The sequence below is a fragment of the Pleuronectes platessa genome, chromosome 2, assembly GCF_947347685.1.
Source record: "Pleuronectes platessa chromosome 2, fPlePla1.1, whole genome shotgun sequence".
NCBI classification, from domain to species: domain Eukaryota; kingdom Metazoa; phylum Chordata; class Actinopteri; order Pleuronectiformes; family Pleuronectidae; genus Pleuronectes; species Pleuronectes platessa.
In genome coordinates this window covers 11,161,279-11,233,367 of record NC_070627.1, presented here as the reverse complement: position 1 = coordinate 11,233,367, position 72,089 = coordinate 11,161,279, and the positions used below count along the sequence as shown (strand labels likewise).

The following is a 72,089-nucleotide window of genomic DNA, read 5'->3' as shown; positions in this document are numbered from 1 at the left end:
GAGAGTAAGCACAAATATTGTGCTCGATCTCGAGGGCACAAGTTGTTTGACCCTCCACACCTCTGTTTGCTCATTGTTAAATCATTTCTAATTTCATTGTTACACATCAAACAATATGGGTATTTCCTGCTCAATACATTATGGATTGCAGTAATTTCATATTAGAAATGATTATTTTACCATTTTTCCTGATATGTACAAACGATCACCGGTATTGGAAACAACAATGAGTAGAGCTGCAGACCAACGCCCTGCTGCCATGTTATTAAAATACTTTGGGATTCCACAATTTTCATGGAAATGAAGACATTTCAAGAGCAGAGCTGGACTTTGATGCGGACCCCAGGGTGTTGTCAGGTGTGCCTTTGCTCAAAGTAGTCCCTTTATCACCAGATGAATGACGCAAACAGCCCTTGTGGTTTGGAATATGACCCTAAGACAAGTCACCTATAAAACATTTATCTAAATATTTATTATACAGTGCCTTGCATAAGTATTCACCCCCTTTGGACTTTTCTACATTTTGTCATGGTATAACCACAGATTAAAATTTATTTCATCGTGAGTTTATGTAATGGACCAACACAAAATAGTGCATCATTTGGAAGTGGGGGGAAATATTACATGGATTTCACAATTATTTACAAATAAAAATCTGAAAAGTGTTGAGTGCATATGTATTCACCCCCTTTACTGTGAAACCCCTAACAAAGATCTGGTGCGACCAATTGCATTCACAAGTCACATTTGCAAGTCACATAATTAGTAAATAGGGTCCACCTGTCGGCAATTTAATCTCAGTATAAATACACCTGTTCTGTGACGGACTCAGAGTTTGTTGGAGATCATTACTGAACAAACAGCATCATGAAGACCAAGGAGCTCACCAAACAGGTCAGGGATAAAGTTGTGGAGAAATATGAAGCAGGGTTAGGTTATAAAAAAATATCCAGAGCTTTGAACATCTCTCTGAGCACCATAAAATCCATCATAAGAAAATGGAAAGAATATGGCACAACCGCAAACCTACCAAGAGGAGGCCGTCCACCCAAACTGAAGAGTCGGACAAGGAGAAAATTAATCAGAGAAGCAACCAGGAGGCCCATGGTTACTCTGGAGGAGTTGCAGAGATCCACAGCTGAGGTGGGAGAATCTGTCCACAGGACAACTATTAGTCGTCTACTCCAAAAATCTGGCCTTTATGGAAGAGTGGCAAGAAGAAAGCCATTGTTGAAAGGGATCCATAAAAAATCCCGTTTGGAGTTTGCCAGAAGCCATGTGGGAGACACAGCAAACATGTGGAAGAAGGTGCTCTGGTCAGATGAGACCAAAATTTAACTTTTTGGCCTCAATGCAAAACGCTATGTGTGGCGAAAACCCAACACTGCCCATCACCCTGAGCACACCATCCCAACAGTGAAACATGGTGGTGGTAGCATCATGCTGTGGGGATACTTCTCTTCAGCAGGTACAGGGAAACGGGTCAGAATAGAGGGAAAGATGGATGGAGCCAAATACAGGGAAATCCTTGAAGAAAATCTGATGCAGTCTGCAAAAGACTTGAGACTGGGGCGGAGGTTCATCTTCCAGCAGGACAATGACCCTAAACATACAGCCAGAGCTACAAAGGAATGGTTTGGATTAAAGAATGTTAATGTCTTAAAATGGCCCAGTCAAAGCCCAGACCTCAATCCAATAGAGAATCTATGGCAAGACTTGAAGATTGCGGTTCACAGACTGTCTCCATCCAATCTGACTGAGCTTCATCTTTTTTGCCAAGAAGAATGGACAAACCTTTCCATCTCTAGATGTGCAAAGCTGGTAGAGACATACCCCAAAAGACTTGCAGCTGTAAGTGCAGCGAAAGGGGGTTCTACCAAGTATTGACACAGGGGGGTGAATACTTATGCACCCAACAGATGTCAACTTTTTTGTTCTCATTATTGTTTGTGTCACAATAAAATTTATTTTGCACCTCCAAAGTACTATGCATGTTTTGTTGATCAAACGGGAAAAAGTTTATTTAAGTCTATTTGAATTCCAGTTAGTAACAGTACATAATGGGAAAAAGTCCAAGGGGGGTGAATACTTATGCAAGGCACTGTAGTTGACTTTGATTGCTGTGTTACTGGTGCTGAAATGGTGATATCTCTTTGGCTGTCACTTTTTTTACGATATGACTCATTGATGATGAAGACAACAGTAATGCGATTATCTCTTTGAGCTCAATCTGATAAAACTTAATCTTTTTACGATGCAAACGGAATTTGTGGATTTTTGCGGTCACAGTTAAGAGCTTGAAATAGAATAAAATGGAACATAGAAAACTGATGACTCACAACACTGCCCAATGTCATCTGACCTAAGTGAGTGATTCGTTTCCAGTTTACAAAGGTTTCCATAGCACACAGTACAGTTTATGGGTTGAAAGTTTGGTATTGATCCAAAAATGCATTATGTGCTATAACCATAGATGACAATCTAATCAACCAACCATCCCACCCACTTATGTTTCTTTTGTTCAAGTCTGACGTTGCTGACTTTCAACAAAAGAGGGAGGGATGGATGCAAAGTTCACATCATTTTCAATAGAAAATAAATATTGGTGGTTATACATCTTAAAGATTGCACAGAGCATAATGTAAAAAACTGAAACTTAACTACAAACTAGTTCAATGATAACAAATACTTTAATTAGGTCACATGAAATAGTAAGTACAAATAAATTCAATGAAGCATAAGTTGTAATGGAAAAAGTTTGTACATGGAGACCACTGAATCAATCAGGACTATATGTGAGGTTGCAATGAGCTGTACAGCCAACAGGTCAGGAAACAAATCCATCTGTTCTCTTCCAAAAGACCTGTGGCCTCCTTTTGGACTCGGCAGTCACACGGAGTCCCCAGCATTGGTTCTCACACTTCAGCCTGCTCTTGTCCCACCTCCAGACCCTCCTCTGCTCCGGCTACAGTCTGCTCTGTTCGGGCTCTGAGACGCTCTGCCTCCGTGATCGTCATGGGGTGCAGAGGGAAGAATCCCGCCAACCCTGCCGAAAGAGAGTAGGGAGAGAAGACTGTAGCAGAGCCCAGGGTTGCCAAACATGTTGAACGGACTCGAGGAGCTGATGGATCATCGTTTTATGGGATAGTTCACCCAAACATTTTTAAATGTATGTAAATGACCCAGTTTCTACTCGAATACTAATGTCAAGGCAGAAACGGCGTCATTGCAACGGGTTTTAAGCCAAAATGTCCACTGATATCTTCTGACGAGGTGCATTCAGGAAATGCTAGGATCCGATAGCTTAGCCACTTCCTTAAAACACAATGTTAATTCCGCCGTTTCGATCAAATATGAATGTCGGGTCTTGCGGAGACTTGGGTGACACCAAACAAGCAGGATGGAGGAATGTTATGTTCTTTTCTGTTTTATTACATTTGAAGAATAGCTCACCGTTGACTTCAATTGTATTGGATTCTGTTGCAACAAAGTTTACCCCTGATACTCGTCAAGTGTGTTGTGGACTCAATCACTTCATCCATTCCTCCAACAGCATAGTGGTGAGTAGATGATGAGTGAATTTTCATTTCACGGTGAACTATCCCTTTAAGATGATTCTTTCCCTTTATCCATCCATATTATATTTAATTTTTGGCACGTTATCGTACCAACTTGTCAAGTAACAAAAACAACTGTGATATATTAGATGCTTTCATAACCGTGAAAGGCAGATATAATCTGAGGCTACAGTAATAGCAATAGATAGGATTCATGGTGTATGGTGGCAGATAATACATAAAACTAAAAGGTGTATGTGCTCAAATAGTTATGGATGGACCTCCTTGAATAAACATATCAATATGACACGCATAATTCCCTTGACAAGCTGACAATGATATTGTGCAATGTTGATTCGACTTCAAAGAATTCTTGTGTTGTAAATACACACCTAGAAGTTTGGACACAGGGTTTGTCGGGTGTGCGCCGCAGCCGATCCAGTACTTGATTCGGTCGAAGTTGAAACTGACAAGTTTCTCGTTGTAGATGTTAGGGAGGGGATCATAGGAACCCAGCTGCTCAATGTATTTGCCGTCTCTCGCCCTTTTATTGTACGCAGCTACGATGCGGTAAAAGGGTCTGTTGGCTTGTTTGTGGCCTGCAAGAGCCAATCGGATGACAACATAACCCCCATGGTACTTCTTCAGGAGGAGTGATGCTGCAGAGAGAGATTAGCACAGTAAGCATTATCAAAGGGGCAGTATTTTGTAACCCTTAAACACCTCAGTACACCAGTCAGACTTCAAGTCATTTTCAACCCTGCTGTAGATTTATCTGAAAACAAACCGCACAATTAAAATTGTACGAGCTGAAGGGAAGAGGAGTGCGAGGGGGAGCAGTGGTAAAATGTTCAATACTTGCTTTTGCTCAGTGTCTTTCACACACCGATCTAGTCTAAAATCCTATTTTTATTACATTCCGCTTTTAGAAGCCACAGTGAGGTGTGAATTCTATGTAGCTTGTGGTCCTTATGTGATGTTTAGTTTTTCCCTTATTGATATAAAAGGGTGGGACAAAATATAATTAAAAAAATTTAAAGCTATACAAATCCTTGAAAAACAACATGCAACTAGTTTTGCATCCATTTTATTGTCGTGTACATTATACATTGTGAATTGGATGTATATTTATATACAAATTAAGGTTTGATTTTACTCTCTTATCTATGTGTTTTGGACTGTTGGCCAGCAGAAAACAAGACATTTGAAAAGCTTAACTGGATGTATTTGGATTTGTGATGGGCATTTTTTTCAAATCTAAATGTATGTTGAAGCCTTATAATCAAACAAAATCTACTTGACTGTATTCTACAACAAGCTAACGGAAAATGTCATGTTTGTTTTATTGTTTATTTGCAGTTGGGAAAGTCATATATGTGAGGAAGCAGTCCACACCTGGCTGTACTAAATGTAACTCAGACCGTCATAAATGTGAAATACGTTTGGCAACACATTCAATTAACTCAATGTAAAATTGTGGAACACTTTTTAATACAGGCTGCGATTTTATACTATAATTTCCTTGTGAAACACAACTAAAATATCCCTAATGATACTTGGATGTAACGACCATGTGACAAGTGACAGGATCGGGCATTTTAGAGGAAAGAAGAAATAAATTCAACTATGTGTTTCCTCAGATACTGAGTTAAACTAATTTTACAGTGCAGGGTAGAAATCTGAATTTTGGGGAAATCAACATTTTGTCTTACTGTGTAAAGAGTAGAGAGGGTAGAACAGCCACATAATATGTTTTAACTTTCATACCTTGTTCTTACTGAGTAAACAAAGGAATTTATGATTAAAATTAATGATTAATGTTACTATTTGCTTCTCAGTGATCATGACAACGTGAGCATGACCAATAATCAGATAAAAAAAAGGAAAGAGCTACATATTGGACTACGATATATCTAGATAAAGACACAATTGCTCAATGTAATGACGGAACATCATGATAATGACTGGGCCAGAGGAGCATTACATCTACGTGATTATTGCCATGTGGGGTTCTGTGGGCAAAAACCTCTTGAAAAATTGGAGTTTGTAGTTCTTTTGTACTTTTCATCCCCTTTAAAATCTCCCTTAAGAAATGTTTGTATGGTTTGTTTTCTCAGAACTTGGGGTCTGAATTCACCTTCAACTTCATATTATTATTTATCTATTTACTTTTAATCTAGCACTGGTGTTACCAACTGTTTGAATCATTTTATAATGTTTGGTTTTATTTTGTTTTTAATCTTTTCTCATCTGTAATATTTAAATTCTTGTATTTCTGCTGTAATATGGTCCAATGCTGAGTGATCATCAAAATGAATTCAATCATTGTCCATTGTTTGTACTCAATCCATAATTTTTCACTTGTAAAGTACATTTAGCTGTTTTTGAAATGTGCACCATAAATATGTTTATATCATTTTTATTCCGTAGCTCATTTGTAGATTCTCCATACTGTTTGACATGATTCTTGCTTTGGTCATCTAATGGGTTAGTGATGTTTTTAGTCTGTTGTGGGAACCAGTCTGCAGCATAAGTTGCAAAGTTCTGGACCACAATAGATATTAAATTAGCTGGTCGAATTTATCCTGATCTGTGTCATGTTCAGGCTCCTCCATATTAGTTTCGTTATGAAAATGTATTGCCTTGGGTAGAAGAACAATGTAACTAGTGTGATCGTAATCAGAAAGTCATAAATAGAGACCTTCTGATACCAGCACCAAAGTCAAAGTGCCAATACAATGCGGAAATCGCCAGCTCAGGTCACGCAAGTACGAGAATCAAAGTACCGATCTGATACCGCGTTTTTATTTCTAATTCCTAGATTTAGTCACCTCCATACAGAGTAGAAATTTTTCACTTGTAAAGAACATTTAGCTTATTTTGAAATGTGCACCATAAATATGTTTATATCATTTTTATTCCGTAGCCCATTTGTAGATTCTCCATACTGTTTGACATTATTCTTGCTTTGGTCATCTAATGGGTTAGTGATGTTTTTAGTCTGTTGTGGGAACCAGTCTGCAGCATAAGTTGCAAAGTTCTGGACCACAATAGATATTAAATTAGCTGGTCGAATTGATCCTGATCTGTGTCATGTTCAGGCTCCTCCATATTAGTTTTATTATGAAAATGTATTGCCTTGTGTAGAAGAACAATGTAACTAGTGTGATCCTAATCAGAAAGTCATAAATAGAGACCTTCTGATACCAGCACCAAAGTCAAAGTGCCGATACAATGCGGAAATCGCCAGCTCAGGTCACGCAAGTACGAGAATCAAAGTACCGATCTGATACCGCGTTTTTATTTCTAATTCCTAGATTTAGTCACCTCCATACAGAGTAGAAATTTTTCACTTGTAAAGAACATTTAGCTTATTTTGAAATGTGCACCATAAATATGTTTATATCATTTTTATTCCGTAGCCCATTTGTAGATTCTCCATACTGTTTGACATTATTCTTGCTTTGGTCATCTAATGGGTTAGTGATGTTTTTAGTCTGTTGTGGGAACCAGTCTGCAGCATAAGTTGCAAAGTTCTGGACCACAATAGATATTAAATTAGCTGGTCGAATTGATCCTGATCTGTGTCATGTTCAGGCTCCTCCATATTAGTTTTATTATGAAAATGTATTGCCTTGTGTAGAAGAACAATGTAACTAGTGTGATCCTAATCAGAAAGTCATAAATAGAGACCTTCTGATACCAGCACCAAAGTCAAAGTGCCGATACAATGCGGAAATCGCCAGCTCAGGTCACGCAAGTACGAGAATCAAAGTACCGATCTGATACCGCGTTTTTAGTTTCACCGAGGTTAAACTGTAATTTTCTTTCCCCGGAACTCCCTTCATCCTTGCCAGTCCAACACAGCAGTTGTGCTGTAATGCCACTGACTATTAATGCTTTTAGAAGGAGCCGAAGAAGAAATGATCTTCGTTACTCTGGCGTAAGCAAGAGCTTTCTAAAATGTCAGTAATTTGGCAATATTCATTCTGAAAAGTTGCACAAGTAAAACAGCGACATGTACTTTATGCAATTCAAATTAATCTATTTAAATGAAGTAATTGCTAAGTATTCCTAGATTTAGTCACCTCCATACAGAGTAGACAGCTGTTGAAATACTCTATGTAGCTTAGTATTACCACCATCGCCAAGTACGTTGTTCTGGTCTTGAGTTGTTTGTCTGTTTGTTAGAGGGTTAACACAAACCCTACTGGAGGGATTACCTTCATTAAATGTTGGTGTGTTTGAACATTTTCATTGATTTCTCAGAGAATCAGAGGAACTTTGTTATAAAGAAATCTGGCATGATTAGCAGACTATAACTTATGAGTCTGTGTAATTTCAGATGCAAATAAAAATTACAGATCTAGTGAATTTAAATGTGGTTTCATAAGGGGTGATGGCATGCCCTTCTTGTTTCAAATACACTGGTATGGAAGCGCGACCTGACATCAGAATTGGGAAGTAAAAATAGTATCAGAACGTCTCTTATTAATAAACGATGAATCCACCATAAAACTAAACATAGGTTTCTTTTTCCCAGCCCCAGCTGTTGTCCTTGAGTTCTTTTATTTGTTGCTCAACCTGCCACGTTACAATAAAAGTTTATTGAGAAACGCAGACACTTGCGTGGAACATAACAGTAAAGATAAGGTATGTGATTTGCAGTGTTGGGTGGGCCTGGGCTCTTCCTCTCTAGGGTTGCCTAATATGTACATCTTTATTGCGTCGAGCAACTCTCCAGTCTTTGCTGACACCATACAGAATTCCGGAAGATTTCAGGGTGTGCGTGTTGACAATGCATACTCACATAAATGGACCATCGTGTTCACTGGGTTCTCCTGTAACACACAAAACACACTTTTACAGCGGCTTGCCTTCCGCTATTTAACTTTATATACACTTCATATACACTGTCACGCAGTATAACACACGTGCACTGAGGTCAGAGCCTGTAAACCTCACAACAATGTCACTCAACGTTCACAGTGCAGCTCAGTGGGATGCTAGCGGCTAGCTGTAGCATCTGTTTCTGCGCTACGTCAAATTCGCTTAAATACCTCAGAGGACGTTGAAGGACATAAAGTAAAATCCTCCTGCGGCTGTCGCTTCTGTCTTAGAGCTCTGAACAGTTCAGGGGACAGATGTTCTTCACTATTAGTTTTCCACACGAGCAGTAGTGTGACATTTGTCAGGGGGCGGCCATGTTTTGAAGGCGGAAGTGACGTGACCGCCGCAGAGGCGTCTCTGCGTCGCTAGATGGCGGTGTTGCGCCGCTGCTTGCGACGTGAACGTGGAAGAGTCCAAATCAAAAAATAACACGTTGAGTCAATATGAAATAATTAGTTAACAGTCCCGAAATGTTCTTTAAAAAAGTTCCTTTAAATAAGATAGCATAAGATAGCAGATTCTCATTTGACATTTTATACATTTTTCTTAGATAAACATGCTACAGCAATTTCCTAGTATGTGTATACCTGTTTGGCATTAAACCCAGATTTTAATTCTGATTGTGCTTATGATAACATTTTTAATTTCAGATTCAGATTCAGACTTTAATTCGAATTTTAAATTCAGATTTTATTTCCGATTTCACTCTGAGTAGAACTCAGATCCTAACTCAACCTAAACCTATTTTCTTTGTCTTGCCAAACATTTGAACTATTGGAAAGTAAACAAATAACATTACATTACATTTCATTTAGCTGACGCTAACACGTTTAACTTGATAAACACTTGGTTGGTGCTGGACAGAATTGACATAAATCTAAAGATGAAAATGTCCACTCGCAGGTTAATGCTCCCATAAACGTATATTATTTGTCTTCCCAGTTGTGTTTTGGTCACAAGCCCCTCGGCAGGCGAAGGAAAACGATACCTGCCTGTCAAGATAAATGGGAGAATTAACTGGACATTCTCGTCTGGCCCATCCAACACAGGAAAACAGAGCATGGTTATTTTACAAAACATACAGCTTCCTTAATATATATATATACGAAGACAAAAAAAATGTTAAACTAGAAATATTTCTATTTTCTTTTAAATGACATATTCGGGTGGAATTTGAACATGCTGCAAATGCTCTGCAAGCACAGATATGTCATCATACAGAATTACGCCTTTATAAGTGTTTTTGTGGATTTTCTCAGAGAATTAGAGGATCTTTATACATTATATATATATATGTATATCTTGTACTGCGGCTGCTATATTATACTACTGTATTAGTATTACTAATGTACACTAACATGTGCGCAGCAATTTATATTTTAACTGGTTGAAATGGTGCTAATCTTTAGTAATGTATGTACCATTTGCTGTAGTTGTATTTATATCATGCTGAGATCATACATTATAAAGATCTCATGGTATATGTTGTTAGTCAAATCTTAAATTAGTCACTACATCTGTAAATCCAATTTAGTGAGGTAAAATGTACAATAAATATAAAATAACCTATGATATTACCCAGGAGTAGTGCAGTAGATGTATCAGGTATATACATCGTGAATACTCAAATAATGTAAAATTATTTCACTTAACTATCCTTGAGAACTTACGCTGTATTTTGTTCCACTATAATTTTAGAGCCTTATTAATGTTTAGTGGCTGCATTTATTCTACTACCGCTCTCAGTGAATGCCTCTGTGGATAAGTACATTAGCTACGAATGTGGCTAAATGCCTGAAATGCAAGAACGTGTAAATGTGCTCACATTTACCTACTGTTCATACAGCAACGCTTTCTTTTGTCAATGAAAGTTATGGGGCAGAAATTACGATGCTACAGAAACTGATTCATAATTAAGATTAATGTTACGATCTACTGCTCAGTGTGAGTCTCTCTGTGGTCGTTCAATCCCTCACATTGTTGTGTGTGTATTTTCTATTCGACATGTATCATGTATCTTACATCAGCACACGCACAGTTTCAAATATCCATTTCCACCGGTGACCCCAGAGGAGATGAGACACTGGCTCTTCTGAATGAATTCAGGGGTCATCCCATCTCCACTCCCCTAACCTTTCCTACAGTCTTGGAACATGGTGATTTCACACTCCTGTTGTGTAAAGCTTGTTTTTCTCTTTCTCTCTCTCTATCTCTCTCCCTTAAGTGTGTGTGTGTGTATGTGTGTGTGTGTGTGTGTGTGTGTGTGTGTGTGTGTGCATGTGTGTGTGACAAACACATGGTTTCTCTGTGAGAAGAGGTCACTGGAGACACACAAAAGAGACAGGCCCTTGTTTGTAAATTCTGAAAATATCCAACTGTCCCTCCATGACTCTTCACACATAAGGCTATTACTGATGAAACAACTGATAAAAGACACGTTACCTAAGAATATTCGCAAAATTTACTCGCGTTGATTATTCGATCAATCGGGGGGGAAATGCTCTCAGTAAAGGAAAACATCAAGGCTACTACTTCATTCTTCACAACTTCTTCTGTCACATAGTCCATCTAATTGTAAACCACTAATACAGCACTGTAGTCGTGATGTTTTTGCAAATTGACGCTCTATTCTCATGGGAAAACATGGGAAACAAATGAAACACTGCTTTAATCACCAGGAAGAAGAGCACTGAATGGTACACGGTATGTAAAACCAATCCAATTGACAAAATGCATGCACCCTATCCAAACACTCAAACTCGTCTGTCATTGAAAAGAATAACAAGATTATAAGCGTATTAGTTCAAAAAGATTTGAAAATTTTGACAGTATGGTTTGTCACAGAAGTAATCTCAGCGACCAGACAAATAAAGCGACACAAAACCCGTTCTCCTCAGCGAGCCAGGGCTGAGATCTTTAATAGGAAAGCGTCATTATTGAGCTGACCACGTTTTTTCCGCGTAAACATCTGAAAATGAATAGAGGCTTGACACAGTTAGGGAGCAAACAAAATGCATCTTACATGGTGAATCAGCAATGCGTGATTATCTGAACGATGACATTGATTCTAGTTGTGGATAAGTCTCTCGTGAGGACCCCATGCTCTTTGGGATACCAAGACGAGTTGTTCCTCCTCTAATCGTCTGTGACAGTTCAGTTAGAGACGCTCAGATGACCACATATTTTACTTGGAAAAAAAAAAGAGAAAGAGGAGTCTGCTTTAAACGTAGAATTTAATTTAATTATGTTGAAGATGCCGCTAGTGTCTTCTAAACACTGAGATTGCTCTTACATTGTGAACTTACAAACACCTCTCACCATCTCTGTAAGTTAAATTAAAAAAGTATTTCAGATAATTCACGAGTTTATTTTTTAGGTCCTTGCATCCTCCTGTTTTGTTTCAGAGTTTTTATTGTCCATTCATGGGCTTAAGTTTAAGATTTCAGGTGTTTGATTTTCCTTTTTTCTCTGCATGCATTACAAATGTAATAGATCGTTCTCTCTTTCTCCTGTTTTCACTCAAAAATATTGTTTTGATCCCGTTACAAGCAGATACATGTAACACTTCAGAAACATTATGATATTTAAAACAATATTTGCTCACATAATAGCAAAGAAGCAGAACTGACGTTGGACTGAGCAGGGTGTATAGTAAAGCTTAGTAAAGTAAGTTCCTGGCATCACCACTACAGCTAGAGGACCAGTAAACTCCTGTTCCCAGTCTTTATGATGAGCTTAGCTAACCAACAGCCACAATGGTATCGGCCTTCTCATCTGACTCCTCCAAACAGTTTTGTTTCCCAAAATGCCATGTCAACTGTTGTTTCAATCTTACATTGGATAGAGACCTTTGTTTGGCTTATTTGGGAGATTCGTTGCATATCTATAGTGAACGGTTTTAAACACAAAAGTGTGCGTTGCTAGAAAGCATAAATCCATCATGTGGAAGTCAGCCACTCGCTACAGGAAAATGGTTTTTAGAACAATCTGTATCATCCATTAGATAGATCGCATACAATCCAGAAATATATTTAAATGAAGGGCTATAGTAGGTTCTTAAAGACTAACAGATTATCTGTGTCGGTGGTGAAACTTTTATAAACATGTAATCATTTTTAAACTCTGTGTTTCTTCTGGTTTATCAATCTGAAATTGGAAAATTGTATATGGAAATATATTATTCAAAATCGAATGGCTCTCATACTTCTGCCAATGCCCAACAGTCCACTTAAATTACCCCTCAGAGTCCATGAATTACTCCGTTGTAAAACAGTGAAAATGTTGAAAAACGTTAAAGAAAGGGAAAATAAATCCCAGATCCTCCCCCTGATCCAAATCTGAATGGTTTCTTCCCTGACCCAGACTGCATCCTACCACCAGGTTTCTTGGAAATCCATTCAGTTGTTTTTGTGTTATTTTGCTCACCATCTAACCAACAAACAGACAAGGGTGAAAAACTAACCTCCTCTGCAACAGTATAAAAAGCATCTGAAGACATCAATGATCTCTTTATCCCCACCTGCTTATTTTCAAAATGGAGCCAGTTGAAGCTTGTACATGTAAGGTAACGAGGCATTTTGGAGAGGAACCTAAAAATACTATATATGATCCCAGTCTTCCCCCTTCCGCTTGCTGGGGTGTCCTTGTGCAAATACTAAACCCCAAAATTGTCCCTTCTCATAGAGAAAGTGCTGCACATCGATGCACTATATAAATGGGTGTGTAAATGGGTGAATGGCAAAAACTGTATTGTACAGCGCTTTAACTGGTCATCAAGATTGTAAAAGCTCTGAATAAATACAGACCATCTACCATTTAAATTTATTAATACAGTTTGAACAATGTTGCATCTTCAGGTCTATCGATGGCCCTTGAAATGTGGGATGAATTTGAGTGCTCATTAGAAACCCACAAGGAACACTCGTAAGGCATGAAAACATGCACTACACTCAGAATGAGGCCGGGAATCATCCAGATAATGTAATAAATCACAACAAGAAAGATTCTCTGTCCTGATCAAGCGGCGAAAGACACAGAAAAACATAATTTTTCATGTTTTTAGTCTGGGAAACATTAGAATACCACACAGAAAATCACCAGTGATCAATCCTGGAACTTCGTGTCAACCACTGAATCACTGTATCACCCCAACCTCTTCAACAGCTTAAAGTATTTAATGCTAATTACTTCTAACCACCATTTCTGCACCAAATAATATGTTTTCTAAGGCAAATTATCAGGCAAACAACCAGTCAAAGTGTCTGCTCAGACTGAATGACAAGCAAGTTCTTTCTCATGGATCGTTGCTTGAGTCTCGTTACAATAACTTCGGTCTAACATTGTTGTAGCTGTGATATATCATAATGTTATGATTTGTTTCCATACATATTCATCAGGGATTAATGCTCTTGACAACACTATCAAGAAAGACCTGTTTAAAACTACCTTACAATGCTTTTTAAAATATTCATGTTTATATATTCTAATTAAATTCAACACATTCGAGTGATTGAATTAAAACGTTAATGCTTTATATTAGTTTAATTTATATTAAGGGATGTAAGAGTATCTCAAGTCATGAAAGAAACTAAATGCTTTAGTTCATCTGTGCACTGCTCATTAGATCGTTCTCTGATATCTGTATTTAATGCTTTATAGCAGGTGTTCATATAAACCCACCTTCATTTATGCTGCTGTATTGAAGTGCAGTTGGATTGTGAATTGTGCTCGCATGTAAATTTGCATTAAGAATGTTTCTTTTTTTACATTCGCAGATACTTCATCCGCACGGCAGTTGTTGTTTTTTAACTGTTTGTGTTGTTGTTGAAAGAAAGAGTATGTGCATAATATTCTTCAGCTCGGTTAGTTGGGATAATGGACCTTTTCAGTCACAGGCACCGTGTGACTTCTACTCTGTGAGGTCTTTGTGATGCCCACTGCTTTTTTAAGCATCTGTGTCCAGCCCGAGCGGAGAGAGACGTTACGGTTGCGGAGAGCACCTAATGGAAAGACAGGGCTCGGTCACAGATGGGGGGTCAAGTGATCTCCCTTCTCCGGAAAGATCTTGCAGATGGTTGCGGTGGGACTAATTGTGATAGCATGCAAAATGGAGGCATTACTTTTATCTTCATTAACAAAGAGACTTCTTCTTTTTCTCTTACTTTTTTTTCTAAGATTTGTCCACTTTTGCAGCCACTGATTAAAGCAGAAATGTTGTGTCTTCGTTGGAATTGAGAGACATGTGGTCGTTTGCCTCGGGCAACAAAGTAGTAAAGGTTGTGGCTGACACACAACCATCTCAGTTGTCATTGAGCTTAAGTCCCAACATTCTGTTTTGAGTTTCACTTATAGTGTTATATAAATATGACATTTTACCTAAGGTCATTTTTTGATTAAGCAATTGTTTCTCTTTCTCCTTCCTCATACATCAGAACAGAATGCATATATGAATGGAGTATAGTTTTTTTGTTACAGATGGACAGTGAAGAGCGACACGAAGGAGAGAGAGAGATGAAATGCAGTAGTTTGTTCAGATGGGAGTTGAACTGGGGACTCGCTGCTCTAACCATTCAGCTCTTAGGTCACCCTGTATGGTTTATTATGTGGCTCTTAAACTCACTCCAATGGGTTCGACATTTCTGAAAGTTACCTTTTGAAGACCCAGATGATTGGCGATATTGCAGACATCAGTGAAATCATGATATTCAGGATTATGTAAGATGGAAAATCACATTTTATTTCGTAATTCTGCTGAAGAAAACAACATCTCAGTCAAAGACAGAAATAGAGAAAATGTATGTGTGCAACTAGGGAAATGCCATGCTCCAGTTATACAAATACATTTACTGTATGAATTAGAGTCTTTATACAAAAAACAAGATTTGAACAGTTATATATCCAACTCTAAATGAATACTCTGTCCCAAGCAGCTACAAGTTATATGTTCATGTATCATTTATAATCATCCATTTATATAATATGATGATATAATATATGTAAGAATAAAAGCCTGACAAGGAGGGTTGCACTACATAATATAAACTTTTAATTGAAGTACGTTTTGCTGATATAACTAACGTTACATCAGTTTCCTTTTTAATACAATACTTATACTTGTAGAGAGCTGAATACTTCTTCCACTTTCCAACTCACACAAGTGGACAAAAGGCATTTCACACACCCAGAATAATCAGAATACAACATTTCTCTTTCCGTTCTTTAACATTTTTCTTCCTGCTGAAAGAAATATAGTAACTGCAATAGTGATTTAATTATATGTGTTAAGATCACAGTTAAAACTATAAACATGTCCTTAAATATTGAACAGAGACGGCTGAATTTTACATCAAACACATATCAGATAATAAAAGAACTTACCAAAATGATATATATATATATATATACAATAAAGGTCGGTGGAAGCAGACATAGTGAGTGTAGCTGGCTGAGATTAATATGGAATTGGTCAAACTCAGTCAGCACATCACAGTGTGACTTGTGCTAGACGGGGTCGTGACCTGCTTCCTGTGCCGCTGCTCTCCACAGACCTCTGCTGGCGGAGCCGAAGCGGCGGAGCCACACTCGTAGGTTGTGTGAGAGGACAAGTGGATTTGGCATGCACATCAGAGCGTGATACCCAGGCATTTTGGTTCTATCACATGCCACACACACTCACACTCACACACAGTACAACACACACACAGAGCATTCTTGGTTGCGTAAAATGGATTGCAACACTGGCCACTGTAATGAAATGATAGCGGCAGCCCCACAGTATTCCTTTACAGCCAAACCCGCTGAGGGGTTCAGTGCCCTCACAGCGTCCAGTGTTGTCGTCACAGCCGACCGAAGGAGTTTCAAATGTGTTGTAAATAATCTGCACGTTTCGTCCTCTCACTGCAGATGAGGTGATACTAAGGCAGCCGTGCTTTGTTATTCCCATTTCCAAGTCAGTGGCCCTGAGTACAAAGAAGTTTGAATTTGACAAATGTTAAAGCATAAATAAAGTTTTACCAGTTTCCCCACTAAACAGAATTGTGATCAATAGAAAAAAAGCTTCTGGTTATTTTAGTTTAACCTTTGATTTTCTTCTTAATTTGCTTGTTCACTGATCTAGTCTCAGAAGCTTTTGTGCACGCTTCAGGGAAATTTGCTCATCTCTGATCTTTCACATTTGGGTGTTGGTGGAACCTGTTTATTGAACACCCAGTAGCAACTTCAAAATGTCTCCGTATTTAACTGTAGTGAAGCCCAATTTTTTTTAGAAAACTGTCACTAAACGAAGAGCCACCTTATCTTGGGGACATCGTAGGCGGCCATGACAGGTTATACACCATTTAAAATGTTGCTATTTCTCAAAGCGGCCGTGCCAGTCTGCGGCGAATCATCAAAGACACAAGATCAGCGGCTGGCTGCGACATGGTACCTTGTTTACGCACAAGTCAGAGGGAGCGGGAATCGCGTTAAACTCTCCAGCGCCGCCCCGACAAAGACAAACGTTTAACAAACTGCGCTCGGAGAGGAAGTGTGATCTCATGTGACAGTAGCACAGAGCGAGGTGCTTTATTGGTTCCCTTTTGCGTTAAACAGAGGAGGACAGGTGAGCTCTGCTGTGCGGTGATAAGAGCCTCGGGATACACGGACAACAGGTTTCTTATTGTGTTGTTTAACGGGGGATAAAGGAGCAGTGTTGAACATCCCGAGACACTGAGGAGGACAACGGCCATCAGCAATGCTTTGTCATGTGCCTTGTATTTTCTACTTGTTTGTTCCCCGTCGCTTCCCGGCTGCAAAGCGTGAGATCGCTCTCATCTTCAGACCTCAGATTGTCCGTGTTTGTGCTGCACATTGTCCTCCGTCTCCATTATCTTCCACCTGTTCCTCAGGGATCAGACTGGATTTGCGCTCGCTCCCTCCCTTCCTCCCCAGACCTCTCTCTCCAGTGTCACATCACTAGTTTTGTGCTGCTCGTGCCAAGTGGAGGTGTTACACGGAATTCACACTTTAATGAGCAGTGACAGGGTGTCACCCGCTCTGCCACAGATCAACCCCCACCAGCCTGCCCCTGCACCCACCTGCACCCATGCAGCTGAGTCTGCCTGTTTGTGTGATGTCACCTGAACCATCCCAGCAATCTTTGCAGAGCCGATCAGTCCTGCTGATGGTGTTGCAACAAGGAGGCAACATCTCCCTCCTCCCAGCCGCTCCACTGGCCTCCTCGTTTAACACCCCAACGTTTTACCATCTTTTGTTTTTCATGTGTGCTTGTCCAAGTTTGACCTCACACTGATCTCTGATCTCTTTGGGAAGATCCACAGCGCTGCTCCCCTCTCTCTCTCTCTCTCTGTAGCCTGTGGCTGTGTTTGATCCCTGGCTGAGTTATAGATGTCACCATGACTCTTAACTCAACACACCAGACTCAGTTGTCAACATAACATATGTTGCTTTCCCCGCTCCTCTGCCACACATTGAGTGTGTAAAGAGATGATGCAGGACAGAGTAACGTTGTTGTCGGAAATCTTGTGATGAAACAAGAAAATGATTTTGGTTCCAGGTTTTTTTCAGCTCTCAAACCGTGTACATATGGTTTCGGGACCATTGCTTCTCTAAAGCTCTTTGTACTGGGGGTAAAATGGGATCTGCACATTTTCTGTGGTTTGTCTTTCACATATGAAGAACGCGGCCGGAGATTTTCCATGTCAGACAAGTTCACAACAACAGAAACATTTCTGGAACATCCAGTGTTTTTCTTGACAGCATATCGACACCAGCGTCGGCTCCTGTCGCCAATAGCTCTTGAACTTCGTTGTCTTTCCACGTGGTCATCTTTGTTGGGGTCTCCGGCATTCACAAAACCTCTTTTTCATTCGGAGAAATTGGTAATCTTTGGTTTTGTGTCCGTTTTTTTTTGCTCACTGTTAATTTCCGGGTCCTTCTCCTGCTGTTTTCTCACATGGGCTCACTCTGAATATTTCTGGATTAATTTACTTGGACATTTCCATTCTCACACACAAGCCCTCTGGAAAAGAGTCCCCAACCCTGGAAGCCGAAATGGTTTTACACACTCTAGAGTCTTTATGGTTATGTAAATTGACTTGTCCTTTCGAGTATTCATTGAATTTTTTCCAAAACCTTACCAGCCTTGCCTTTGTCCGACTTTATCTCGTCATACTTCTGTGTTTCCTATATATGTCCTGCATGGAGCCACCTCGGAGGAGACGGAGCAGAGCGAGTTCAGGCAAGGTTCACACCTAGGCTAACTTGTTCCAAATGACGGTGAGGAATTCCTGGGCCTTTGCTCTCCCTATTAACCAAACATCACCTTGTCAGACCCGGCATGTCTCTTCAGAGCTTCTCCCTGTGCCACACATAATGAGATGAGTAACTCAAATCACCTTTCTTTAATTAAAGGTACAACACAAAATAAGCTTTTTCGCCAGTCTCCTCCTAAGACTCTCTCTCTATCGTGATGAAATAACTCCCATGAGGAAGTGATTACATATTTGGATAATGCCGAGCAGATGTGAGAATGTCTCAACAAGTTAACAAGGCGGTGGTGGACGTGCACTTTGTCACCGTTGAGGCAGTTTGTCGCGGCATCACAGAAACTGTCTCACAAGCCTTGAGCCTGGCAGGGGACGTGATCTGATGACTTAAAATGGGACCGATTGTTTGGTATTTCTTTTTTTTTTTTTTATAAATGATTGGTTTTCATCCACTGAGCAACTTCCTCCTCCTAATATTTTTGGTGGTTTTGGTGGCAACAGAATCAAGACGTTGTGCGTGAATGACATCGGCGTCTTCTACGTTTATGGCTCCTGATTTTCATCCTGAGTTATTTGTATTCTTTCAGCTTCATGTCCATCATGTGTTAGAAACGTCATCACTCGCTCACTGTGAACTATCCAGACATTGTCTCGCTGTATTATCACATGGGCTCGATCGGATATTTGCTTTTCTTCTGGAAAACAACTTGGACATTTACCTTCAGAGGTAACATAGTAACCACTGTTTCATTGCACGTATAGACTTAGGCAGTTGTTTCAGCTTCACCAGAATTGAGGCCAGTCATCACAGGAGAAGCAGAACGGGGAAAAAAAGATGATTTAAAAAATATATCTGATTTCTTTCAGCATTAATAGGCATATTAAATGTAAAAGAAAAGCTCCAGGAAACTAATATCGTTTTGATTTTGACAGCGCAGGTTAGTAGGGACTGGATATTTGTCTGGGAATGTTTATAATCTGAATTGTATAATACAGCAGTTTAGTTTTACCTGTGTGTTTTACATATTTAAAACCTAGTCCCTCAAGGTTGTTCCCTTTTAATTTCATGGAGTTTATCCATCGTGTGGAAACAGTGCAGCACAGAGGTTTATCAGCTCTGACAGACTTCATTCAGAGCAATGTGAAATATAAAAAATACATCATCTAAAAGACAGAATGTATTGTTTGTTTGGATCTAACGCTTCACCCTCACCTTCTGGAAGATAAGAGAAGTGTTCAAATTCAAATCAAAATAATGTTTATATGCACTTATCGTCTTTGTTCAGCTCGGAAAAAAGATAAAGACGAAATTGGCGATGCCTCTAAACCAAGGTGTTTTCTCTTTTGTGCTTCTGTATAGCAAAACTACACATTAAGGAGAGAGAGGAGGGGGAGACGGTTTAACCTACAAGCAAGAAAGAAACTTTGGTAATTACCAGAACACAAATAATGAGAGGCTATGAGGGAAAGTGTTTGAAGAGAGACCCTGATCAAGATAAGATTGCAGACTGTATCGTGAGAGAGAGGAAGAGTTTTTTTTTCTGTCTGCTGCAGCTGAGAGGAAACTTAAGTGACAGAGTTATATACATGAACCAGACGCCGAGCTGAACCCTGCAGAATCCACCACAATAAACGTGGTTTAGGGTGTGACGAGGACGAGTGAGATTCAGATGCTATTCGTGGTCAGACAGTAAGGAAATATGATGCACACACATCTCTACCTTTACGGGTCTGTTGTTTGGAGCTGGAGAAAAACTCCAAAAGGTGCCAAGTTGAGCTTTTCTGTCCTTTAGGACATAACTCAACTGACAGAGAAAAGATGAAGCAGTCGTCGCCCACTAGTGGACATGGTGCCAATGCCTCAATGGAAACTTATCCCAGGAGAAAACACAGTAAAACCACAAACAAGCGTTTGTAATAGAAAAAATATGCTGTTTTTGTGATACACTTTTTGTTACTGAGGGTCTAAATTGTACTTTATTTACCTGCTAGTAAACTATACAAACTGTTATTAAGGAACCTGTGGTAAACTGATTTTGTGGTACACTCTTTGTTTTATGGGCTAAAGCTATTATTTTACACTGTAAACTATAACAACTGTTAATAAAGAGGCTGTCATAAAACGTTTTGTGATACACTGTGTTTTTGTCATTCAAGGTTTAATTCTACTTCATAAATCAGCAGATAAAGTGAAACCTCTTGAAAAGGACATTGTAATAAACAGTTTCTATGTTAAACCCAAAGTGTTTGTTACCAAAGGTCTAATTTTACAAAATAAACTTGCATATAAACTACACATTTCTTAATAAGGAGGTTGTAATAAACAGTTTTTGTGATAAGTGCTGAGTTTTTGATTTTGCTAAACGTTTAATTGTACTTAATGAATCAGCAGAAAAACTATGAATTTACTGAATAAAGAGGTTTTAATAAACTGCTTTATGGACTAAAGCTATCATTTATAAACCATAAACTAGCTCATAAACTATGATAAGTCTTAATAAGGAGGTTGTAATAACCCATTTATTTTAAAGACAATACCAATAAACATCTTGGATTAATGTAAATTTAACCGGCCATTGTGTCTTTGAATGGATCATTACATCTGGAAAAATGTCCGCACAAACACAATTACAATATAGTGATTTTCAAGAGGTAATAACTGCTGCATTAGATGAGCTCTGTTTTCATTCCACTCTGAAGTCTCTTGTACGTTGTGAGGTCGTGGTCCTCCTCCTGCATGTTTGTCTGAAAGGAAATCTTTAATTAGACATTTTGGGAATCATATAAAACTTTTTGGGGGATAACAACATTAAAGCTGTACATATTTCTTTAAAATAAACAAAAACCAAATCAGAATCTATTTAATAAGCTGTGGCAGTGACCTCCAGATGAGAAACACATCTGCCTTTATGTTTGAAAAAATATGACAGACCTCACACAACTAACTCACAATAATGTAAATGATGCACATTTCACAGCCCACTCTAAACTCCTGTTGTTTTATCAGCAGCTGCATAACCAATGAATACCAGGCTGATAATGATTAGAATAACAGAGGCCAGACCTGGCGGTGGTGAACCAATGATATTTGCAGGGATACGGGATTATTAGCTTGATGTGCGTATCCGTGTGATTCTTCTTCTCTTTTTTTTTAAGAAAAGAAAAGAAAAGAAAGAAAGAACATACCTGTTGCAGCAAGGGAGAGGAAGACAGGAGCAGGGGAGGTGGAGTATTTAGAGGAACATGCTTCCCCATAAAGAGAAATTGGCTATTGTTTGGATTTCACATGATTGATGCTTGACTTAATCCAGTGCTCTTTGCGCCTTCCCAGGAGGGCGAGGCGGCCTCTTTGTGCGCCCCTGTCCCATGTGAAGCTAACCAAAGCGGGAGAGTGAGGGTCAGAGCTATTCGGCAGGGTACCAGATCCTTCCCACCGGCGCATCTGCATGTGAAATCGCCATTTCACCCCTCCACACTCCCTAATTGTTGCTAAAATTATTTGTGAAATTGCCTTCCACCAGGAGTGTTTTCCACGGCAATTGTCACGATTTCATATGCACGGTGGGCCCACCGAGTCGCCACACGCACCTCTCCTTTCTCTGCCACATGTGAGCTTTTTATCCCACTTTAATAGTAGCGCATTATTTCTCTTTCTTTTTTTTTTTCTTCTTTTTTTTTTGTGAACAATTACCTTTAAGCAATTACTCTCGTGTGTACTCCGGGGGCAAGTCAACCTGTTGTCGTCAGTGGCGGGTCGATCCGATGGTGTAATTACCACAAAGGAAAAGCTATAGGAGCGATTCAGACGTCCACGCTGCGCACATTTACTTAATTGAAAGGTTAACAAGCCTAAAAGCATGTGCTGGACCAAACCTCCGCCGTTAAGCAGGCGTGCAGCCGCGTACACGTGGAGCCCGGTCCGTCCAGCCGCACGTCGCAGTCCTCACCTCAGCTGTTCCAGGTGCCATGTCTCTTTTTGGGGGGGTTCACAACAGCCGATGGGTGCAAACGATTCAATATATTTAATCGACAATATGGCAATTTCGGAAATATATACATCTTTTTTTTCGCCAAATGTATTTTAATTGAAGTGGTATTATACACAAGCAAAAATAATTTTAACAACTTTAAAGGCTTTTTTTTTTACTTATGGATATGCTATTGTTGCATATGTGTTTTTCATTTGTTTTGTTTTTTACATTGACTGTGATGTTCAAAGTAGGGAAGAAAGAAAAGAAAGATCGAATATCATCTTTTTATAAACGCATTAATATTCCACAGGTTTGAGCGGCTGAATATCAAGGAGGCAGACACACACTTTTTTTGTTAAAGACGGGATTTAGAATAACATTTAGATTTAATAACATTTTGAACTGGGTTTGGTGTGTTGGGGTCTTTTTCTTATGAGGGAGGCAGCAGTGAATTAAAAGTGGAATGCGCGCCTCTGATTGGTCATCCGGCTACTGGATAAACCCAGGAGAGGCCGGGGAGCCAATGGGAGCGCGCGGCTGTCTCCTCCTACGACATGCACGAAAGTTGGCCACTTAAACTACTTCCAACCAGCCAGCAGACATTATACTCAACCCAAACTACAGCAAGGGAAAATAATAACATTGCCGTTTTCTCCCCCAAATTCACATCCCTAACTTGTTGTGCATCTCCTCCGGTCTGAAGACTTAAGGGTGTTTCTACTCCATTTGTTACTGACTTTTTATTTTATTTCGTACATTCATCGCACCAGAGGAGAGCATCAATTCCATTCTTCCCCCGGTGGAAGAAGGGCTCGTCCAGATTCTCCGCCTGGGATTTGGGATCTGACAGCGCTTAGAGAAAGAAAGAGAGAAAGAGAGAGAGAGAGAGAGAGAAAGAGAGAGAGAGAGCATCTTTTTTTGAAGCATTTTTAAAGCTATTCAGTTTTTTATTCTTTTTGTCTTGGACTTAGTGAGCGTATCGCAGGTTTCGAACAGAGTCTGTGTTCTGTGTGAGTAACTGTGGGATGGCTACTTTGCCAGGAACAGTGCCTCGGATGATGCGCCCTGCGCCAGGACAGAATTACCCAAGAACCGGCTTCCCCCTGGAAGGTAAGAAAAACATGACACGCATCTCGTGACTCTGTCAATTTGTTTTTGTGTGGTGGTCAAAGTGTTTATTGCTAAGAAATAAAACCCTGGGTGAACAAATGCAACCTCGATTTAATGATGATTAAAGTTTACAACCAGAAAAAAAACTGGCATTTCCTGTAGCTGCAGATCAGCTCACAGCTTTAAAATAAAATTGATTTATTAATATTATGTTTTGTTTGAGCTTTATGGTGTTTTCAATGTTTGTATTTAATTGTTGCATATTTTAGTTTGAAGCTGCACACACTCCCAATAATTCCTGCTTTTTTATACAAAATAATATTCCTATTAATATATTTTATTTTACATTTTAATGAAGCTGTTTTTATGGGGTTTTTAAATCATGTAATTTAAATTACAAAAGATGAGCTTTTAGATATGCAAGGCCTGGAAAATTTTTTATTTTGGAAATTATCCTCTGTGTTAAAATCATTTAATACAGTTTTCTTTAGGAGAAATTGAGCTAGATAATAATCAATGTTTTGGTTCCTTATTTCAAGGAGCACTTTTACAAGTCCATCCTCGATTGGCACACACAAATACATGCACGCACACACTCTCCCAAGCACACACAAGCAATTTAATTGGTAATTTCTGAAAACTTCCAAGCCCGCCACACTCCAGCCGGCTGAACATATGGGCGGAAAAAAGATCACTTTTGTATTTGCATGCATTTACGGGAGCAGTTTTCCCATTACGCCCGCTGCGTGCTCAAGTGCTCTGGAGTGAAATGGACAAAAACCACGTAGCTCGCAAGTGACTCGAGCTGCGGGGATTTGTTCAAGTGTCCTGCTGCTGGAAATGGCAATAACACACACGGCAAAGAGACGGCTCAAAGGATCACATCAATATTTGTACAGCATGACTAGGAATAATCAAGGTGGGAAGTGTCACCCTGCTCAGTGTCTCTTGAATGTGGAGCTGCAGCCTGGAGTGGCCTCGGTCTCATCCTGTCGCTGAGGCTAGATGAATCTGGCTGTTGAAAATGTATGAAATGATAATGTGCGTAACCTGCGTCCTGGTCAAAGTCAGCCACATGGCAAAAACAACGCTGCTGCTCCACCACATCGCACACACTAAAAGTGCATCCACTCAGAACATCCTGCCCCTTGTGTGGTTGTTGTTGTTGTTTATTTCTGAGGCTGATATTGTTGTTTGTTGTGGCGCAGTGTCCACTCCTCTGGGCCAGGGTCGGGTGAACCAGCTTGGCGGAGTGTTCATCAACGGGAGGCCGCTGCCAAATCACATCCGACACAAGATAGTGGAGATGGCCCACCACGGCATCCGACCCTGCGTAATCTCGCGACAGCTGCGGGTGTCTCACGGCTGCGTCTCCAAGATCCTCTGCCGGTACCAGGAGACCGGATCCATCCGTCCCGGGGCCATAGGAGGCAGCAAGCCAAGGGTGAGTGGCGGCCCGTGGTGATCGGGCTCTGTGGGGGAGAGAGGGGCGAGGATGGGTGGGTCAGAGGGGGCAGCACACCTGAGGAGCTCTGATTAACTGCAGGGAAAGATCAAGTTATAAAAATACTCTGTATTTGCATCTGAAATGTAATAATATTAATATCAATAATTATCATACTTTTTTTTCACCTTAAATTTAAGTTACACATTGAAGCTCGACAATTTTCCTTTTTATATAACTTAATTGCTGAAGACTTTTTTAAAAATATTTGTATAAATATCTAAGATTATGCATAATTTATTAAAACAAAAAACGTGATAAAAATATTTATCCAAAAACAACTCTGAAGTTTTAAAATTTAAAAACACTGAATATATCAAATAGTTTTTTCGCAGGGTGTTTTTGGTAATCAGATGCATTACATATTATTATTTATTATTGTATAATTAGAGCATTTAATTCTAAACATTAGACATATTTAACCTTTCTCTATTAGAGCATAGTTATTGATGTATAAATTATAATACATGGGGGCATACGGTTTTTCACTGGTGTCTCATATTTTGTTCTTATTCCTGCTAAGACATGTCAATGGGCCTATGGGAATGATAGTAGTCAGAATACTGATATTTAAAAATTATACATAATTTATAGATCTGTATGTCTTGTACACTGCACTTGCTTATTTATCATGTTCCTTCAATTAAAACATGTCTGTTAATTTGTCCCCCCCTCTCTGTATCTCTCGTCACGTTCACTCGCCATTTCACACCTGAAGCAGGTGGCAACTCCCGACGTGGAGAAGCGCATCGAGGAGTACAAGCGAGAGAACCCGGGTATGTTCAGCTGGGAGATCCGGGATAAGCTGCTGAAGGACGGGGTGTGCGACAGAAGCACTGTTCCTTCAGGTGAGGCCTCATCTGGTAAGCTGCACTTTTTTCTCCCTTATTACCAGCGAACACTGCAGCGTCACCAGCAGAATGGCCAGCACCAACATGTTTTTAAGCCCCGTTAAGTTACTGATAATAAAATGTTGGACAGTGCCAGGAGAGCTCACCCTCAGCTGGTCGACACAGAAAAAAAAAGAAAAAAAAGAAGTCATCCTTTTGCTTCTGCACTAGAGAATCTATCGCTGATTATTGTATTTGCAGTATAACATTGCTCCTTATCTTTTTCTTTTACAATTTCATTTTCAACATTTTCTCAACTGAAAGACTTGACCTGTGCTTTATATTTATATTATTTATATTTTGTCCTTCTAAAATAAATGTATGATAGGATTATTATGGTTCTTCTATGGGTTTTAAGGGCTAATCACCCATTTACTTTTTTATTTGCCATTAGTGAGCTCCATCAGCCGCGTATTGAGGGCCCGATTTGGCAAAAAAGATGACGAGGATGACTGTGATAAGAAGGATGAAGATGGAGAAAAGAAAACAAAGCATAGCATCGATGGCATCCTCGGTGATAAATGTAAGTTAACAGCAGATAGTATATGGCCCTTTTTTTGTACATGTCTGGAATAACAAATTATCATTCGCACTACACAGATATTATTATTATTGTATTGTTATCATTATTATTATCATCATTTAAAGTAAATTGCAGCCTTGCAAGCAGGAAGCAAATGTTTTCCTTCCTCCCTTCAACGTCCTCTTGGGAAAATTGTCCCACATCCGAGCTGCAGCTAAACGGAGAATTTACTCCTGCTTTTAACTCCGAGCCAGCAGTTGTTCATTTGCTCAATTATTTATGAGAGCCTTGGCAGAAGGTATTTGAACTGCAGAAAATTAATTTGTGTGGCGAATGCCTTCCTCATCCATTCACTCATTTAACGAGCCCCTAAACGACAGCTGACAGTTTGACCCATTTCACAATCGATGTCAGTTCACTGACATTTCACCACTTGTCAGTTAAAGAGGAAATCAATGTCCACATTATTATTTGCTCTATTAGTAATGCTTTGCGAGGAGGGGGAATAAAGCTTTGATGCAGGTATTCACTGTCACTATTTGTCAATAGAATTTATAGGGTTTTAATATCCTTAAAATGTATTGGTATGCGATGTGGGTTTCATATTTTCTGTGGCATGTTTGGTGGATTTAATTGTAACTATGATATTGCACCCGGGGACATAATTAGACTCTCAATTAACAAATGTGAGTATTTTCTTATTCTATATCCTAACATGAGTAGTAGAGTTTAACATTTTAACGCACTGCCAGTGAGCCTTTAGTTTAGAGGTTCCTTTGGTTATGAGGAGTGAAAATGGCACAATGCTATAAAGCTGTCTGGTGATCAAAGATGTGTGAATGGAGTTTAGATAAGAAAGAAACGCCCTCTCCTTTCCCCACCTGAAATAAAAAAAAGACACTTCCAAAAAAAAAATTCAAACTTGAATTTGGACTTCACAAGCAAAACCTCCCCTCTATTGACGCCTTTCTCAAAGTGAAGAGTCCGAGGTACAAAAGCAAATCCTGGAAAGATGGCAGCGGAGGAAAAAAAAGAGGAGAGTATGGGCCCGTCCATTCACATTCAAAAAACCCGGCTAAAAGAGAGAGAAAAGTTTGGACAAAGGGCGCGGAGAGACATAAAAGGAGATGAATTATTCAGTGCGCCCCGCTGCTAGATAGTTTTGTAATTTTATATAATAGCGTTGGAGAAGAATCAGTTGATAGCGTGAAAATGGTCTCTCTTTTTTTCTTCTGTCACACCACGCATTAATGTTATGAGAAAAAATGTCACCGTTTTGTTGGAGATGTCTCCAGTGTTCATTTTGGATCCTGCTGGTTACAAATCACCAGCGTTTTTTTTTTCTTCTGGAGAGTCTGTTCAGCCGCGCCCAGGACGCGTTTTCTGGATAATGTGATAGTTTGACTTATGAAGTGTTAAAACACAGAATATCCTCATAGTGTCCCGGCTCCTGTGTACCTTTTTCTAGTAGCGCTGCTTATGTTTTTAATTGGGGCGGCATTACGCTGCTATAAAAAGAGACATGCGTAATGCAGTTTAGACTACCAGCATCCGGATGGCATTTAATAATGTTAATACTTATTAGAGTAAGCAGTGGAAACGATGGTTGCTGAATAGGTGGCTGTGTTCGTGCCGGGTGTAATAGCTCGCAGGCATGGTAAGAAATGTATTTATCCCCAATCAGCCCCTCACTCTCCGAGTTTGAAGCACAGCCCTTATGTGGAGAGGGGTTTTAAAGAAGATTAAATAGAGCCTTTTATTTCTTTTCACTTTCATCTCAGAGCGGAGCTCACAGTGGCTCGCCCTGGGCACAAAATTCATGAGATTTTTTTTTTCGTTTACTTATCCAGATTTTAAGACTTTATTTATTTATCTATTTGTTTATTAGGTCTGTGTATTTGATTTTCTCGGAGGTTATATCAGGGATTTATCCAAGCTCTAATCTAGCTTTATTAAAACGTGTATTTAAACTGTTCAGCACATTACAATATTTGTAAATTCTATTTTTGCTGCATGGATTTAAGTGTTATTTCTAAGAAAATAGTTCCACCTAATCGGCCTTTTTTTTTTTTTTTACCGTGTGGCGATCACCAAGCGGAGATCCTGCTCCACCCACCATTCTGTTTGTGCATGGACAAGTTCCTCATCCATGGTGCGCACATTCGCGCGGCTGTTTAAGTCTGTGCCAAAGTTTAATTACGCGAAAGGAATGGGGTAAAGGTTGCTGCGCAAACTTGGGCATCCCTTTGTTTTGCGCCATGCGCACTCAGGGAGAGAAGGAGAATTTGAATCAGCTGTCCCGCGTCCAACCGCCACTGCACTGACGCATCCAGCCTGATCGTAGGATGAGGTGGAGACAGGCGATGGACACTTGAGCGAATCGCAGGCTTACCTGAGTTCTTCAACCTAATTAAACAGATGCCACGTGGGATTATTCCCGAGCGTCAAGGATGGAAAGTGACAGCCCGGTGGAGACGCGTGAGGGAGTCAGACAACCCAGAGAGCCAGGTTAGGAGTCAAGGGGGAGGAGGCTTCTGTTAATTCAAATATAATTTAAGACTTAATATAAAGCACACGCTTAGTTTAAACATATTTAGAGAAAAGAAAAGTGTTTTCATTCCTGTATCACTTTTTTACGTAAAGTAAACTACATGTAAAGGCTTGGAAATTTACCTCATGCGTCAAGCAATTACGCACAGATTATTTCAGGTTTATTCTCAATTACCGGGCACAGCCATGTTTTACAGCAATAGTAATTATAACATTGATAATAATTATAATTTCTAGCTGGTATTAACACTCAGCCTAGAGTGGCGAAGAGTGAGAAAAGCTGCCCCTCACACTCCACGTCACAAACACACATGAGGGCACTCGCGCACGAACACACCAACCATAACACACACTTCCGCGCGCACTCAGCCGGTCTCTAAGTGTATGGTAATATAATGTAGCTATATTTCGGGTCTAAAGCCGTGCTGAATGAGAAGGACAGGGGAATGAAGCGAGAGACCACTTCAAACAAATCCATCTGGAACAGTGTGTGAGAGAGATTCAGTGAAAGTATGGGGAAGTTATTTAGCTATTAATAACGTTTTTTCCTCAGGCATTGAGAGTGACTCCATCTGCACTTTCTCGCAGCTATTTGGCTGGGTGGAAATTGAGGGAGACCCAAATGTTGGGCAGAGATAACATACCCATCATAGCCCAGACCCTGCGCTGTGCTTCACTGCATTAAACTCGGATTAACCTCCCCTGTCCCCGCAGCCACTCAAGCCACATTTCACTGGAATTTACATCGGTGGGCCCCCTTCAAAAAGGGGGCAGGAGCTGAAAGACAGGATGTGATCGATTAAAATAAAATAAAATAAAGTAAAATAACATAAAATAAAATACAAATTTAAATATGCTAAATTTATGGTTTAATTTTTTGGAGAAATTATTAAAATGAATAAATGTGGCAAAATATTTAATTACATTTTTAGGGTAATTAAATAATTGGCCATTGACATGTTTTTTTTTTACCCTGAATGTAAACTGACATTCTTTCTAATGTTAAAAAATTCCTCAGCTATTTATTGTAAACACTGTCAATTCAATGAGCTAATTTATGAACATGTTTTACACTTAGGAAAAAACACTATTCCATGAGTCAAATGAGTTAGTTTTGTCATATTGCAGTTTAAAATTTGACATAACTCACATTAAATCCATGAACCTACAACTTCACTGGCAGGTAATTTAGTAACCTAGTCCGCTGCTTAGTAACCAGTAACTTGATTAAACGGTTTCTCAGTGAGCCGCCTGTCTGCGCCTAAAATGGCGTGACAAATTTCAATTTCAGTTAAGTAATGCACCAAAACTGTAGTTTTTGTTGTCACCCTTAGCATTTAATTGAGAGCCACTTTTTGGGGTTAAACAATAAGAAGACTTAAGATGATACATATATAATGATGAATACGATTAATAAAACAAAAAATACTTGCAAGTATTTCAAAAGAATATTTTTGAAGATAATGAGTGCAGTAACTTTATGCATTTAGCTCACATTGTAATGGGCCTAAATTGTATTTTAAGTCAATCATTAGGCCACGAATTTCTAAATTACTTAAATTAATGAGCAAAAAATGACATGTTCGCTTTTGCAATTTCATTTATTTCGTCAGGGCTACTACAATAATGAGCTTCCTTTACCTTAAATAATTCATTAAAAAATAAATTCAAAAGTATTGAATTGGGACTGTTCGTGACATATCGTGACATTTGATGACCAGAGCTGCAACCTGTGTAAGGAATGATCGTGTTGGCTCCAGGGTAACATGAGCCAGCCCTGCAGCGTAATAACACGAAACCCTGCTGCTCATATGAGTATAATGAGTAATGCATGCATGTGAAGGTGTGCACTTTAAGCTCGCAGGCCCACCACACCACAGAGACGTGTCAGAGTCGGGGGCTTTAAGTGTCGACAGCATTAGGCTGAGTTAAAAAAAAAATGGAGCAGGCTTAAATTCAGTCTGTGCTGGCATTTGACTTTGATCACATCAGAAATATTCATGGAAGCACAAACAGTGGCTCTGCCGCCATTATCCAGGCTGACAGTGATACCTCTCAAGGCTGTCTATTAATTAAAGTGGCGCTTACCATGTGGGACGACTCCCTATCTGGGCGCAAAAATGGTTTTTCCATCTCTTGTGGGGCTCTTGAAAAGGAGCAATCTTCCCTCCCCAGCTTCTAGTGGGAAATTTAAAAGTGTACAGAGGAAGACATGGGGATTTCTAGCTCATTTATAAAGACGAGTTTATAATCCTTTCCTGCTTAATAACTTAAAAGGATTCAATTTCTCCCCTCATTTATGGGGTTATGATCGCACATTGTTACACGCAGATAGTAGCATTTCAAGGTTAACATTTCCTGTTCGAAAATATCAGAATATAAGCTGTAAGCCCATAGGTGCCCTTTGTTTAGCCCGCAATTTCCCCCGCACATGCTGTTCGACCCGTTTTAGATGTTGTTACTATTAATGTGATAACAACGAAAGGAGACGAAGGAGACCGAGTTGATAAGATGCCTCCACGCCACTGAGCATTATTTTTCCAACATGATATGATATTTAATTATAGCCCGTAATTTAACCATCGAGAATTACATTGCAGGAGGCTTATGTAGACTCGGAGGATTGGATGTGTGGTTGGGGGTCTCAACCATACGAGACAAATTAAAGAGGAAGCGTTGCCCTCCAGGTATCCTGTCACAACAGTGGGGTGCTTCAGCGCGTCTCCCGTTTCTGTCTGTGTTTTATTCCGCCAATTTTCACCGTGGGGCTGCGGGATCCTGGACTGTGCCTGCGGGGCTCTGCTCCAAAATAAATACAAAGCTCACAGTCTCCCTTCCCTGCTGCTGCTGCTGCTGTCTCTGGTCAAGTTTGACCTGACTCTCCCTCTCACACAATCTCACACTCACACACACTCACACGCACGCACACACACAAACGCACACACATAGCCTCCACACGTCCCACAGGCATCACACATTCTTGTCAACAGGTGAGGGCGTTAGTAATGAACGCACAGGCCTAAAGGAAGATGAGTTCCTTTTTTCATTTGTTTGTTTTGTTTTCGGTGCAGTCTATCTAAAGTAGTTATTTTGGCTGATTTATTTTGAAAACGACAATTTATCAACTATTTGCTAACCTAATAATGTATAATAAAAGCAATTTCGTGGTATTTCAGGGAAATTTGGGGAAACATTTTTGTGTTGCTTTGGTTGAAATTGGGTTAATATTTTTGACAAATTCAATTGTTAGTGTTGTGACAGCTATTCTAGGAAATGTTGCTCCTATATCAGACCCATTTGTTGCCTTGTTTTTGTGGCAAATATCTACAATACAACTTTAGATATTTATTTAAACTATAAATACTTGGTCAATTTGTTTATGTTTATGATGATATATTTATGATTATGATTATGATTATGAATAAACTTGTGAGCCTATATATACTGACATCACGTCAGACGTTTGCATTTCCTCTCCGGGTACTTAACGCAGCCTCTGGCCCGGATTGGCGTCGCTTTGTGCGCAGTATAAAGTTTAATTGGCTGGAGGAAGATGAATGAGGCTGACAGGAATCAGCTGTCCACAGATTCCCCCTGTGAGTCTGACTCGGAAATCATAACCTGACCAGCTTTTCCTCTTCTGGAACCAGCTCGTTGAACTTGTCACATCTAATTAGGGTGTTAACGCGCTCCGAGAGCATCGGTGGGAAACAGTAGGTGGTGAGGACGGGGCAGCCAATGAGGCCTTTTTGGGTCAGATGGTGGAGGGGTGGTGGTGGTGGTGGGGGGGGGGGGGGGGGTTGCAGCCTGGTTGGATGGTGTTGTTGTTGAATTGAAACGCTGCGGGCTTTTATTTCTAAGCAAGCTTCTTTTTTTTTTTACCCCCCCTGCTATTACTTCAATTATGGCCATCCAGCGGGCTAAACTGGCAAGTCTGCACGGACTGTAGCCTTGCTTTAATTAGGTATGAAATTAATTAGAACAGACATCTATTAAAGACTTTTAAGTTTGGCTAATTTTGTTTCCACAGAGTTTAAAGGTATGACAGTGGATTAATGGCTTACAGCCAAAATTACATTTTATTGCATCCCATCATTTTCTCCTGCTGCCTGTCTAACAGGTGTCATGCAATCACCAACAGAAAACTATTAATTTAATAAAATAACTTCCTCTGTTGTCCACCTCCAGCAGTGTTTTCATTTAGAAATTCACACAATGTTCATGACTTTCAGCAAAGAGCATGTCATGCAGTTTCCACAAAAATATTAATGTCATTTGAACTCCATGTTCTTACAAAACCTACGAAAACTTAAAAAAACAAACACAAAAACTCAACAACTAAACATTCAGCTCACTCAAAAATAATTTTGTCCGAGTAGCCTTAAACCTCCTGTGCAAATGTGAAAATTCAATATTCCTCCATTTCCATTTTAAGAGGTCGCTTTCTCTGTTTATTGAATACTCCCCCCCCCCCCCCCCCCCCCCTTGTATTGGTACAAAAAAAGCCCTGTGATGTCTGACAGGCTGCTCTCACCATTGTTAGATGAACAGCCACTAGAAAAGGACGAGAGAAAGAAGAGGGAGGAGAAAAGGCCCCTCTGTTATTTTCTGTCTTGAGTCTTGCTGCATAGGCCATTCAGGCGAGTTGATGAACTCCTCCGAAAAGTTTATTAAGGGGCCGAAAACAATACGAACTAAAGCCTTTGGGTGCCCGGGCAGACAGTTTATAAACTAGCTGCTATTGTGCCTCAAAGGCAGATGCATGAATACTTTTCAATGGGGCCTTCAAACTGACACGATCAGGCTGGACAGCAGCAGTTTTAAAGGGAGAGAGGGCGCTTCTGCAGCAGCTCACAACGCTGCCTTCTTTTGCATTAATGTACATCTGCAAAGGAAGGAGGAGGAGGAGGAGGAGGTGGAGGAGGAGGAGGAGGAGGAGGAGGAGGAGCTGAGCACTGTCTGTCATGGCCTTGCTCGTTTACTGGTTTTCTCTTGGTCTTTATATATGTTTTTCAAATAAGAGGGAAAAGTCAGTATAATTTCATGTTTATTTATCCTCAGAGAGGTAATTGGAAAGAAAACTCCACATATTCTGGTTTTATGTGCTGCATCAAAAATGTTTTCCTTTACCACAAATTGTATATTTTGAGTGTGGAAAACTACACAATCTGTTGTGTGCAGGCCGTGGCAATGAGTTCCCTGTTAATGATACATTTTAAGCAAAGATTTCAAATATTCCTGCTCATCTGTGAGGCCCATCAAGCGAGGCAGAAGTCTGCTGTGTGCTCTGGTGACGTGGATCCACTGTTGATTTCTTTGGACGGGACACACCAGCTACGCACACTCAAGAAGATACATTATTCCCCTCCTTTTCAACAAACAATAGACTGTCACTCTTTATCCCTCTTCCCTCCTCTGTTCCTCCCTCCTCAGCTTTCTCTTTTAGTCCGCTCAGTCTCTGGCTCTGTGCCTCACAACATCAGAGGGAGTCCAGTGATTTGTGACCCCAGCAACCCACACTTAATCTTGCTAAAGAGGGGGAGCCTCCAGTTTGCAGCTTGGCGGGCCCCAAATAGACCAAGCCTGCTCTGGCAGGTGTCAACATTAGCAAACAATTGGTCCCCAGTCCCATGCCCCGTACCCCAGTGCGACACTGAACCTAAACTATTTGAGGCGCGCTGAAAGAAAACCACATAATAGGGAATGTGGAGGGGAGGAGAGGAGGGGGAGGACAAGGGAGAGATTACACTCTCAGACAGCTATTAGCAGGGATGAGGCTTTTCTAAACAAACAAAAAAAGAAGACGATCAATACTGTGTTAGTTTACAAAGTGGAGCCATCATTGTGGCTTTGGAGTATTTATTTTCTGCTCCATTGTTTTTCTCGACTTCTGAAATGTCTGTGGGCCGTATTGGCAATCCAATTTAGTTTGGAGGGGGGGTCCCTTGGACGCCTATTTCTTCTCCCGGGCACTCGTGTGTTTGCGCCTGCGGTGGGCAGTTCATTGGTAGATTTGTTGTTGTAATGAATCCCGATTGGTGAGTATTACCTTCAGTGGTGGTGGACAACGACTGGGCCGTCCGGGGGGAAAACAGCACTCAGGGATGACAGGCCCTGTGGGGTTGCCCTCTCCTTCATTAGACAGAGGTGTCTCGGCGACGAGAGCGCAGGAAATGAGAGGAGAAGGAGTTGACATGTGGACTGATGCTGCTCTCGAGTGGAAACGTTACTCGACAAGAGGGCCAATGTTTTTCTTAGAGGCCATTTATTTATCTCTCACTGCTGATTCCTTGCCATGCCACCAGGAGAGACAAGTGTTCTCAGCAGGGGAGATTAGCTGCAATGGGTTTAATGGGAAAAAGAAAACCTATAGTGTTTGTTATCAGACAAAAATCTCATGGAATTGCTTTGAGATGGCCTCTTTGTGTCTTTATCCATACAAACAAGTGTAGTTCAATTCAGGTAACATCCACCAAAACAAACCTCCTGCTGCAGTTGTTCTGTTATTAGAAAAAAATGCCATTATTCTGCCATAAAATAAACAAATGTAATTAACTGACCTTGTCACCTTTACAGACAATGGTGCCTGTTGTCAGAAAGCACCAGTAACAATGTTAACAGGCAATAAAATGATTCCCTGGAGGTTTCTAGTTTCGTCTCCACTTAGGTGACCTGCCAAACGATGACAGACAGTGTACAGAGTAATGTCAGCTGTAAGCAATATTTAAGTAACCATGTCATTTCATAAATCGTAGTCATTTTTGCCTAATAACTTACCCACCAAACGATATCAATATTGTCACTGGATCACAGATTAAATAATGACGAAGCCCCCAAAAAGTCCACCAGTGATTCTGCACAGTACAGGACGGAGTCGTCAGGAGACCAGAGCTCACAAGTGAAGTTACTTCTATGATTTAAGCCAAATAAAATATTTAATATATTAGTGGGTCCAAATAACAATATTATGTCTATTTGTAAATTTGCTTCTCAACCCTGTGAAAGGGTTTTGCAGATATCACTTTAATCCCCTTTAATACACACATATAAACGTGTTTGAAAAGGTTTTTCTTATTATTTCCATTACATTTTTCAGGAGTATTAGTTAGGATGTAGCCCCGTTATTACCAATATCTGTTTCTAAGAATAAATTATTGGTGCATTTTGACGATTATAGAATAAACTGTATGGTCTAATTGAATTCCTCGCCTGCCTGAAACAAATCTCAGGGCAATGTTTAAAGTGGACAGTGTAATAATGACACAGACCTTTGGCAGGCAAAGGTCTTTGTCTTTGTGATTAAGCGCTTGTTATATTTCCAAACAATAAAGCGGAGTGTAGCATGAATGAGTGTGGAGCCCATCGGGACATCTCCAGCTTTATCATGCCCCATGTTAAATCCGGTAATAGATGAGCAGGTCAGAGCCACGTAATTTACTGAAAGAAATGTAGTTTCCTCCAATTTGCCTTGGCGGCTCGGGTTGTCAAACTCTGACAGCTGGCACAGATCACGCTGGTGTTCTGCATTATGACCGTCCACTGGTTACCATGGAGCTGCATTAGAAAAGACAAAAAGCATTTCTGGCTAATTTTATTACAATACAGGAATAGCCCACATAATGTGCAACAGTAATTACGTTTCGCACAGTGCTCTCCCTCAGTGATAAATGAGAGACACTGACCATGGTCTGCTAGTTTAAGAATCGCCATTAGCCTATGCTACTTAATGCCAGAACATTTCACATTTTATGCTCGTGATGTGCTTCACCACTGAAATATTCATTTGTTTTTAATTGTGCATGTTTTTTTCCCCCTCCACAACCACAAAGACAATAAACACGTTCCCTTAAGTGTTGCGAATCAGAAATGTGTTTTTTCGCCACCGAGTTTAAAATTGAAAGCTGTTGTCCAAACAGTGGGGCGGGGCTCCCGTCCTGCAGCCGACAAAATAACAACTTCAAATGTTGTCCCCCCCCCCCCATTTTCAACTAATGGGCTTATTTCTGCATCGTCAGTCATTCTCTCCTTGGGGAATATGTAGTCCCAGTATAAAAAGCTTTGCTACTGTGCCACATTACAAACCCTCGATATGTGAGGAATATCTCAAACTAATGCCAGGCACTGTGATGCTTCACTCTGCCCAGAGAAAACAGGACTTAACAGCAAATATTCATTTAAATTCTGACAACAGTTTGTTCACTTGCAACCGAGGGACCATAATACAGTGTAGAATAGTAGTATTTTTATAATGTATTACGTTATTTCATTCCAAAGCAAGCTACATTGTTTTTATTTTATTATTTTTCATATTTAAAAGACAGGATGTACAAAGGAGTATTCAAATATATGAAGCAGAAGCCATAGTAGTTAAAAAAACTTTTATTTTACTGCCCGTTACTGAAACGCTTCGTTCACATGAACCCTGAGTTTTCATTAAAGTTTCCATCAGTCCTCACAACTCGTCCTCCCTCGATAATGTCCCCTGTATCACTCAAAACTTTTCCACAATATTTGCTGCCCAGCCTCGTCCAGAAAATTAGGAAACTTCCCTTGGGCACATAAAAATGTCCGCTGTGCATTCCTATACTGTGCCCAGTAATCTCTCTTTGGCTTTGTTGAGAAAATGATTTGTTCCTCCAGGAGACCTCAGCTCATAGCCCTGAGACATCACTGTTTGATTTCCTGCGTAGGTTTTTAAAGCTTTTTGCTGGGGGACCGGGGCTCTGGCTCCAGTGCCATTTGGCAGAGACCCCCAATGGGCTTTCTTTTTTACTTTCTTGTGCTCTCTGTTAATTTCATAACTTTCGCTGTGACCTTAATTAGTAAAGACTTAAGCTGAGGCAATGACATTCTGCTCTAAATAAGAAGGAGAAGAAGAAGAAACCTGGAGTGAAGCTCAGTCTTGGGGAAGTGACGACTGGAGACAAGGTTCACATTTAGTTTCAAGTCTCTATGTAGTTTCTTTAGATCCTCTGTATTGACTTTATTTTCTAAAAAACTGCAGAAGTAGAGAAGCATATAAGTAAATTCAGGATTTTATATTATCTGAATGCTGGAAACAAACATATTTATGTGCATTTCCCCTCATGTAACCTTACAATAACTTATATTAAAAATAAATGTAAACAAACTTGAACAATAGCCCGGTGAACAACAGTGTTTCCTTCGTGTAGAAAAAGAGCCAAAAGCAACAAATCATATTGCTGTTAAATTACTCGTTTTAGTCAGTAGTATATTAAAGAAAAAGAATCCCACCCTTCGAGCCCTTCACGCTTTCACACTCAGTGCAGTGCAGAGGCATGGGGAGTCAATATGTCAGCGTTTATGGATGCCCTGCGGAGCTGCACAGGGCTGTCAGGCCCCTATTCATGCTCTAATGGCCCCCTGAGGAGCTCGTCTCTCCAGGCTGAAAAGGCCGGGAGGCCCAGTGGACGCCCTGTTGTTGAAGGTGAGCGTGCGCTCTCATGGACGCGCCGCGCCTTCATCCATATGACAAGAGCCATAAAAGAGCATCGCTCTCGCTGCTTCTCCCTGTCCGTCTCCTCTGCTTTCTCCCGCACCCCCTCCTCTTCACTCTCTCTCACTTTCTCCCCACCTCGAACACAGAAAAGGGGGCTAATTGTTTGTTGTGAGAGCCAAAGATTATAGAGCCTCCCATCTTTCTTCCTTCCTTTTTCATTTTTGTCCTCGAGCCCCCGTACTCCTTTTCTAAAGAATGTGATTCTGTCCAAGAGACAAGGGAAGAAAAGTATAGGAATTTTCTTGAGGAATGTTGATGTAAAAGAGTCTAAAACTCTGACACCGCCACTGAGGAGTTGTGCGCTTGGTAACAAAAGCGAGGCAGCATTTTCTAACATTTTCATCACTCCACTTCAAGGTCCTTTATAAAGTGTAATTTCCGTACAGGTAGAGCACACATTTTAGTTCACTTCCACTTGTCCTCTCGCAGCGGGTACACTCTGGGACAAGTGCCCTTGGCCCGCAATCACCTGCTAATGTATTGACACAAGGTGTGAGACCAAACTTTATCCCATGACATCTGTCCCTTAAGGTGAGAATGATTTTATTTTAGATTGGTGCATTTAAAATATCCTTATATGTAAACTTACACCTCTCCTCCAGATTCAATTTCAGCTAAATGTCAAATCACTGCCCAGAGAAGGTCACTGACAACCAGTGGAAATTGATTATGTATTTTGGCATGTCACCAAACCGAGTAACTGATAACTTGATCGGCCACATATACACTCTTTTTTTGGTGGGGGGGTATGTTGATCTGAATATATCTAATATACAGAATTAAATCTCCAGGTTGCAGAGGCTGTACGCTCGCGTGGAGAGTTTTGTTTTTCGTTAGCAGGGAGATAACTAGGGGAAGAGATTATTCACAGGGAATTTGTCTTTAAACCATTCTGGTTATCGCTGTCGTCTATCTTGTATTCACATAAGGTTCCTATCTCAGATACATCCTTCGGTAAATGCCTTGAATCGCATGCCTCCTTTAACTTGGCAACCTCTTTGGGATGAACAGGCGAGTGCATTAAGCAGAGATGCTGCACCATTCTCGGAAAAATGCAAATTGGGAAGTTGTTAGCTATTTGATGTTGCTGCGCGATCCCCCACCCCGCCCCCGAAAAAACATCCCTCCACTCCAGTGTTAGCGGTTGAATTGCGTGCAGTCCCGGGGACAGGCAGCGCTGTTTATATGCAGGCCTGGAGCAGCAGAGACAGCACAGAGACAGATGCATGTCAGAGATAGCAGATCCCATCTCAGGCAGATGCCTCTTATCACAGGCCTGTTTGCATAATTAGGTCTTTTGATATTCACCCCCTCTGACTGACAAAAAGTATAATTGCAGCATCAACTACGACAAAAGGTAGGCACAAAATAAACAAGTCAACATAAATAGGGAGAAAGGATGCGGTGTTATTTTTGTCCCGTGGGGGGAAAAGAGGGAGGAAAAAACAGCATTTTGAACTAAATCTGCTGTCAGTCACAGTCAACTGGTGTGACTCGGTGCTCAGAGGCTGGTCCTGTGAATGCCTGCAAAACACTGAGCGCGAGGCCTGATTGTAATTATGCTGGAACTAATATGCTTTTCAAAATGAGCCATTATGAGCTAATGCTGCACTGCCAAAGCCCTGTCTGTTTTTGTCCCTGTGTCTTGGATAGTTTGTGAAGGTATGGCTGATATGCAGGCCATGGGTTATGATATCAGAGGTAGTCTAACAAGGTGCAGCTTGAGAGTGCAACTCTACTTTGAGTCAGTGCTGCTCACAGGTGGAGGATAAAAAACACTATATCTTTAGTTTTTTCAATCTTTTTAACAGGGACATTTTTTGTTTGTATGTTTAAATGCAAAAATACAATAACTCCCCGACCTTATCATTTGCTCAATGCATTAATATTTGAGGGAATGTAGTTTTTATTTAATGATCTTTTGTACTGGGATTCTATCCTAGGTGTGTTTTTGGTCATTTATTCTTATTGTTATTCTCACTCTTAATTTTTTCTTATAATATAAAGGCTACATATGAAAAGGAATGAAGCAAAAATGATTACATTAGATTACGTTAAACACTTTAGATATTAGTTTTCATGCTGGTGACAGTAAACGTCTTGTGATCATTTACTTGAGGGCCAGTGATGGGTTTCATTCAAAACCTCTTCACAGTATCGTGTGTCCTGAAGTATTGTTTTCAGCCACCGAGCAGACATGAAGTTCATTGGTGTTGTTTTGCATCGTAAATCTGGAACTTTAAATATCACTTTCTTTAATTGCGGGTATTGAATGGACAGCTGCCTGTTTAATCGACGTCACCTCAGCATCTCGGGGGTAAAGGTTTGAGGGGTTGAAGGGAGACGAGCAGAGCAGGGAGTATATAGGTGGGGAGGGGGGGGGGGTCGATATGAGGAGGTGATGAGGATCCCATCTGCCTGTAGTCTGAGGAGTCTGTCTGTGAGGTCAGCGGTGAAATCTCCGGGGAGAGAGAGCGGCCTTTAAACCTCGGAGTCACCTCGAAACTATTAACTAGCTGCTCGAGTCCTTCAAGAGTGTAACCCAGTTTTATCCAAAAAGTCTGGTCGGAGTTAGAGCTTCATTAAAACAAAGTCACATCAGGGTCAATGCGCGATTCTCCAGGTCCATGGGATACGCTAATAACTGCACATTAATTAACAACACCATAATTATTTGCCGATGACCGATTCTGTGTAAGTACTCCAGGAGAGTGATGTACCCATAAAAACATGATATTTATCTAAAATAAAAAACAATGTTTAAATTGTGTAAAGACAGATTTCTCGCCTATTAGCTGCATGTCCTAAAACCTCACTCCATCCAAATCCTGAACCAGCCTTGAGTATGTAGAGCGAGGACACTTTACTACACTTGAATGCTGTTAATGCACAAAATTCTCTGAAATGAAAAGAAAACTTTATCACAGCTGGAAAACATTTCAAACAAAGCGTGAACGATGATGCTCCAGAAACACTTGAGAAAAAATGTGGTAAAGAAAGTATTTTGCTTGGAAAATGAACAGTAAGGTTGTTGTTCAGTTGACATCTGGCTGAATCAGTGCTCTATCATCACCTGTTAGTATAAAGCAGTGCATCATGGTGATTTATTCTATAGAGATCAGCATAGTTTATAGAATGTTAGAATATAATTTGCATTTGGAACAAAACGGTTATGTTTGTTGCAGAGATTAACATCTGTCCTGATATTAGTTTATCAATATTCACTGAGTTATTCATTGGCCCTCTTTAGTACTGAAGCCGTGTGGTTCAGTCATTTCACTCGAGGCATTCCCGACAATTTAGGTTAAGGTAGTTTTTTCATCAACAAAACCCAATGTTATCTTCAATCTTAATCAAGCTCTTACCTCCACAAAGCAATGTGTAAACCTAATTAACTCCTCCGATTCATAATGGGCAGAATATTAAATCAATACCGGGGCAAAACCTCAGAGGGCCCCTGGAGGAGAGTACACGGCAGTAATCATGCCCACTGGATGGCACATAATTAGATTCTAATTGGACGATAACTAATGAGACAAGGCAGGAGCTGTTTATCAATATCCCCTGAACCTTTAAATGGAAATTACACCAGTTGTATTATGCGAAGGCGTAATCACGGTGCACCTTTTTGTGCCGAGAGAACCATCAAGAAACGGACCTCAGCTGCCCTGCAGGGATTTTGCTACCTTCGCCAGGGAGGGTGTGTTTTCATTGCTGTTAAATGGTTTGCCGACTGGTTTAGCAAAAACTACTGAGCTGATTTTATTGATACTTGGCAGTAGGGCGGGATATGGGCCAAGGGAGAATCACGGAGGCGGATTCAGGATCCTTTATTCTCACATCCTTTAACTCAGTGTAGAGATAGATAAGGTGTTAGCCTTGGCGGAGGTATCTATTTCTCCTAGCATCCTTCCAGTTTTCATATTTCCTCATTTTGTCTCCGATAATTTACGTTGGCATGTGGGTAAGATGAAAACAGACTTACATCTTATACATATATCTATATCTTGAAGTGTTTTGTTCAGAAAACAGACATTATTTACTGTCATGCAGCCTTTGAGACCAGTTTCTAAACCATCTGCTTTCTATGGACGGACTTGGTCCTTTATTGTAACACCACTGTATGTTAACCAGAACGAAGAGTCTGGACAGCAGACATGTGTTTTCTGATGTCCTCTGCCTTCTTACTCACCAGCATATTGATGAGCTTTACATTCAACCCCAATCCCAGTTGGCCCCCGTGCATCGTGGGCCACTTTCCATTTTCCCTTACTCATTACAGGCAGGGCTGTCGACCTTGTGTCTGGTTCATGTACAAGAGCAGATGTGTTGGGCTCAATTGAGAGCAGGGTTATGCGCCATTGTCTGCTGAGGTTTGTCAGTCATTGGCCTGATAGCATGCTGAATGTGCGACAGATTACCGCAGTGGTTTACTTGCTAAATAAAGTCTGCAAGAGAACCTCGAACAAAGGAGGAGGAAAGGAAAATAATTTGAACAGGAGAAGACTTTGGTGTCTTTCTCCGAGCCCCTTGAGTGCGAGACGACTGGAGAGTCTCCCTGTAGGACACAGAGGTGACTTTGGAAAGTGATCTGTACACTGCTGGGCCGGTCTCAAGTGTCGTCACGGCAAGTTACCGGGCAAATGGATATACGCATCCTCATGAAAACCAACAAAGGGATATGTGGTGTATGTACATATTCAACTTTGTATGTTCAAGGGTGTTCTGCAGTGGAGAGAGCCTGTGCTTCAAGAATCAATCTTTATTAAAAAGGATAAGACTGAAGAATTGATTTAATGAATGCGGCCTCATGTCCTGCGGCCGCATGTAATCCACAGAGAATCATTGAGCATGAGCTCAGGGGGACAAAAATGTTCGTGGAAGACTCATGGAGTGGCCTGTAATGATAGCTTCCATATAATCCCCTAATTCCTTGTTTAATTAAACTCTGGAGCTGGCCTTGAGACTCCGCCAGCTCTGTTGCTCTTTTGTTCTCACAGTTGTTATTTGGAGGCGCGGTCTGAGTATTCTTTTGTCCACTTATGCTGGAAGATTTGATGTTGGAGTGAGCTTGAAACAGGCAAATCGGAGCAGTGTGACAATGAGTCAGGCGACAGGAACTCACTCAGGCAAAACATTCAGGTGAGCGTTATAGTTTTCATTTGAGCTGAATAGCGAGGGGCCACTGTCAGAAGCGCAAATCTCTTCTTACACCCTCTCCTTCAATAACTCCCTTTATTTCCCCTCTCCCACACTTTCTGGACGGCGCGTGATGCAATCCGTAAGGGGCCTGGAGCAACACTGGCACATCACGCCGCCTTGTCAATGTCTCAATGAGGAAATTATGAAAATGTGAATTTTATGACATGAAATGAAAAGGGCCATGTAGTTTGAATAGACGTGCAGAGGAGGTGAAAATGATGCAATTTTCTAAATTCAGTTATAACGGTAATGTGCAATGGTAATGCGTATTTTTCTGTCAAGAATTTCCCTGTCGGCCCGGATTGTGCATCTTTGTGCTGTATCTATGTTCCTCGAGCAAAAATTCAGCTTAGTTGAATGCCTAAAAAGTAATGTAAAATATGTTGTGATTCATCTAATGACAGCAGATGGAAACACACGGCGCTGAATGGTTTCGGTGTGATATTGTGTTCTATTTTGTGCACCCTGGCTGTGCTGTGTATGAGCACTGTGCCCTGGGCCACTGAGAGAGAAAAGCAGGGTGAGGAGCAGCAAGGTGGCCTGTGCAGATTAACCCCTCTACCCACGAACACCCCCACTCCCCCTCAGCCCTCTGCCTACACAGCCTCTGGGGCCCCTTTCAGAGGCAGGATTGTGTATCAGGGCCTCCTCTACATTAAATAAATATCCACAGATTAAGATAATATTCTCCCGGTTGTATATTGAGAGAGGAGAAGCTGTCATTCGAATCTTCCATGTTGCCAGTCCCCCTCTCTTCTGCAACAAAAGAGGCTCCAAAAACGCAGATAATGCTGTTAGAGCTAATTTATGATCACTTTCAGCTCACATTTGATGCCATTTTTCCTCAAACAGCCCTCGGTTAATTGAGACAAAAGACTTCTCTTTACTGGTTTTCACTCCACGATCACACACAGATTACCCTGTGTCCCTTTTACCCACCTCAGGTAACCGCACAGATGAGGGCTCAGATGTAGACTCGGAGCCCGACCTGCCCCTGAAGAGGAAGCAGAGGCGCAGTCGCACCACGTTCACTGCCGAGCAGCTGGAGGAGCTGGAGAAGGCCTTTGAACGGACACATTACCCCGACATCTACACCCGAGAGGAGCTGGCTCAGAGGACGAAGCTCACAGAGGCCAGAGTACAGGTCAGACTTCAGTAGCAGCACACAGACAGATCGGAGCAAACACATTGTTCTGTGACAGGCCTGCATGAAAACACTCATTCGCACATCTCTAGTGATAATGTGCCATGTGGAAATCCTTTCCATGTGATTTTGGAGAAGTCTAAGGGTCGATGGGAGGATTTTGCACCTTAAAAACTAGAATCGCACTAAAAAGATTGTAAAGCTCCGCAGAGGGCCACATTTAATCAAACTGCACCAAGCAGTTGACAATCATTTTCCCAAATATGTTTGATTTTCTTAATATATATCCATTAATTATTCCCAGGGAAATCAATGAAAACATAAAAAAGTACCAACGTTCTACATCCTTCCACCATTTTGTAGAAGTCCGTCCAGTACTTTTATGTTATTCTACTAACTAGCAGAAAATAACCGTAGATGAGAACCCTAACCTATCTGGTTATAATTAAACAGCAACTTGTTTTTCAAAAGAAATGAACATCGTATTCAGGATAACTCCTGGAGCTCGCTCAGATTTTTCATAGGAACTATTTCTTGTGGAGAACAAAGCTCCAATCAATCAACTGTTTTGGAGTCTGACACAGGAAAACCGGTTGTCAGTAGATTTTCTTTCTTTTATGTAAACAAATTTACATTTACCCATGGTATTGAGGTGGGGGTGGGGTGAGAAATCTCAGAACTAAAATAGCTGCATGCCTACAGATCCCACTCGAGGTAAGTGAGGCAACACTTGGTAACCGTTTCTTTGTTATTTGAGTGTGCCGATCCTTTAAACACATGTGTAATTGGACATTAGCCATGCTAACTCTAAAGACTGCACCTGTCAACCTCAATGTGCTGCAGTAGCTCAGTCCTGAGCATCACTGAGGCAAATAACTGGCTTCTGCTGCAGCCTGCTGTAGACGCTCACACTCTATCACACCTGGCACATGCCTCGCAGGGCTCTGCGCTGCTGTAATTCCCCTAAACACACCCATAAAAAGCAGAACACCTGCCTTCACTCACTTACCAAAGGTTGGGAAAATATTAGTCTTTCACCCAAGGCAATGCTGCATTCATCTCTCAGGAAGATGTGACCCCCTTTTTACCCGTATGAGAAAGTGTATGTATGAGAATTTGCTGCCTACCCTTAGACTCCATGTTTTAAGTGTTTTGACAGCGATCCTTCCCATCTTCTCACCTCACACCCGCAAAACTATTTGACAGCCTGGGTGCCCTGTGGTTGTATGTAAGATTGAAGGAAGATGTGTACAGTAGAGTTATAGCAACAGCTGTTCTTCCAAATACTGAGAGAGGGGGTGTGGGGGGGTTGTGGGACAGAGGAGAGAAAGGGAATGCATTCCTGATGGATTTCTCATTTCGGCCTTTGGCCAGGATCTCATCCCCATCACTTTCAAGCTCGCCGCTGCTTGTAAAATCTTCCACATATCACACAGGGTTCCTCATCCTCTCTTGGGAACCCATGCCCCGACAACAACATTAATCAATCAGCCGCTAGTAAAAAAAAAAGGTCTGGGGCACCGCTCTCCTCTTACCACAGTCGTTCACACTCCCTCTGAACCCCCCAAACTCCTCACCGCATGCTAACTGTTCATCACACTCCAAACATGCAGTTGGGGGTAACTGATTCCACACATGTCTTTGTCCATCTTAAAAAAAAACCAAAATGCAGTGATGTCCTAGGTCTGAGCGTTTAATGCCTCACTCAAGGGAAGAGAAATTTATCTCTTGTCTGTTATAGAGCAATATATTGCTGGGTTTTTTGCGTGTATGAGAAGTAAATGTGGAAAAAAGGTGGGATAAATAAAGGCTACATCAATAAATCTTAGGGAAAATCTACTCGAGCACATTCTGATAGTATTGATCTAAAAGTAAATTTAATTTTGACTTTGCTTGATTGGGTTCCAACACTCTAATATGATGGAAATTAACCACAAAAATGCACAAACCAATATTTTTATTTTATCGTTAATGCCATGTATAAATACATCATTATTGTGCGAGTCATAGTGATCACAGAGGACAGTGACACCTCGGGTCTCAAAGAATAATCCATGCCTTTATTAGAACCTGTGTATTTATGGAGGCGAACAAAAATATCCTGAAAGCGAGAGAAGAAAAGGAAAACGGAATGGCTGCAGTCTCTCTCTGCTGTTAGATGATAGACTTAAATGATGTCATGTGAAGACCTGAGGAATTTGAGTCATGGCTTTAATTTGTTAATGCTGTTTTCCTCATAATCTAATTCTGAAAGTCTTTGAAAGTCTCAAAAGGTCAACTCAAACTTAATTTCCCAAGAAGGTTACGAAGCAATAATGGCCAAAGTTGCACTTCAGTTCGAACGTGTTTACGAGAGGATATTCTACAACATGAGTCTGATAGTTGCTCGATGGAGTGGTTCTTCAGGTTCTTGCACTACTGTAATATCACACTCACATAGAAACACTTAATCCTTTTAAATTAATACAATTATTATAATAAAGATGATAAAAATGAGCTAAGTGCAGATTTTTTGGGGGGTCTAAAAGTGAAGTTTCTGGTGAGTGCGTGTGTGTTGTCTGTATCGCCGTGTTCGGAAAAATGTCCACCAGCTGCGCTTTCCCATGTAGGTGCCCAAATGGCCCATCACAGGGCAGGAGAGAGGAGACCCTTTGGCCTGAGAGCAAAGCTTCTCCAGCACAGCTGCAATGACGCATCTTCCAGATGTCGCTCAGAGACTAATCTGTTTGAGGCTGAGGGAGAAGCTTCAGGCCGGGGGTGTCGGAGGGGTCTCACACACTCATATGCTCAGTTGAATTTGTGTCCACAGTCATGGTTCACTCACGTCCGTTTGTCATTAAAACCGGTGTTAATGTGGAAAGTAGTTTCCTCAGATGGAGGTAAACGGTGGTGGTGAGGTGCAGACACCGGCTCTCCACCTCTGTGTTGTAAATTCAACTGCTCCCTTCTTGTGGAAGTGTTTGGCTTCGCGGTGACTCCCAACCCAAACTCATAAACAGAGCTAATTCCCTTGTGTCTACCCTCGCCTGCCATTTAAAGACCTTCTCACCATCCATCTTTATCAGTCCCGCTGCCCCATTTCAGCAGAGCTACCAGTGCTGCTCCACCACCACAAGCCTCACAATGGTTTTATCACCCCAACTGACAAATTGTGGGATATGATCCATATCTCTCCGTAGTTAGTTCCAGGCTGTGTCTCGGTGGGAGGGGATGCTGCCAACTTCTACCTTCAGTGTACGCTGCGCTGATGCAGTGAGCGCTGCCACTTTCCATCTGATAGCCCCTCGGTTTTAACTGGAGCTGGCGGCAAAGCCAATCCATGAGCTATTAGAGAAGAGAGCAGCGTTTGTGTCCGATGCCTCTATGGGACGGACCAGGTGGGGGTATAGCGGTGAGGAGGATATGGGCTGCAGGCCGCTGTAAATCAGCCACTCACAGATGAAGCAAATTACATTCTCCTCCATTTAGACTGAAGTTTTTAAAGAGACTGACTTCTGAGTCTCGGCTGAGGCTCCTCTTCGCAGCACGCCGCCACCGGCTCACTTTACCAAATCTGTCACATAGATCCTCTTTCATTACCAATAAACATTCTGCATGTAGCTATTATAGTTCGTGGAATCTAATAAGGTATAAGCATTGCTTTTTACGAAGCGTGCAAATCAATTTGGTAAAAAGTTTCTCTCTTTATCTGTGGCTTGTGCTGGCCTGTTGATGTATGGGATGAGCACTGCGGGAAAGAAGACCTAAATGGAGTCTGGCCTTCTCAGCTTTTCTGTGAAAGACCAGTGCAGCCAAATTCAAACTCACGCTGCTGCTGCTAAACCACTTTTCAACATAGCTGCTGAACATGTAATCCCATAGGGAGGTATGAGGAGGTAATACACAGTTTCCTGATTGTTATAATATTAGCCAAGTACCAGCGGCAAGAGAGCGAATCACAATGGAGCCGAGTGCTGACAAGCAAACCCAACAGGCAACTGTATTCCCGCCAGTGTGGGTTTATGTTTCATAAAGGAATAAATAGGATTTGTGTAGATTGTCGGGGAGAAATTGTTGCAATGCATCAGTGTGAATGTTCTAACAGTTTTCTTATTATTAGAATTTAAATGACTTTGGTACAGTGCTTCTGTACTCCTGATACTTATCAAGCTAATCCCACTCTCCTCTCAAATTCATACTCCTAGCTACTTTAATTAGCATAGTGCCAGTCTGGAAGGCAAGCAGGGAGGGAATCAGAGAGAGAGAGAGAGAGAGAGAGGGGAAAGAAAAGGGGAAGGAGAGAGGAGAAGGGGGAGGTGTGCGAGTTCGGGGGGGGGGGGGGGGGGGGGGGGGGGGGGTTATTGCGTGGTATGAGACAGAAGAGGATTTGTATGTTGAGGCTGGTTGCATCACCCCTCTGTGTTTTTTGTGGATATGAAGTCAGCAGCACATTTTGTTTTGTCATTATCTCGGCTCTCGGTATTCATCTACCGAATGTTGCAAATTGGCTCCTGAAAGGCGTCACACGCATTCAGAACTCGTCTTTGACAAAATAATTCATGGAGGATTGACTGAGCGGGGGGGAATTCTGAAATATGAGCGATCCTGTTTAAGAGAAAACAACACAGAGTGTTTTTTATTTTCCCGCCGCACTGCAGTGTCACGCGTTTACAATGTTTGCAGCGTATTATCGCTGATCAGAGATGAAAAATGCAAAGTGCCTCTAGATCGCTGGGAATCGATTCTTTTGGCGTGGAGTGAATGGGAGATTGAAAGCAATGAACCGATGCAGGCAGCCAAACCCGAGCTGGAGACTGAGACGTTTGTCATCCGATTGCAGGTTGGAGGTTTTTGTCTAAACCCTCCTCTGCTCTGGAACAACCTTCACCCTTTGTCCACCTCCAACTAGATCCTCCTTCAAGCCTTCCTCTTTGGTTCACAAGCAGCTTGACTTCTATAAGATGCACTATTTTTCCCCTATTCCCATTTGAAAATATTCACTCCACAACGATTCAGAGATATGCTGCCAACATGTCCAAGTGTATTGGCCCTGGGAAACCTCTGAGTACATGACAGCGAGACAGAAGTGAGCCACATGCATGAGCTGCACGCTTGTAGGTAGAGGGGGGGGGGGGGGGGGGGACATGGAGGAGCGCGGTGGCTCTCTGTGCAGCAGCGAATTAAACCGGATTGGGGAAAGCAGAGGAGAATCTGTGGTCCAAGGTGACTTTGTGATCAGGTTCCAGAGCGCAGCCTCAAATCCTCAGCTTCGGGCTGTGTGATAGTCTGTGTGAGAGCACATGTGTTTGTGCATGTGTGTGATACCGCATGAGCAGCTGGGGCACATGTGCATCGCCACTGGTTCACATGTTTATCCCAGTCTGTGCTGAGGGCCCGATGATTACTGGAGAAAACACTTGACATGAACTCGCCTCTTGTGACTTTTATCAAAGTGGACACAATGCAACTGGAGTTCATGCACAATAACTGACTGGAGCTGGAGACTCATTGGTGTTTTTAGCCGAGTTAAGTGTATTACCATCGCAGGAAGCCTGTTCAAGGCCAAAAAAATTGCCAGTTCCCATACATTTTGAGTATTGACTTCGCTCTATGGCCCTTTTCATATCTGCGTATTGGTTAATATGATCACATGGGGGCAGCTCTGGATACAGGTGTGATTGCACCCACGACACATTGAGATCCAGTCGCTCTGACCACATCTGGACGAGGTCTGGGACACATGTGGCCACATTCTTTTAGCTGCTGAACACGAATATATCAACTGATGTCATCTGAGTAAGACGAAGAACATCAGCGATGACATGTTTACGTGTATTTAAATTGCATCCAATGGATGCTTTGATTTACCTGGAGCACAGACTGTGTCCAATTTGTTTGGATTTCTTCTTCTTTTTTAAATTTCTGGCACATAGTCAATTCATCAGCCAATTATTTTCACCTTTACAGTAGTTTTATGATGACAGGCCTAAACATCTCGTGATTGATAAATGTTTGTTTAGTGTCTGACCTCATAAAGACTTTGTCAAACTTAAAACACGGAGCTCAGTGTTTATGATGGATTTCATCATTAAGATTTACATTGAATCCACAGTGATGGTAAATTAATTTAAATAATATTTGAAAGATAAATTATTGCAGCAAATTGTTTTAGAGCAGCCACGTATGAATAAAGGTGTTTGGAACTTAACTATTTTTAGTAAAGTGAGGGACTGAAGGAAAACTGAAAATTAAAAGAACGATAAAAGGTTAAAAATAAAAGAAGAAAAAAGCGACTTTAGCGTTTAAGTGTTTTGTGTCGGCCGTGATTGAACACCTCCTTCCTAAGCCTGGATGACAAAGGGGGAAGGAAGTGAAAGTGCAAACATAAAAGATGGGCGGGGGTGAGTGGATGAGGTCGGAGGTGAAGTGGCACTGTGGGGTGCGGAGATGGGGGGGTGTGGAAGGAAGGGGTGTACCCCACCGAACCCCCCCAACCCTATGCAGGCAGCTGTTTGTCTGGCCCAAGTAGAAGCTTAGCTCAGACCCTGGTCCACGCTCCACTACATCCCAATAGCGGACATTTCACTGCAGCCACACACCACATTTGTTTTGGAATACTGGATTGAGGGATTCAGCCGGGGGGCTTGAGAGGCGACTCGACCTCAGATAAAGATTTCTTGTTGGTTTTTCAGTTGTACGATTGTCGTCGCCTGTTGAATCCCGATTTCCTTCGAGTGAGCGCTCACCACTAAACTTTTATACAAAGAAAAAGTTTCTCACAGCGTCATTGACCATGTGGGAAAAGAAACACATTCAAATTGAGATCTCTGTTGGACTGAGATCCCTTGTAGGCCTTTTCGAGTTTATATGTATGTTTGTGTGTACAAAAAAAGAGGCAGTCCCTGAAAAGCAGCGAGTATGTTGCTGTGTAAGTCCCCTTGAAAGTGTCCCTCTTTAAGACCTGTTTAAAAGGGACGCCCTCCCTTTGTGTCCACTGTTCTCCGTGGCGTATGGAGGGGCTTTTGTCCCCCCTCTTTCATGTGTCCTCACAATGGCCCGGGCCGTTTGAAACACAACAGTAGATGAACTGCTCTGACAGTGTATTAAACTCTGATGAATTGCCTGTGCGAGGCATAGATCAATGTCCTTCAACCCTCGGCACACAGTGAAGCCGGGGCCTTGTCTCGGGCTAAATGGAACAGGTTGCTGGCTCCTTTCAAAACAGCCTGATTATATTTGTGTTTTGTTGGAGCAGAAGCCTTTTTAAAATGTGTAAATCTTTGCGGTTCAAAAGACTCCGACCCACCCCCCTCCTGTCTTTCAGGGAGTTGACATTGTGTGTCTGCGCTTTAGTGCTGCTCATTTTGGGAGCATTTTGCCATTTGCTGGCTCAGAACTCAAGAGTCTCAACTCTGAGGTTAAAACACTTTCTGGAAAGGGAATTTTAAAGCTTTAAAAACAACCATGTTTGAGACCGCACGGTGTAGCAACACAGCCGGATAATGTCGCCCTTTGTCTCCGGAAGGTGTGATGGCCTCTCGCAAAGCATCTAATAGGTTGAGGTGTGGGATGTGGAGACTGCTCACCTACGTCTGACCTTTGAATGACTTCTTCCCTCTGAAGGAGGCTTAGGGCAGCCTGTTTACACAGATCACAGCTTCAGCCACTTAAGAACAACAGGGACAGACCACTGAGCGTCTGTGGCAGCTCCCACAGGGACGGCCGCTCTCAGCCACCACCGGCACTCGCACTAACCGGCAGATTGATCACAGGTGGCAGGAGCAGCCACAGTCTCCAGAGGGTCTGCATGCTCGCTGCACTCAGTGTACGCAAGATGAAATCGAAGTGTTTGTGAAATCGAAGAATTTGAACTTTGTTTTGAAATCCTGACGTTGATTTCTCCTGTGTAGGTGTGGTTCAGCAACAGACGAGCTCGGTGGCGCAAACAGGCCGGGGCAAACCAGCTCGCGGCCTTCAACCACCTGCTCCCCGGAGGATTCCCACCAACAGGCATGCCCAATTTACCCACGTACCAGCTGCAGGACTCCGGCTACCCCGGCACCACGCTATCGCAGGGTAAGACCACCACTTCTGCACCCGGGCACAAAACCCCCTTCCATTTTGAAACTCTGAGGTTAATCTAATTTTGGTACAGATTACATTAGTGCTATTTATTTGGGGTATGCCATCCATATTTTATGTTCTTGGTAACATCATTATGAACCATGTGCTGCATATAAGAACCATGCAGCAAGTAGTTATCTTTACAATCACAGCTTTGTCACAGTGGGACGAAAACAAGCCTTCACTTCTTCCCTTGAGAGACGCAGGTCGTTTCTGCAACACTTTTAATGTTCAGCCTTGTGTTTATTGGCTGAAGAATTTCTAGGAAGGACATTTAATCTGTGACTTATGAACTTCTGAAATGGTGAATAATGTTGTTGCTTCAGCGCAGAATTTCATTTTCCGACTTGTTCTTACCTGGGCACTATTTTGTGTTTTTTTTATTAATTTTTTATCAGAAGGCGGCACGTTGCACAGACCTCAGCCCCTGCCTCCATCCTCCATGCACCAGGGAGGTCTGGGTGCCGACGGCAGCTCCTACGGCCTGACGTCCAACCGCCACAGCTTCTCCAGCTACTCTGATACCTTCATGAGCCCCTCGGCGTCCAGCAACCACATGAACTCTGTTGGCAACGGCCTCTCCCCACAGGTCAGTCCAATAGGCTTTACCTCCATCCATCACGGCTATACCTTCCCCTATAGGTAGCTCTAACATCCCTCCATCCTCCTCCTCCTCCTCCTCCTCCCACTGCTCAGACTAATTGCATTTGACTGAAATTAAAATTCAGAAACAGCTTGTTCAGCAAAATAACTGCCAGTGTGGGCTTTTATGTTCGCCTTCCAAAGCCCTGGATTTACTCTAGCTATTCCAAATTGCTACATTCGTAAAACAATTGGATTAACATCAACAAATTAAAATTCATCTAGATAGCAGCACAAGTGCTCAAGCTGCTCCAAACAGCGGTTTTTCCGACTTTCCTGGGACGTCTTAAATCCTGCGCAGCGCAGTGAGAACACATGCAGATGAAATAATTAGCTAAAGCTTATAAATGTAGACCCCGTAATCTGCCGCATATAATTGTCTGCAGCGGGAAGGCTGCGGTGCCGTATGTGTGATTTCCTTCTTGTAAAGCTGCATGAGTTCTCCATGCCGCTCAATGCACAGAGTGACGGAGGTGTCGTGATCTCCGCATGAGGTTTTTGTAGACCTGCTGTTCCCCTTGCCGCGCACTTCCTCTTCTTCTTAGGTTAAGTCCTAATTCGAATCTGCACAAGGCCCTAAACTATTTCCCCTCCCCTGTCATGGAAGCCGTCATCTCTGTTCCCTCGGCGGCAGGCTCCTTTGCATCCTTCCGCTGGATTTTGCATGTTAAACCCTTTGTTAATGCGTCCATTAACGAGCGTTTAAATTCAGCTCCTATGCTCAGGGTGGAGCTTTAAGTAGCGCCGAATAAAAAAAGTAATTTGTGTTGACGCACATCATGTGTACAGAGTGAATTACACACAATTACCCATCGACGCTGGCCAGTCTTGCCCACCCTCACCGACAAGATGTGGTTAACAGGCAGAAAATAAGATTGAAATGGTGTGTAAAGAGTTGAAAATGAATTTCAATGCTGCATTTGTCCACAATTACCCCGTCGTTCACACGTGTTTTATTGGGAGGTTTTTTTCTTCTTCTTCTTCTTCAAATATTTCTCAAAGCAGATTGGAAACATTCTTGGTATTACCCTCTTTCTTCTGAGGAAAAAAGAATTAAGGATTTTGTGACAAAAAAGAGATTTTCTCTCCTGCCGGAGCGACGGAGGATAACATGGAGGCTCACAGCGTGTTTGATTGTTAATCGTGGCACAGGGGCTTTAACTGCTAATGCTCTCACTGCAAACCTGCACAAAAACACCAGGAACATGGAGTCATTTTTTTCTCCATTAATGGCTCTCTCTAATACTGGCATGGGGCGCACCGGCGCTTTCTCTCCCTCTCTGCACAGGCATTCAAGAATGTGTTGGGATATTGAACATTTCCTGTCATAGCGAGGATTAGAACAGGAGCCTTTGGGCAACTGTACAGCTTGGATTTCCAGTATTCAATTACCCTATCAAGTGGGTTTGACGGAAGTCTATAGAAACCCACCTGAAATGCAGTTTATTTGTATTTGTTTTTTAAACTCATATATTTATTATGAAGCTGAGATTGTGGATTTTGCATCATATTTTCAGAGGGGTGGTATGTGAGTGTGGTGCGGATGTTTTGATGTGTCACACCGTGTTTGCACTGCACAGAATTGAAATGTACTGAATGCATGCAGAATGCTGTGTGGCATTCCTATCAGTCTCTCAGCATGGAGATGAATGTTCCCACTGACAGCAGACTCAGAGTTCACTCCACGGTGCAGCGTCCCGCTGGGCCGGTCACCCCCCCTACCCCCCCAGCCCCCAGCCCCCAGCCCCCAGCCCCCTCTTTCTCTCTCCCCGTTACTCCACAAACACACAAAACTCCCTCAACACAACATTCAGTTTCCCGTGTTCAGAACTTGCGTCGTCTTTCTTTTTAATTTCGCTCGGTTTCAGCTCAGGAAAACTGTCGATCACACATCTGACTACTTGCCGTGTATTTTCATTATTTACAGCATGTTTTTCACTCGCCTGCCTTTCCCTGCCCTGTAATGGGAAAAAGGGCCGAACACAAACACGCTCTCTATCGAGATGGAAATGAGAATTGCGATATTGTAAGTTGCAGACAGCATCTGCTTGCTGGAGATATGCTTGTGCATTTGTATGTGTGGAGCTATTTTCTTCAAGTGTCCGGCATTGATGGCCTCGCTCTACAGAGATTGACAAAAATTCTCTGATTCCCCGGTAAATGGGCCCGCGGTGGCGAGGTGCCAAGTCTGTAATGGAATCCTGCAGCGTTCAGCGGCCCCGACAGGAGCTCGCGTCCATCCCAATCCCATAACCTATCCCGACAGCACACATTTTCCCATTACAGGCGGCGGAGAAGCTATCCACTCTCCAAACTGGTTACCGTCATTGTGGGATATACAACATGGTTTGGCTGGTTGAGGGAGGCAGCGTATTAGAGGTGGGGAGAGTGAAGCTGTGCATGGCTGGGCAAAAGGTATGAAAAGCAGAAGTGTGTTTTGTTGTTGGTCTTGTTTCATTTAGCGACACAGCGGGTGTTGGAAAGGAGGAAAGGCAAGGGCATGGAGGACAAGCATCCAGGTATTTTTCAGCCATGTGCACCTGGGGATTTAAGCTTATTTCTGCCTTTTTATTATGGTCCTTCTCATCCCTAATATTTCATTTGAAATGAGTCTCTGTGTCGACCTCCTTCGAAGCTACTATGATGCTTCAAATCTGAACTTTGCATAGTCCAGACTAGAAAAGAAATAAGCAATATTAGCTTCGGACAGACAGTAGAGCTTTAACCTAAGAGGTCACACTTAGAAAGACATTTATGTCTAAGGAATATTGTATATTTTCCACAAAACCGGACAAAAAGAGCCTGTTAGATACTTCTCCAGTGATTCCTAGAAGCCCTGTTCATTGGCATTTCATTTGCAGGGAGACATTTGGCCTGCATTCCTCTTTACTGCATGACAGGGACACCTGCTGGGAGAGGAAAGAAAATAATTGAAGTGCACTGGAGGGCTAAAGCCATGCAAGAGGAGCTCGGTGGCAGAGCTTGGGTTTCATTCCTCAGAGAAATGGCTGGAAATAATGGCTGGGAAAAATCGGGCCAAAAAGCATTTCTCCTACATTGTAGAGGTGGGAAATGCACTGGTGAACGCATGTGGTGATGTGGTGTGTCCCCCCAGTGGGGAGTCGGTGACCTCCGCAGGTCGGTGCGGTGGGTAGAGATTTTATTGCTGTTTTGATGAGGGAAGTTTGCGAAAGTTTTGTGAGGAACTTTTTTTTTCTGTTTTGCAGTTTTTATGAAAGTGTTGTGTGTTTTGGAATGACAAGGATGTGCGTGTGTGTATCTGAGGAGGGCCTTTGGGCTGTGTGAGTGGGCCGGGCCTGCACACATTCACACACACACACACACACACAAGCGCACACGCACACACACAGACACTCACACACGTACACGGGATCAGAGGCAGAGCGGCTCTCAACCCTGCCTCCCTTTGATCTGTGTCCCCAGGCCTGCCTGCCCGCGCGGCGCTGCACCGCACCACGCACGCTGACACCATGCTCACCAGCGACTCCCCACAACTGTCTGAGAGAGATAAGCCAGGGGAGACTCCAAACTGTGCTGCTGCTCTTCCATTAGCCAGTGCAGACGCTTCTTTTAAAAGCGGGATGAATTATTTTTAAGAAGCAAGCTCTGCCGTTGCCAAAAAAAAAAAAAAAAAAATGGAGAGGGGAAAATGTACGGAACAATCTGGAGCTCTGGCTTCATTCCGCCTCCCTCCCTGACTTCTAACAAGACATTCTGCACCTGAATACCAATGAGAGGGGGAGATTCATGTAGTCCCCCACATTATTAAAACTTGGGCATTAAGCCTCTCACCGGGCACTGTGTCAGCTGGCAGGCTCCACTGACAACAAATCAAAGGGGATGAGCACATAGCCTGCATTCACAGCTCAGCCACTCGCAGTGCAAGAGGGGGAATACATACTGGTTAATTAGAACTCCCATTAAAACAAATACTGTTTCAATTTGGCAAGTATAAAAAAAGATGTAAGAGGCTTTCAGAAAAAAAGAGTCCCGCTGTCGGCAGCTGCCAAGAAAATCCAGGGACTGTAAATCATATCCACTGGCGATACTGTTTCTGAACAGATTATTAGTGTTCGCTGTGGTTTTTGCGTCACTTTTGAACTCTGAGGAAAGATTCTGCATCTGTGACACAAGAGATCCACGTGTGCACGCACCACTGCTGCGTTGGCCTTCACCTCTACTGTATGCGATAATGCTTCTTGGTTTTGTTATCCACTGAGTCGCGTCTGCCGCTTTTATGACGTGAGATAAAACTAACAAACGAGCACTTTTATCAGCACAAGCTCAAAGCGTTGACAGAACCAAAGAGCGCCACTTGTGGAGCACACCGCGGTTACAGATGCTTCTTTACATTCAGAGACAGTTTTCTACTGGTTTCTTTTTTTTTATACCAGTACCATTTGTTGCCCCCCTGCATCTTTCAGGTCTCGGCAGAACCCGAGTGAAGCCATTTCCCTCGCTCTTTCAAAATATCTTTGGTCTGAGCTTTGTGTATTCATCGTCTATTTTTCACCTACCAACCTTCCTTCCCTCCGTTTGGCTTTTTGTCATCCCATGATGCCTTGCCAATAGTGCTTTGCTCTCTCTCTCTCTCTTGCCTGCTCTCTCTCTTTCTCTCTCTCTCTCTACGCTCTCTCTCTCTCTCTCCCCACCTTCCTCCCGTGCTCCAACTCTCTCCCCTGGAGAGGCGGCTCTTCTCCCATACGCCCAGATGAAAGGCTATGGCGGACAATAAAAATGCTATTTAAATGCAAGGGTGTTTGTGTGCGGGTGAGAGATATTTCCTGCTGAAAGTGAGCTGCTGCATCCTGATAAATAGTCAATATAAGGGAATGTGATTTACATTTATCTTGCAGAGGCAGCCAATATGAATTTCAGTAAATCCTAGAAGATGGGGATTTAAGGAGGAAAATGACTGAGACTGATTCACATGCTGTGTCCCACGCAGTCGAAATGCCTATAAGGTGGATAGTGGCGCTGCCTTTATTAAAGCATAGGCACAGACATCGATCCTATCTGAAATACCTATTACACACAGAGCCTCATACATACACACATTCTGAAGGTGACTTGCACCGGATAGAAATAATAATATTAGGAATAATAATATCTTCTACTCGGAGTAGGAGGCTGCAGGGCAGGTGAAGTGTCTGGGGTGCATACGCTGGGTGACCTATCTCTGCAGGGTCGGGGGTCAGGGTGCACAGGGTTATGGGACGGCTGGGGGGAGACGGAGCGCTGGCTCGCTGTGAACCTGCCCAGCTATAGCCGGAGGTTTGGGATGTTGTCGAGCTGCATGTGGTTCCCGTTAGTTCCAGATGCCACTCTGACAGGTGCATAGCCGTGATTAATACTCTCTCTGACTTCTTCTCTCACCCACGTTTTCTCCTTTCTGTCCCTCCTTTCCCGTTCTCTCTCATCCTGCATGTCCTGCACTGATCTTCTGCGGCCTATGCCCTCTCTCGCTCATGACCCGCAAGCAAAGTTTACTTTGCCTCCGTTAAAAAAGGGGGCTAGAAATAAGAGCATCCACAAACCGCATGCTTCATTTCACCTGTCTCTTTTCTTCCTCCTTACAATAAGATGAGACGATGGGAGGTGGTTGGGTCCTCAGCTGGTTGTCTCATGCAGAAGCTCGCCCCTCTCAGTCTCCAGCTGAGAGCTATTTCACTATGTATTTACATGTAATTATGGCTATGAGGTGCAGATATTAACACTGTCAAGAACAATTTGACCTGACATTTTTCACTAGACCTGGCCCCTGCTGTTTTTAGCAAACAACCCCCTCCTCCTCCTCCTCCTCCTCCTCCTCCTCCTGCCGCTTTTTTCTCCTTCCCTCCCTCGATCCGCCTCGCTTTTCCTTCTGGGGCTGCTACCTCAGTTGCACACACACACACACACACACACACACACACACACACACACACACACACACACACACAGACACACACACAAACACACACACACGCACACAGGACCTGCCTCGCTGAAACCACTCTCCTGGAATCAGAAAATCTGCCGTTTAATTTAGGAGAGGCGTCAGGGCAAGGTGCGAAGAGTCGAAGGCTGTGCTGTGTGCATGTGTGCGTGTGTGTGTGTGTACGTGTGTGTGTGTGTGTCTGCGAGAGCGTGCACTTTTGAGGGGCCTCTCTTGTTCCCAGTGGCTGAATCCATCCCATAGTTACTCAAGCATATCACTAGCAGAGAATAGAGGATTGCTCCCCACACGTTCTCCAATTGCAGTCCAATAGACGGCATATTAACCTCTGGTTAGTGCAGGGCCAAGTTTATAGCTCATACTGTGGGATGTTTAGGAGCGAGGGGGGGGGGCCTTCCTTCCAGCTCCAGCAGCTGTGCTTTCTTCAACACTTAACGCCAGCGTGAGCTAAAAGTGGGCTGAAAAGAAGCCGGCTTAATGGAAATTTGCAAAGAGACACAGAAGATGTGTAGATGAACCTAAAATTAGAAACAACTTCTATTGCATTTCTGCTTTGTGTGAGTGGAGAGCTCGGTGGAGCGCGGGCAGCTAACAGCACGGCGGCTAACACGTTGTGAGGAGTGACAGCTTGTTCCAGTGCCCGCTAATCGTCCTCATCTGTGCCTGACTTGTCAATGCCCAGATTCTGTCAGTGCCAATCAGCCACTTAATTGAACACAATTAGCGCCCCGCCCCCCAACCCCCCCCCATACACACCATATTCTTCAAAGGCCAATTTCTCCCCCTCCAGCACCCCCCCCCTCCTCCCAACGCCTGCCGCTCGCCCGCCGCCCTTCCTCCCACTCCACCCTTCATTCCGCCTCTGTCTCTTCATCCTGAAAGGCGCACGGTGGAAGACACTTTTCAGTTTTTATTAATGTGCTGCGGCCAATTAACGCAGTGGCATGCAGGCCAGAGCCCGTCATCTGCTGCCTGCCACCGTCCCGGCTGTCTGCTGTGGCCCCGCTCCACCCCTCGCGCCACCTCCACCGTGACCAAAACGCTTTAATTCAATTTATGCAATCACTGTTATTTTTAAATAGTCATTTTGTCTGCTCAGATGAGGGGCCTTACTGCCCGCTGGGCCGGCCCTCTCATGTGAGGGATGGGGGAAGGGTGGGACGTGGTGGGAGCAGGAGTCGACCGACTTGAGTGTGTGTGGGTTTGTGTGCGGCTGGGTGGGTGGCTGGTGGGGTCCCTGATATTTTCATTTCTTATTCCTTAATTCTGTGTTTTGTTTCTGGTTATTAGATATTTGATTCTGGTTTTCTGAAGAGGGGATTTGAGGCAATAAAATATTTTTAGTTTACAAATTCTCAAAGAAAATATCTACATTAGCTCCACAGTCGCATATTTTACAGGGTCTTAGCATTGCGGCTGTTCTCACTGGGTGTGTGTGACTCTTGGGGTCACAGATTTAAACACTATTCTTTTCCTGTAATCACACCCTCAGGACTGGCCTTCAAATATTGATCTGAAATTCAGTGTCATCACTGTGGATCTTTAATCACTCTGCCGGGGCGGGTATCAGCCGGGCAGATCTGCTAAGGTGCAAGATGCTATTCTGCAGCGCTCAGATAACTTACAGACATTTGGAGTGCTCATTTTTCCCCGTCTGCCCCGGTGACCTCTGCCTAACTTAAAGGTACATCTCGGGGGCATTTTGATTTGGGCAGAACGGGGAGCTATCGGTGACAGAGGAACTAATCCAGTCTTGCGCAGATTAAGAGTATTTGTGGAGTGGGGTGTGTTGGCGCTGGCGCCGGGAATGGAACAGAAGGGGCTCCTATCAGCTCTCCAGGCAGGCTAGCCCTCAGGCCAGTGCAGTCCTACAGGAGTCTTTGTACTTCCCAAAGCCTCCACTTTCCCTCTCACTCGCTCTATATCACTTTCTCTTCTCTCCTCTGCCCCCCTCGCCCTCTTTCTAAAGGCTCTCATATTTTTCGCCACTCCATTTCCTCCACTTACATTTGTGTATTTGTGTTGTTTTTGTCCGACACAAAAGACCATGCGCCCAGTTGTTATCGCCACGTTCTTGACAAACACTGGCGGTATGAATTTTGAGACACAGACATAGAGAGGCAGAGTTCAAGAATGAATTGTTCCAGTGACGACACAAACTTAATATTCTGGCACGTCTGCATTTTCTTTCTTCACTAACTTCTCTCCCTTTCTTTTTGATTGTGTTTATTTTCTTGTCTCACTCGCAGTGTTTCTGTCTCCGTCACATTGTTTAATTCTGGAAAGAAATCCAACAACTCGTCAAACATTAGCACAGACAAAAAAAAAATGTAATTTGACTGTTGAAGAAATTAGGGAGGTATGAAAGAGCCCCTTTTTGTGTCTCAAATGTTCTATTTATTTATCTGAAAGGATGCACATTGTATCAATTTACACTTCCCCATTCACTTCGCCACAGGCTGGAGGCTCAGAAGTTGTGAGAATTAATTACTTTTTTATTATTATTTATAAAGTAATCTATCTGTAGAGAGGCAGAGGAGGAGAGGGTGAGGGGAGGGTGTGTGTGTGTGTGTCTGTGTGTGAGAGAGAGAGAGAGAGAGAGAGAGAGAGAGAGAGAGAGAGAGAGAGAGAGAGAGGAGAGAGAGAAGGAGGGAACGCCCTGGAGCATTGTCCTTTAAACTGGGTCCTGGCTCACATTATCTCCCAAACCAGCACTCACACAACGTCGAACAACAAACGAACTCTGGGCTGCTGAGGACGCTGTATGTAAGGCTAGAGAGGGAGAGAGAGAGAGAGAGAGAGAGAGAGAGAGAGAGAGAGAGAGAGATGGGGGAGAGAGGAGGGGGAGGGAGAGAAGTCGTGAGAGACAAGGAAAGGAGGAAGTCGCAAGAGTATGTTAGGAGAAATATTGTGAATAAAGGTTTTTTTTCTTCAACAAGTCCTTTTGTTAAATTACCTTGTTTCATACAGAGATGATGTCATAAAATGAGTGCCACAGATTCAGTGAAACAACATCAACAATAACCGATCATCTCATCTTGCTTTTTATAAACTTATAAACAAAAAGCTTTTATCCCTCTGTGAGAGTAAATGTGCTGAGTAGGAGTTTGAGGGGGATTTTGAATCAACGACACAGGGAACATTATACTTTACGCCAGAATTTAATATCTATTAAGTTTTGTTTAACATATAGTGACAGAAATATGTGACGGTATGCAGCTGCTAATGTTTTTTTTATGACCTTGTGTGACTTAGTATCATTTAACACTTGGATGTGAACTTAAAAATCTTTATGGGGACATCAAAGTAGCAACTATAGAATGGAACTGGGTAGAGTTCATGAAACCACATTTAAGTTCACCAGATCGGGATTTTAATTAGGATCTGCACTAGAGTTCACACACTCATAAATATCAGTCAGCCAAACATTACAGATTTTTTTCCCATCAACTTAATGACAATAATGATAATAATGATTGCATTATCTTGTTAACATACAAACAAACTGACCAATAAACAGACAGGGGTGAAAACATATCTTTCTTGTCCATGGACAGTGTGGATAGAGAACTTGTCACACAGTTTTCTGTCGTGTTTAAAGGCTGAAGTGAAGTCACTCTAACTCGGAGTCCGACCTGGCACCTGACAGATTATTATTCTGCTGGATGAGCAAAAAATACAGACTAGTGAAAAACCCCATTACTCGAGAGGAGCTTGTACCTTTTTCTCCTCCAGTAAAACTTATAATCATTATGGTCCTCTTCTTTTTGGGGAGGACGTGTGAAGGGTAACTTCATCCTCACAGATGACAAACTTGACAGACTCTAAAGAGGCCGATCCGTCCTAATTGGCTAAAATAGCAAAACTGCAACATTGTGGACGATAAGGAGTCATTTTCTTTTGAAGAACTTTCATGAGCATGAATTATAATAATCGAGCCGTTTGTTGGCTCTTCTATTTCACAAGGAAGCGATGTAATCAAGCTTCAATTAAACCAATGACTAAAATGGACTCATGCCCTCCAGCTGTCGCTCTCAGGACACATAAAGAGCGCCCCCCCCCCCCCCCCCCCCCCACCTTCGCACTCAGCCATCACATATATTACTCCTCGTCTTCCTCGAAGTGTGCAGCTCGGCTCCATATGGGAGGGAGCATCACATGTGTCCGGCATGAAGAGGGCCATGAATCTCCCTCTTATGGATACATGTCACATGCTCTGTCTGCAGATGTGGAGGGGACGATGGGGGTTTTCCATACTGATAGAATTAACATGTGGAAATGACTAACCAGCCGTTATGTTTCTGATGTGCTCCGAGTGCTGTAGATTTCCTGGGAGGCCTTTTTCTAAAGATATGATTAATTTGCAGAATATGGTTAATTTTCCCTCTGTGGGATATTCCTGGCTTCGTGCATCCTTTGTGGACTGTTTGGCTTGCGTTGCCTATATGGTTGTGTTGTAAGTGTGTGTGTGTGTGTGCATGCGTGCAAACATATGTCTGCATGTGTATCACCCCTGTGTAACCACCTCCATGATGGGCTAATTGGTTTAGCAGCCAAAGGGCCAAAGGCCAGTGCAGCATAGCGAAACTCAACATGAACCTGATGTTGAAAGGAAGGCTTCCCTGCAATAGGAGGGAAGCATGTGTGGGACAATTCCCTTCTTACCACCCCCTCTCTCACACACACACACACACACACACACACACACACACACACACACACACACACAGTCGCTCGCCACTTTCTCTTTTTCACTTAAAGAAACTCGCAGCATAAGAAAACAAAATTCTTCACAGTGTTCTGGGCCTCTTCAGACTGGAGTAGCACCAGAGGTAATCTCTTCCATTTTAACATATTTTGAGACCTTCTTCTGACGAATGTCACATGCTATTACAGTAATCTAGAATATTGAATTGGAAGCTTTTATGCACTATGAATAATATACACACTGTAATATTGCAGCGAGCCCCAACCTGCAGTATCAGCGGGCCCCTCAGTAATGTTTGTGCAGCCTACTTTGTGTGGGGATCTGAGGGGATCATTTACCAGTTCCAACTCCATTACTATTCATGAGATGGGTAGGCTAGGGGCGAGGGATTAGGGACTCCCTTGGTGCTTGTTGTGCTGTAGGCTCGGGCTCAGGCCTCAGGCTCCAGGACAGGGGCTGTCTGGCACGGATGGTGGGTCTATTATCACCCTGGGACCCTTCTGTCCCACAGCAGAACACTTACTGGCACCGCCAACTAATGGAAACAGCCTCTCTTGTTCCCTTTCTCCTTTTTTTAACCTCATCACCCTCCATGTATCCTTTCCCCTGCTCTCAAAAAAAAAAAAAAGATTGGGAAGTTTTTCCCTTTCCCTATTTCAAACTTGAAATGGTGTATTTCTATCGGCATCTTTACCGTGAAGTGCTAGGATGGCACTATATTTCCAGGAAAAAAAGTACTTTCCCTCAACTCTGTCAATGCTTTGATCCTCAATTTTCCAAATGTATAACATCCTCTGTTCCCCCCTTACCCCCCAGGTGATGAGTATCCTGAGCAACCCCAGCGTCTCCCAGTCCCAGCACGACTTTTCCATTTCCCCCCTGCACGGCAGCCTGGACGGCTCCATCCCCATCTCGGCTAGCTGCAGCCAGCGCTCCGACACCATCAAGAGTGTGGACAGCCTGGCCTCCTCCCAGTCATACTGCCCCCCCACCTACAGTGCCACCAGCTACAGCGTGGACCCCGTCACTGCAGGCTACCAGTACAGCCAGTATGGCCAGAGTAAGTAAACCCCTGCATGCACATTTCATACTGAGAGACTTGTCTGTGTGGGCGAGAAGAACTAGAGCAGGTCGTTTGTTTCTGCAGTCTCCTTTTGACTAAATTTTAAAAAGCCTCTGAAGTGATGCCCAGGCAAGAGGACCTCCTGACCTTTGCACCCTGGTTGGTGGAGGCAGACACGTGCTCTTGATAAAGACCCCCCCCTCTCTCATCCCACCACCTCCATCCTCCCAGAGAGCTGCCTTAGTCACACCCCACTCCACTTGGATGGGAAAGAGGAGAGGGCCACTTCAAAGAACGGCACACCCTCAGGGGCCACAGTGTCCTCTTGTCCACCTCTCTCTTTCCTTCTCTCTCGTCTCCATCCCACACACACACATACACACACAGACACACACACACACACACACACACACACACACACACACACACACACATACACACACAGACACACACACACACACACACACACACACACGCAGCCTCAGGGCAGGAAAGAGTTTGCTTTATTAGATTAGCATAATTGACTGATGCTGTCACAGCCATTCATAAGAGGTAAAATGAAGCACACTTCCCCAGCAAGTCAGCCAGCGTCAGCAGGCCAACATTTGTTTGTATTTATGTGAAGGTTCGAGTACAGATCTGTTTGCATTGTGCCGCTCCTGGTTTTCCCTTTTTTTTCCTTTCATAAATCTCCCTGGCCTGTGTTGCGGATGCACGTGAGCGCGCGCCGATCCGTCACGTTTCCGTGTGTGTGTGCGCACCAGTGTTTTTGTCAGCAGCACGAAACTGATGGCAGTGCGGATGTGAGCTGATGTGAGGTTAATTAAGATGGTGATTGAGCACAGTGGATGGGTAATGAATGGAGGAGAGAGGAGAGAGCTGCTGTCGGCGGAGGGAAATGATCGGCCGTGTGGAGTGTGGAGGGCATGAAATCAGAGATGCCAAGTGTAATGAAGACTGGCACATAGAACACACACAGGGAGCCGTGTGAGTGACAGCATGGAGACTTTACCAGGATGCACATGCTCTGTGCCAGCGGCGTGCCAACCTCAGACAAGGGACCGGGGAGGAGCTTTTTTTTATCTCTCTCTGGGAATTGTTTTTTCATTTGACTCACCAGTCTCTGCCACAACTTATTTCAGCCTCGATCACAGGAATTAAATGGGAGAGAATAGGACGTGTGTCTCAGGATTCTACCACCTGTCTGACGTGTGTGTTTTCTTGTCTTTTTGTTTTTTCCTGTGCAGCTGCTGTCGACTACCTAGCCAAGAACGTGAGCTTGTCCACCCAGAGGAGGATGAAACTCGGAGACCACTCTGCCGTGCTGGGACTCCTGCAGGTGGAGACGGGACAGGCCTACTGAGGCCCTCGGGACGCAACCCCCGGACCTCTCTCCTCCACCCTCTGCCACCCTCCTCCATGCTCCATCAAGTCTGGACTCCCAACTCCAGCTCACCTCTACTGCAGCTCGATGCCATGACATCAGCGCACAGACACGCAGCCATGCAGTGTGATCAGTGAAAAGTTACGCTTGGGGGTGTGAGAAGGATCCTCCGGGAGAGATGGAAGAAAACTTTTCACACCATCGTCAACCTCCGGGCGGCTCTGCACCTGCTCTGCTCAAATCTGTGGGCACCCCTGCTCGCTCCTTGTTCTCACACCCCCTCCCCGAACCCTGTTTTGTTTCGCGGGGCCAGACAGGACCCCAGACGACCCAAGAAGGGTCGGCCGCCTTGGGCCGGTTTCCTCTTTGTCATGGCTGCAGTCCAACACACATTTCGAGCCATCAACAACATGTACTCTGACCTAGCTGTTCATAGTAGTTAACAAAGCCAATATCATTTCAGTGACTCTTCTTCTCGTTCCTTTTTGATATTGTTAAGATTATTGTTGCTGTTATATGATTATGGTTCATGTGATTTATGTTGTTCTTTGATTCCACTCGTATCTCTTTTCTCTGTTAGATGTCGGTGTGTAAAAACACAGTTGGATGACTGAGACCATTTGGGAGTTGCGTGTCTGTTGCGTGTGCATGTTTGCGTGTCGGCACAGTCCCACCAGAGAGGATGATTGTTTTCCAAGCTGCTGCTCCTCTGCCTGCTCCCTGAGCTCTAACGCTCATGAGCGATTTGACCTTCCCACTTTCATATTCGTCTTGACATTCCTAAAGAACTTGGCCACTCTGTGGGAAGTCTGGCTGGATGGATTCTGCAGGGAATTCAAGCAGCGTTTTGTCGGCCAATAGCTTTCCCCTTCTAACCTCCATCCCATCCTTAGCCATGGTCCGTGGGGAGGCGAGCATTGTTTGCAAAAACAGGATTGGGGAAATTAATGTATTTTGTTTAGAAATATGGACCTTGCCAAGGAGGGCTAACTGGATTCCCCCCTCTGCTCCTCCCAAATCCCCCTCTGCCAGGGAATCTGTGTGACTTAAACAGTGTAAATCAGATTAAATCACACAAATATAGCGTCGACACTAATTCACAGTGACCCTTCCCATCACCAGCCAGGATTTCCATTTTTTTTTCTTCATAGAGTATTTAGCACATTCTGTAAATGCACCTTCAGTCGTTTTTCCACCCTCAGACTAAATAATCATTCCTTTTTCCAAACATTCCTCAGGCTCCATTTACAAACACGTACTATGAGCATTCCAGCGCTCTCTGTTATGAGATTAAAAAGCACACAAGCTGAGCCATTCACATGCACTCTGGAAAATCATATAATCCAGTCAGTTGTGAAAGGGCACAGGTAACAGCTCTGATTGCCCACCCCCCCTCCCTCGCTCTATGGTTTGGACCGTAGCCCCCCCCCCCCCCTTCCCTCACCTCTAATCCTCCCCTTTGACGTCCTGTGTGAAATGTACAAAAATAAGAAAAAAAACAACTTAAAGAATAGAGAATATGAGACGTTTGTGTAGCACTCACAGTAGACTTGACCCGACCCAGGACCTGCTGTTCCCCTTGAGATGTGTGTAATTATTATTTTCTTTCATTGGCATCGGTGCGATATTGATGATGTTTGTAAACTTCATCTCGAGACAGAATAGGTCCTTGGTCACCTTTTAAAAACTGAAACCTGTACAGTAGCTGGAGCAGATTGTGTATTGTTTGTTTATAAAGAGTATGTTTTATACTAAAACAACACTATGTGGAGTGGTAGGTGAGCAAGGGATCTGTGGAAGTATAAATGTTTGAGTTGACTTTTCATTTTGAGTTTCTTTTACCTGTATTTAATTGGTTTTTAGCTGTTTTGACCAAAAGTTTTTGTTTGTTGGTTGGTTGTTGGGCCCAGGTGAGAATGAATTTGTATAAATTTAGTAAAATATAAATTCCATGACAAAAAATAATAAAAATTGTATAAAAGGGGATCGGACTGAAACACAGAGATACTCCCTGGACCACAGGACCGCTGTATATTTGAATAAGTGTCCGGATGAACATTTTGAGGGTGTTCATGACCACAGACTGATTATTGATGCAGATCGGACGAGACTGGACCCCGGACCTTACACACCTGAACTCCTGAGCCTGTCGGTGTGAGGCGGGGACCAGGGATGAGGAAGCCTGCGGAGTCGGCCCCTCGGCTCTGAGGGGAAACTGAACCTGATTTGTGGACCAATGAGACTTCACGGAGGAAAAGTCCAAGTCGACTCCGCACTGAACCGCAGCAGTTTCCGGCTGCTCCGCTTAGACGCCTCACTCATGTGTATATTTTAAAAAGGAAGAATTTTAGAATTGTCTTTAGTGTATCAAACCCATTTCTAACACTTGCGTCAATAAACATTTGGATATTTAAAAGCATACAACTCCTTATCCCCCTCCCGTCTATGTGACCCTTAACCTTTTTAGTTCCTTTCTGACACCTGTGCTTTGCTTTAGTCCTTCTTTCTGTTCCGCATGTGTATATATTATCATGGTATAATTTATTCTGCTGTATGAAGTATTAGAGTAGTGGGAAACTTGTATTGGTATTTACTACCTTCAGCCTGTTGGTGTGTTTACTGTAACACTGGCGTAACTGTTATCAATTAAAGATCCAAAATTTCTGCCATTTGTCTCCTTTCTTTATACTGTGTGTTTTTATAAATTGACACTTTCAGTATCTACTGCTGTAAATGTGCATATGAGCCCACAGGACAATCATTTACAACTATTCTGATAATTGAAGAACCATTAAAATCACAGATTAAGCACATTTCATGGTCGCAGCTTCTCAAATCAATTTGTTGGTTTTAGTTTAACTTCCTTGTGAATTGAACATAGATGAGTTCTGGGCTGACAGAGTTCTACCAGACAGAGTTCGACAATTACAATCGGTATTTTTACCTCCACCACGGAGGTGATGTTTTTGTTTTCTTGGACCTTCTGTTAGTTCAGTGCACGATCACACAAAGACTTAAACACTACCACTACTACAATATGACAAATTTCCACAAAACTTTTTGGAAGGATGCTGTTTGGGTCAGAAGATAACCGATGAAATGTTGGTGCGCATCCGGATAAGTGGTTGGATCCATTTTTTTTTTCTCTTTCATTTAACAATTCCATATTTTCATTGATTTGTCAGAGAATAATACATGATTCAAAAAAATAAAATCAGACATGTTTAGGGGACTGATATTATTTGAGCTTGAGCAATTTGGTGTAGATCCCAATAAAAATGAGCACATATTGAAAATTGAAAAGTGGTCTCGTTAGGAGACTGTTGGGCACAGGCCAGGGAGATAGTACTTGCTCTGATTTAATAAGTAAATAATAATAAAAGTAACACATATATGCATATAGTTAACTAAATGCACATGCGTGTTCTCATGTTCCCATGTGTTCAAGTACATCAGTGGAGCCAGTGGTGTCTGTTCCAGTGGTGGTGATGTGATTAAGGAGTGATGAGAGCTCAGACGTCCCAGACTCACAGACACAGAGTGTGAGTGTGTCTGTGTGTTTCTGTTTGCAGCTGTAGGAAGTCACTCATTCATGCTCACTGACCAGCAGCGCTCTCCTCTCCCCCTCTGCTACTGCTGCTGCTGGCCGGGGGAATGTTGTCTGCACGTCTCTGTGGTATGGCGTGCATGCAGGGGAACTAACCGGTGTGGTATGCAGGCATCGGTTGTGCTTTATTTTCACTGGAGCTCATTCAGGTTTTCACCCTTAGCTGTTGGAGGTATGTCGGGCACGTCGGAGGCATGTTCAATCATTGCTGACTGATTTTTAAACACATTTCAAACATGCTGGACATGACTGATCAATGCAGACACACAATCTCGACACTTAATCATGCCAAATTATACCATGTGATAAGGTATTTACATTTTATATACAACAAAACAACCACTAATTATTTATTTAAGATTAAATAAAATGTATGAAAGGCATCATTAATCACAATGTTTGCAATTGTTGACATCCAATTGTACAAGCACATACATTTTAAGCTTAATAAAGTTAATAATGACCTGAATATTTTATTCTGAGGTAGCTGTCATTGATATTAAATAGATATTTGAGTGATAATAGGACAAGCATGAACAGATGCAAAATATTGAGTATTCACCCAGGATGAATTGATTCAAAACCACTAAACTGCAGTTTTATCACTATGTTAAATAATCAAGGCTCATTAAGAAGATCTCTGATTCAAAAACACAGATTTAAAACAATGTGTGGTTTGCAGAGTGGGTTCTGCAGAACTATGTCAATGAGGCAGGAGTATGGCAAAATATTAAATTGATTCCAAAGCATACTTTCTGTCACTCCGAGGAGACTGACGGGTTCCAGTGGATCCCCTCAACACTTTTTAATAACATACATTGTGAGGTGGCTTTTTGCCTGCCATGTGTCATCCCTGATATATTCCTCTAAAAGTTTGTGTCCTGGTTGTCCAGATTAGACCCTGGCATGTGCCATGGTTGTCCCCTTTGCTCCAGCTCGTCTCCTGAGGTGCCAGCCCGGCAGTTTTGTCTCCCTCTGGTTTGCTGTCACTCAGACTGGACAAGGTGGCAGCTCAGGCGGTGTTGTGTGGGAGAGCTTTATGACACTTCGCTCATCTCCCCCTTTGATCCCCTAATTGATTGACTACAGGAGCAGGGGATAAACAGAGCCCACAAGAGCCGATTCCACTCGCCTCTCTGGAGTGGTTTAGATAAAGTGCAGGGGCCCGAGCGCTCCGTTCTTCCTCTCCACTCTCTATATGGACACGCGGCCATTGAAGGTGGCTCTGTGCCATGGTAGCTTAGCTTTGGGCTGTGTCCTCAGGCCCGGGGCTTGCGTACTGCCCCTGTGCATAAATGGCTGGCGGTAATGGGTTTGTTTAGATCACAGGGATGGAAATGAAACTCCTGAGCCTCGCTGTAGAGACCAGGAGGCCCTATCGCTCAGGAGGCAGTGATAAAGGAGTCCCAACCTCAGCCTGGTCATACTCACTTTCAATCTGAGCCATGGAATAGAAGCTGTGATTCAGATCTAATTTAGGACCGGGCTCTTCAACCT

General features: G+C 42.6%; 2 protein-coding genes across 4 annotated transcripts; one reads left to right on the top strand and one right to left on the bottom strand.

Moving 5' to 3' along the window:
- Positions 1-2,671: 2,671 nt before the first annotated feature.
- Positions 2,672-8,778, bottom strand: mrps16 (mitochondrial ribosomal protein S16). Its single transcript, XM_053446654.1, has 4 exons — positions 8,618-8,778; positions 8,368-8,398; positions 3,950-4,216; positions 2,672-3,046 (listed from the first exon to the last, which is right to left on the bottom strand). Exons 2-4 carry the CDS (start codon positions 8,378-8,380, stop codon positions 2,916-2,918), a joined length of 411 nt encoding a protein of 136 aa, XP_053302629.1. The 5' UTR covers positions 8,381-8,398; positions 8,618-8,778; the 3' UTR covers positions 2,672-2,915.
- Positions 8,779-23,708: 14,930 nt separating this feature from the next.
- Positions 23,709-66,964, top strand: pax7a (paired box 7a). Of its 3 annotated transcripts, none has more exons than XM_053439161.1 (9): positions 23,709-23,793; positions 25,002-25,237; positions 26,016-26,145; positions 26,582-26,710; positions 44,939-45,126; positions 53,016-53,181; positions 53,628-53,818; positions 65,355-65,598; positions 66,849-66,964. In XM_053439161.1, the coding sequence occupies exons 1-9, from the start codon at positions 23,709-23,711 to the stop codon at positions 66,962-66,964; spliced, it is 1,485 nt and encodes a 494-aa protein (XP_053295136.1). The 3 variants fall into 3 exon arrangements, with proteins under 3 accessions (XP_053295136.1, XP_053295129.1, XP_053295121.1); XM_053439154.1 differs by having other exon boundaries at positions 44,927-45,126; XM_053439146.1 differs by having other exon boundaries at positions 26,016-26,160; positions 44,927-45,126.
- Positions 66,965-72,089: the final 5,125 nt, after the last annotated feature.

What these genes read in the sequence shown, in the direction of transcription:
- mrps16 (XM_053446654.1), bottom strand. An exon ending in CCCTGTGTCCAAACTTCTAG is followed by an intron (nt 3,047 to 3,949) that starts GTGTGTATTTAC and finishes CTCTTTCGGCAG; the next exon opens with GGTTGGCGGGATTCTTCCCT.
- pax7a (XM_053439146.1), top strand. Translation starts at nt 23,709, where the DNA reads ATGGCTACTTTGCCAGGAACAGTGCCTCGGATGATGCGCCCTGCGCCA. An exon ending in TTCAGGTGAGGCCTCATCTG is followed by an intron (nt 26,161 to 26,581) that starts GTAAGCTGCACT and finishes ATTTGCCATTAG; the next exon opens with TGAGCTCCATCAGCCGCGTA. An exon ending in CGGCACCACGCTATCGCAGG is followed by an intron (nt 53,182 to 53,627) that starts GTAAGACCACCA and finishes ATTTTTTATCAG; the next exon opens with AAGGCGGCACGTTGCACAGA.